General features: G+C 48.3%; 1 protein-coding gene across 1 annotated transcript; it reads left to right on the forward strand.

The window, feature by feature from the left end:
* Positions 1 to 23,355: 23,355 nt before the first annotated feature.
* Positions 23,356 to 51,796, forward strand: LOC119444465 (uncharacterized). Its single transcript, XM_049663338.1, has 4 exons — positions 23,356 to 23,426; positions 27,973 to 28,172; positions 34,126 to 34,269; positions 50,875 to 51,796. The coding sequence occupies exons 2-4, from the start codon at positions 27,980 to 27,982 to the stop codon at positions 51,009 to 51,011; spliced, it is 474 nt and encodes a 157-aa protein (XP_049519295.1). The 5' UTR covers positions 23,356 to 23,426; positions 27,973 to 27,979; the 3' UTR covers positions 51,012 to 51,796.
* Positions 51,797 to 72,089: the final 20,293 nt, after the last annotated feature.

Consider the following 72,089-nt stretch of genomic DNA (forward strand, 5'->3'; position numbering starts at 1 on the left):
GGAGTCCAGCCTTGCGGAAGACGTCAAGGATGGCTGCAACGTGCTCAAGGTGCGTCTCAAATGTAGGAGAAAACACAAGGACGTCGTCGAGGTAACAAAGGCAAGTTGACCATTTGAAACCTTGAAGCAGAGAGTCCATCATCCGTTCGAACGTGGCGGGGGCATTGCATAAACCGAACGGCATAACCTTAAATTGGTAGACGCCATCTGGAGTGACGAAAGTGGTCTTTTCTTGATCTTGCTCATCGACGGAAATCTGCCAATAACCAGATCGAAGGTCAATGGACGAAAAGTATTTGGCACCGTGAAGACAATGGAGAGCGTCGTCAATTCGTGGTAAAGGGTAAACGTCCTTCTTAGTGATTCGGTTTAGGTGGCGGTGATCAACGCAGAAACGCCACGTGCCATCTTTCTTTTTGACAAGCACGACCGGCGACGCCCAAGGACTCGACGAGGGCTCAACAATGCCTTTGGCGAGCATCTTGTTTACTTCCTGCTGAATAACTTGCCGCTCTGCCGTGGACACACGATACGGTCGGCGGTGAATGGGAACAGCATCACCAGTGTTTATCCGATGCTGAACAAGGGACGTCTGACCAAGTGGGCGATTTTCAGTGTCAAATACGTCGCGGTAGGACAACAAAAGGCGATATAGGGCGGCTGCTTGGTCAGGGGCGAGGTCCGGAGCGACCATGGGACGTAATGCGCCGTCGAGGTTCAAGGCATCCTGTGGGTAATCAGGAGGATCTGGAGACGCGTCAGCTGCAAAAGCAGTGACGTGGTCGTCTGTCGCAGACCGGAGCGTGGCCACCACTATGCCTTCAGGTAACACTTGCTTCGTCAAGCCAAAATTGATGACGGGGAGACACATCCGATTAGCGGCAAGGGTAACGACGGAGTGTTGCACAGAGACGTCGCGCGCCAGGAGGACGTCACGAATAGGTGCAACGACATAGTCGCCATCAGGCACGGTTGCCGTTGAGGCCAATTCGACGAAGGTTAGGGCTTTTGGAGGTAACCGAACAAACGCTGTAGTGCAGAGGGTGTTCGGTTGTTCGGGGCGAACGTCGGAAACAAGAGGAAGCTCGAGGCACAGCGTACCGGTGGAACAGTCGATGAGGGCAGAATGCATCGTCAGAAAGTCGAGCCCGAAGATGAGGTCGTGAGGGCAACTGGTCAGCACGGTGAACAGGACTGGAACGTGGCGGCCAGCAATTCCTACGCGCGCAGTGCACATACCACTGACGGCAACAGTGCCGCCATTGGCGACGCGTACGGCCCGAGTGATGGCAGGCGTAAGAACTTTTTTGAGGCGACGACAAAGATTAGCGCTCATTATGGACACTTGGGCTCCAGTATCAACCAATGCCTTGAATGGAACACCATCCACGTCTACGTAAATTAGGTTCGCGTTCGTGAGGAGCGTCAGCGGAGGATTTGTACAGGACGGACGGGATGCAGCACTACCTCCAAGAGCTGCATGGCCTTGTTTTCCGTCCGGCGGTTTGGCGAGGAAAAGCGGCGAGGTTGGGGTGACGGGGAGCGACGGCGTTGAGGCGACGGCGATCGCCCGGAGGAGCGGCTGTCAGGGGCATCAGAAGTAGAGTACGGACGGCGAGGTAACGGCGAGCGTCGGCGTATGGGCGAGGAGCAGGGAATGAGCTCCAGTACGGCGGCATCCAGGTGCTGCGGCAGTGGCGGGATACGTGACCAACTCGGTGGCAGCGGAAGCAGATCGGTTTGTCATCGGGGGTACGCCATTCAGCAGGATTGCGTGGTCGGGGAGCGAAATACTGGTTGTTGAAGGATGTGGCCATGGGAATGGATGCCGAATCAGGTCGGGAGACAGAGCAGGCGGTAGGAATGCCAAGTTTTGCAATTTCTTGCCGCACAACTGCTTATATGACGGAAATAGTAGGGGCCGCTGGGTCAAAGGTACCGTCGAGGGGTCGTGGATGAAGGGGGGCCGGACGCCGCTTCAATCTCACGGCGAACGATACGAGTGACGTTCTCTTGAAAAGGTCGTGTGGCAGGAAGAGCGGAGCAAGAGGACGCGGCAGGGGTGTTTGGGAGCCGGGAAAACTGTGGGACGACGCGGCGGCTTTTGGCTACCTCGAAGCGGCGGCATTCTTTGACGATGGCGTCGACAGTAGAGACGTCGTTATAGACGAGGAAATTGAAGGCGTCATCCGCGATGCCTTTTAGGATATGGCCCACCTTGTCAACCTCGGTCATGTGCTCGTCGACTTTCCGGCAAAGCGCGAGCACTTCCTGTATGTAGGCGAGATACATTCTGTCGACGACTGGACACGGATAGCAAGCTCCTTTCGCGCAGCCTGTTGGCGACCTGACGGGTTGCCAAAGAGGTCGCGAAGCCTCTCTTTGAAAGTGTCCCAGCTCGATAGCTCAACCTCATGGGTGCGAAACCAGGCAAGCGGTGTCCTGTCCAGATAATATATCACATTGGCAAGCATGATGGTAGGGTCCCAGTGGTGGCTTCGGCTAACACGCTCATACATGCTGAGCCAGTCGTCGACGACGTCAGCGCCATTTTGGGCGGAGAATGTCCCAGGATCACGGAGACTAGGAACCGTAATGTACGTTGTGGTAGGCGCCACAGGTGTAGGTGTCGACGGGGTGTTTCCATCGGAAGCCATGGCTGAGAAGACGACTGTGCGGCCGCTTCGGAGCTCCGTGGCGAGGACGGGGAACGTTCTACCTCCACCACGATGTTACGCGAAGAACGAGTCAGTAAGACGGGCAACTATTTACAGGTTGTATTACAACAGCGGTTGCAGCGCTGACCGGTTAGGTTCACAGCGCGAGCCCAGCTCGTTCTTCCTCTTCTTTTCTCGAGTGATGGCGCCCGCGCGCCTCGTTCAAACAATCCAATACCACACGCGTGTAGCAATATTATGGGCAGCCTCTACCGTAGTGTTGTATAGATGCTGCGGTGCTTTATTGCGGCTTTGCGTGTGCACGCCCTGGGTCTGTTGTCCACTTGACAAGTTTACACGGTGTTTATTTTTCAGGAAGAGTAGGAACGTATCGTTGCAAAACTTAAATTTCAATTTGTCCAGTTTGTCCGCAACTGCTGCCGTGTTTAGCAGCCGCGTTTCCTTGCCTTCTTGCATCGCCTTTTCCCTCTCCACCCTCCTTCCATGTACGACAGCTGCGTGCGAGAGAGAGAGAGAGAGAGAGAAAGACGCTTATTAAATGTAAAAATAGAAAATTGTACATGCATGAAAAGGCAACCCCAGTGGTTTTTCCCGTGACGTGCCTAGATTAGGTTAATGGTTTTTCTTCTTATAAGGTAGATGAGCAAGCTGTAATATAAGCTTTGCGATGTTGAGGGGTCCCTCTTGGAAGGATCCAGTCATTGAGTGTGACGACTGAGCTCTGCAGACCAGCAAGGCAGATTCTTCGCAGTGAGGATAAGCCAGGACATGTCCATAGCAAGTGGTGTGCTGTGGCTGGCGCATCCGTGGTGCAAGTTCTACAGGTGGGGTAAACCTACTTGTCAATGTATTGGGCTTTGAACGCAGGCGTGATTGCCGTGCCGGTGCGTAGACGGCGGAGTGTCACGCGTTCCCGGTGTGGAAGCCCAGGAGGGAGGGGGTCATGGCCTTCGGGCAGAAGCGCTTGTAGAGCAAGCTTCCTATGCTGTCGGAGCTGCAGGTGAGCATCGACAGCGTTGCCATCTTCTGCCCATTGGGCTGCAACGGAAACTGGGCAAGGAGAAGGTGGGGTGGTTAAATTTGCTCCCCGCGCGAGCTCGTCCGCTCGCTCATTCCCTTTTGCGCCAATATGACTCGTTGTCCAATGAATGTGCCGCTCAGTTCCCTTGTGCCGCAGAAGTGTGGCTTCTTCGTGGATGGCGGTTGCCAGCGGGTGTGCGTCAATCTTGCTTAATTCGCGTACGGCGTCTTGCGAATCCATGTATCTGTGTAGAGGGCTGCGATGCTCGAGGCGGCCATATCTGGCTGCTTGAGCAACCTCTAGAATCGCTTGTAGTTCTGCACCGTTCGTATTTAATGTTGTGCTATGAGTAGTTGTTGCTGTGTTGCTGCCGTCGCTGTTCGTCCAGGCAGCACTGACGTGATTCTGTGAAACAGCAGCATCTGTGTAAATGAATTGAGCTGTATTATCGTTAAGGATGGCTCTGCGGTGATGGTAACTCCTCGACTCACTTCATTTCCTCCCACGTTGGTTGGAAGGTCGTGAACAATGACCGACATCACGGGCAGCCACGGCGCCGATTGTGTCGGGAGAAGAGGAGCTTGTGGCTTCCAACCGACTTGGGCGAGTATTCTTCGGCCTGAAGACGTAGCGGCTAGCCCCAGCACCTGGGCACGTGTTGCGTCCTCCCTTACTTCTTCAAGCGTGTTAATTTGTGCCTCTGAGTAAAGCACATGGGTTGGAGTATGCTTCGGCAAACCATACCCTATACGTATACTTTGACGATGAGCTGCTTCAAGGCGATGACGCATCGTTACCGTGGTTCGTGTGTAAGGGAAGCCGTACAGAATTCTCGATGTGATGAGATTTTCGTCATTATAACGAGGGTGTCTTGTCGGAGGCCCCACTTACGACTGGTGAGTCTTCGCAGGAGCCCTTGTGTTTCTCGGCAGCGGCGCAGTGTCTGTTGAAGCGATGCCGTGTGGTTTCCTGTGTTCGATATAATAGTGAGTCCAAGAATTCTGAGGTCCTGTACTTTTTCGATCGGGCTTCCTTGTATTTCCGGCACATTCATTAAGGCTACTGCTTCTTCCCTGATCTTCTTTCGACTAAGCACAATATACTGTGATTTTGACGGGGAAAGAGATAGTCTGCGTGCTGAAAGATGACACTGTATGGTATCTAGAGCTGCTTGGATGGCATCTTGCTGCTCACCAAGTGACCCTCCCGTGGTCCGTACTGTGATGTCGTCTGCGTATATTAAGTGATGCAACCTGTCTATCATTGCGAGATGATACGGGAGACGATGCATGGCTATGTTAAACAATACAGGGGACAAAACTGAGCCTTGCGTGCGAAGATGGGTAAAGCTGTTATTCACTCGTTTCGTTACTGCGTCAGTTCTACGTATTCTCTTCCTCGACTCCCATCTCATTTGTATTCTTTTATTATCTACCTCCCCTCTGGACTGTTGCGCAATAATACAAAGGTAAGTGCTTCAGTTTCTGGAATGCTTTTGCTAGGGGTCACAGTCTAGAGGGTATTGTGGCGACGCCCAAGGAGCTCCAGAGGATATTCTCGAGACGCCTTAGAAAGGTCCGAAAGAGTTTCTCGCGTTGCTGTCTCTATATGCCGCGCTCCTGGCCGTGTATATTGACACGTGTACTTGTTTATCTTTCACCGGTGACCGCTTTTTACTAAAGTCCCCATATAAGAAAAGTACCGCCATCCTTTGATAAACGCCGCTTCTCTCTCTCCTGTATCTCCGATTGGACGATGATAGCGCGTGCTTTTCACTTCTTTATATTTTCTTTTTTCCCGCTTCAGAGCCATTGTGAAAGTTCTCTGCGCAGCCGCAGTCGCCGGCGGCGGCGGCGCGCGCCCGGCCTGAAAGCTTCAACGTGGACTTTCTAGGTGCGCCACCGTCGACTTGGCTTTCGCAAGCAAAACGTAAAGGAAAAAGCAAGCGCTTTAGGAGAGGAGGCGGCGGAGGAAAGAGTAGATGGCGCTTTTCTTATATAGGAACTTTACTTTTCACCGGCTAACAAATGTTAAACGTTATTGCTCGGCGCAGGAGGCGCCTGCATGTATCGGAAGCTTCTGGAACGTTATCGATGCTTCTATCAGTTGTCTGTTGTCACCGACGCTTGTGTAATCAGATTGTATGAGCGACGCGAATTGTCTAGTACTTTCTAGAAGACACGCGGGCACCAGGGATTACACTGGAACGTTCGATGACTCATGTATAAAAGCCGACACATTTCGCCGCTGATCAGATTTCGACGATCGCCGACAGTGTTCGCCGCTATCGTTCTGCTTCGAGTGCAACTTTCTTTTGTGGGCACAGGTTTACCCAATAAAAAGTCCGTTACGTCATTCACAGTTTTGCGACTGTTTTCTTCACCGTCACTACTACGTGACATGTAGTGGAGGTGACATCCTCCTCCGCCGCCGACGACGACGACGATTCGCAATTCATCGAGATATCAGCACACCGCCTAGGAACAGCGTTGACAACACTTCGCCGCCGAAAGAAGACCTTTCACGTGACGTGACGTAGCAGCAGCAGCAGAGCAAGCGAACGCAGCCGTGATCCGACGCCACGACTTGACCGCAATGCCAGACGAAGGTCTACCGACCTAGACGGGCTAATCGATGGCCATAACGTCACCGCTCTCGTCGACACTGGAGCCGTTCGCTACCAAGTTGAAGAAGGTGAAGATGGCCTGGCAAGACCCCGATATCAGTATAGCCGGAGGCCACCTAATAATGCCGGCTATAGTCTGCACAGCGCGAGTCACGGTTAACCGCACTTACCCGGCGATCTTCGTAATCCTGCAGCACTGCTCCAGGGATGTCATCCTAGGCATAGACTTTCTAAACCAACACGGTGCCGTCATCGACTCAAGGTCCAAGTCGATAACGCTATCAATGCACAAAGCGATACCACCGGATACAAACATCAGTTACCATCCCTTCAATGTGCTTGAAGAACAAGGCACCGTTCCGCCTCGTTCCAGCGTAATCATTTCCGTTGGTACCGAGGTGCCTGCAGACATGGAGGCCGTCATCGAGGGCGATCATCACTTACTGCTCGACCGTGAAATTTGCCTCGCTAGAGGCATAGCTGAGCTACGTGAAGGGAAAGCAAGAGTGATGCTCACAAACTTCAGCCACGAACAGAAGCACATTAGGAAAGGAACCACGGTCGCCTACATCGATGAAATAGTACACTCGGCCACAAAATATTGCGGGGGGCGCGAGCGCGTGGCGAAGCGGTCCTCCTCTCCTTGTAGCGGCACACCCCTGGTGTAACACCGACACTTGCGCGCATGCGCGTCCTTGCGTGACTGCAAGCGTGCATGTTTCCGCGCTTGTTCCTTCCGCGCCTACAATATCCCAGTGTCGCCGCGAGGTGCTCCTCTTGCGATTGACGCTCTAGCGGCTTCGACAGGGAAAAAAACTTATCTGATACAACGGAAATCAGTTTATTTTCATCTTCCCTATCATTCAATAAAGCGCCTTTTTTGCCACACTCTTCTGCGGGAGAACGCCCCATTCGTAAAAATAAAAAGAACGAAGATTGGCCACGAAGAGGCGCGGTGCAGACACGAGAACTGCGTTGTTGCGTTCGCGACCGGGAGATATGCATCCGCGCTCGTGACGCGACAAAAAGCGGTCCCAGCTACGCACGCCAGCTCACTGTTCACATAGTCGAAGCCGCCACCTCGCGACTACACTCGGATATCGCCGACGCGCAAAGAGCAAGCGCGGGAACATGCACGCTTGCAGTCACGAAGGGACGCGCATGCGCGCATGCGTCGGTCTCGACATCAGGGGTGCGCCGCTAGAAGGAGAGGAGGACCGCTTTGCCATGCGCTCGCGCCCCCGCAATATTTTGTGGCCGAGTGTACAAGCCAGCAGTACCTTCGCCTTCACGGATTTTAGTGCACCTGCAACGACGACTGTAATACCTGAACCCGCTTTTGACGTCAATCAGAACCTTACCAGGCATAAGAAAGAACAACTCAAAGCCCTGCTCCTGCAATACACGGACTGCTTCTCGTCGTCTTCAAAAATTCGACAAACCCCTGTCGCCAAGCACCGCATCATAACCGACGAATACATCCGCCCACTGCGTCAGAGCCCGTACGGAGTTCCGGCGCTCGAACGCGACGCCATAAGGCAGCAAGTCGACGAAATGCTACGCGACGACATCATCCAGCCATCAAAGCGTCCGTGGGCGTCCTCCCGTGATGTTAGTGAAGAAGGGTGGAACCCTACGTTTCCGCGTCGATTATCGTCGCTTGAATAAAATCACGAAGAAGGACGTATACCCTCTCCCACGGATAAAGGACGCTTTTGGATCGACTGTACAACGCAAAGTATTTTTCGTCGATGGACCTCAAAACTGGCTACTGGCAAATCGAAGTCGACGAGAGGGACCGGGAGAAGACTGCCTTCATAACACCAGACGGAGTGTTCGAGTTCAAGGTCATGCCGGTTGGTCTTTGCTCGGCACATGCGACTTTCCAACGCGTCATGGATACTTTACTGGCAGGCTTGAAGTGGCAGACTTGCCTCGTCTACTTGGACGACGTCGTTGTGTTTGCCTCAAACTTCGAAGAACACCTCCAGCGCCTTGGAACAGTTCTTCAAGCAATAAGAACCTCCGGATTCACGTTGAAGCCAGAAAAGTGCCGCTCGCATACGAGGAACTCTTGTTTTTGGGCCACGTCATGAACAAGTCTGGAGTGTGCCCTGACCCATAGAAAACGGCGGCGATCACTGACTTTCCTCCACCCGCCAACAAGAAGGAAGTGCGTAGATTTCTTGGAGTGTGCGCCTATTACAGGACTTCGTCAAGGACATTTCACGGATCGCCGAGCCACTGACGTACCTGACGAAGGCCGACGTCAAGTTCAAGTGGGAGACGCCGAAAGTCGAAGCATTTGAAGAACTGAAGCGACGCCTGCAATCGCCGCCACTACTTACGCATTTCGACGAAAACGCCGATACCGAAGTCCACACCGACGCAAGCAGCGTAGGACTCGGCGCCGTGCTTGTGCAGAGGACTGACGGACCAGAAAGCGTTTTAAGTTACGCTAGCCGGTCGCTGTCGAAGGCGGAAGCAAATTATTCCACCAACGAAATGGAGTGCCTGCCTAGGAAGCAGCAGTGGCGGCTTCCTAGGCACAAGCTGAACTATTTCTTCTGTGTTTTACAGTTTCACCGGGCAGCTAGATATACTGCGGAGCATCATACACGTGCCTTTGTCATCAACAGCCCGAAAGGAGGCAATCACAATCTACGAAAACACCTGGAGGCAACTGGTTCCGGGACCACGTGATTCCGAGACCACCTGGCCATCTGGACATATAAAGCCTGCGACCTTACCGGGGATCGCATACGACAGCAGTGGGGGCTTCCTAGGTACAAGCTTCCTGTGTGTTTTACAGGTTTGTGGTGCACTCATCGCATTTCAGAATACAAATTGTAGTTTTAGATAGCTTCCACTGCTGCCCGATCTTGAGTGTACGTGGTCTTTGTGTTACTAGCATGTGATATGAACAAAGAAGTTGCATGAATGCTACATGATTTCAAAGATGAAATGAGAAATGAGTGGAAACAAATGAAAGAAGCGCTAGAGCGAAGCATTCGATCCGAGGAGAGAAACTTGCGCACTGAAATTGATGAAATGAAGAAAAGCATGGATTTCTTCAGCAAGAGCCTTGATGATACAAATGAAAAATTGGTGGCAACGTTAAGTGAAAATAATGAGCTGAAAAAAAAAGAAAACGAACTACTGCAACACAAAGTTTCTACGCTGGAGAAGAACTTGGCCGATTGCCGATTAGGCCTCTTGCAGTCCGAGGAGTATTCGCGTAATCGAAATCTTGAAATAAAAGGAATAGTCGAGAAACCAAACGAAAATCTGGTTGAAGTGCTAAGGAAAATTGGTGAGGTGATTGGCGAGCCTATAGCACGCGGGGACATTGAAGTTTGTCACAGAGTTCGAACAAAAAAGGAAAATCAGACAAATATAATTCTTCAGTTTCAACGCCGTGACAAACGAGATGAAGTGCTTCAGAAGTCACGCAAGAAAAGGCTAACAAATGCATCCCTCGGCTTGCCCACTGAATCTCCTGTGTTTCTAAAGGAACACCTTTGTCCCGAAGTGAAGAGAATGTTAGGGATGGCAATAGCACGCAAACGTGAACACAGCTGCAAATTTGTCTGGACGAAGAATGGGAATATTCATGCACGTCACACAGAGACTTCACCTGTCGTTCGCATCAGGCGTGAAAGCGACCTGAGCAAAATCACAAGCGTTTAAGAAACAGAAACTTTGACACATTCGTACCTGAAGTAGAGATGGCGCCTTCAGGCTGTGTGATTCCTGAGGAAATCATTACGAGACACAAAATTAGCAGCAAAGCAAAGCTGCTCACAGTCATTCACCTAAACGCAAGATCACCGTTGAACGAAAAGGATGAGGTCACTGTGCTAATCGAATCATGTAACCGAAAATTTGACGTATACCGAAACTTGGTACAATGATGACTCAGAACATTATGTACTTTAGGGATACGACCATTTCTTCGTGAACCGCAAAGGAAGTAGAGGTGGCGGCGTTGCAATTCTAACTTCTCTAACAGGGTATGATAATCTTAGGGAATATAGCACAGCTACAGAAAATTACGAAGTTTTATGCATAAAGAAAGAAACGACAGTATTTGCGGTTTTGTATCGACCCCCTAATGCCAGCCAGTCTGCTTCTTTTTAGTTTTTAGATAGCCTTCTGTCATACGTACGTAAATAAAAACGGCTATCTGCTTACGCTGGGCGGTGACTTCAACATTGACATGATGACTAATTCAGCACCTTCTGTGCAGTTTGTATCTATCCTAGAGTGCAATGCCTTCTGCAGCATCATCAGATCACCGCCGCGTGTAACCGTCACTACATCATCATTACTAGACACTTTCATAATAAACTCGACGATCGATAGCACGACATCGGGAGTCTTATGCTGTGATATGAGTGATCATATGCCTATATATCTTTTTCTAGAACGTAAAGGCACCGTTAAAAGTGCGTGCACTGGAAAGACAACGTACCGCAAGATATCGGCTCAAACGCTAGATAGTTTCAGAGAAGCGGTGCGCGAAACAGACTGGAGCGATATTTTTGCCATTGAAGATGCCAATGAGTCATCTGAGAAGTTTATGAGCAAACTCAAAACGATGTACTTCAAATCATTTCCGCTTGAAAACTATCAGGGTCGAGGAAAGTCGCGCAAGCCGTGGATTTCGAAAGAACTCGTTAGGCAAATCAACCAAAAAAATAAGGTTTATCAGTCTTTTATCAAGTCGAAGGACTTGTCAAAATGGAATGAATATAAACAGTTTAGGAATAAATTGAACAAACAAATAGAAAAGGCGAAAAAAGACTACTACAGCCCTATATTTAACAATGAATATATGCGCAGAAGTGACAAAGTATGGAAAAAATACACAAAACACTAAATCGGAAGCCAGTCGATACACGAACAGATACGTTGAACAATGATGGCACTTTTGTAGCTGGCACCGAACTTGCGAACCATTTTAACAATTTCTTTGTCAAAGTAGGATGCGTAGATCACGACATTCAAGATACAATGCATGCAGCTTCATTAACAGAATCTTTATTCCTAAAGCCTACAAGCATCCCTGAGGTGATCACAACATTTTCATCCTTGAAAAATAGCCACAGCCGAGACGTAGATGATTTGTAAATAGACTTACTTGCACCCGCAGTAATCCACATTTTTAATATTTCCCTGTCAACTGGAGTTTTCCCGCGCAATATGCAGGTAGCAAGAGTAATAGTGATTCATAAAGGAGGTGACAAAAATTATCGACCGGTTTCTATACTTCCTGTGCTATCAAAGGGACTGGAAAAAATTCTTAACTTTCGTAGTGATAATTTTTCGCAAACACATAGCTTGCTGACCGACCGTCAAGACAGGTTTAAGAAAACGAGGTCTACGGAAACCGCCTTAAGTATACAGGACCTTATTCTAGAGAACATTGAAAAAGAACTTCTGACTTTAGGAAGCAAGCAAGAGAAAGGCAGAAGGCAGGGAGGTTAACCAGACTAACGTCCGGTTGGCTACCCTACACCGGGGGAATGGGAAGAGGGAACACAAAGATGACAGGGAGAGAGAGGAGGGAAGGAAAGATGGGAAATGAGCGGTTAGTTCGCTGACGCGTGTGTTAGTGCACTAATAGTCAGACGTTGACACAAGCCCGTCGTCCTCAAGAAGCACAAAAGTGCCTTCACCGCTTTATGGGCCGACGAGCGATGGGGGCGGTGTTCCAGCAGCACCTGCTCGGAAAGCGTTCGATTGTCCAGTTATTTTTAGCGCGTTAACAAGTTCTTGTCTTTCTTGGACATATCGTGGACAGTGGCACAGCAGGTGGTCAATAGTGTCGTCGGTGCCGCATACCTCGCATGCTGCACTGTCGGTCACTCCAATTAATGTAGAGTATGCCTTTGTGAAGGCAACTCCTAACCAAAGGCGACAGAGAAGCGAAGCTTCACGTCGAGGAAGTCCGAATGGAGGTCGGAGTTGCAGTGAGGGGTTTAATTGATGCAGTCGTGTAAGTCGTAAGTTTGGCGAGCTCCACTCGGTCAGTGAGAGACTGCGTGCCAGGTGTCGAAGTTGCCTTGCAGCGTCTGTCCTCGAAAGTGGAATTGGAACGCTGAGCTCTCCTTGGTGTGATGTGCGAGCAGCGTTGTCTGCGGAATCATTGCCACTGATTCCACAATGACCAGGTACCCATTGAAAAACAACCTCGTGGCCTTTTTGTTGGACGTGATGGTGAAGTTTCACGGTTTCGTATGTCAACTGTTCATGACAGCCGCGTCGGAGAACTGACTGCATGCACTGTAATGCCGGTTTTGAGTCTGAAAACACAGCCCATTTTGCAGGTCTTTCAGAATCAATGAATTATAGTGCACGACGCAGAGCCGTTAGTTCTGCCGCCGTTGAGGTCGTGACATGCGATGTCTTGAACCGCAGTGTTATTCCTCGCGTTGGTATAACCACCGCACCACCAGAACTGGACGACGTAGTCGATCCATCGGTATAGATGTGCACGTGGTTGCTGTACTTTTCATGCAAGAGGAGTAAGCTCAGTTGTTTTAGAGCAGGGGCCGGCACATCTGACATCTTCTGTAGTCCTGGAATCGCTATATGTACTTGTGGACGGCTCAAACACCACGGAGGATGCACTGGCTTGGCCGCAGGTGCGTACCCTGAAGTAAACGATGCACGATGTGCACTGACAGTAGCGCTAAATGTCGAGCAGGTCCTTTCAGCAGTGAGGCTCGCCAGGTAGTGGGAAGGGGTCCTAGCATAGTGTCTGAGATGCGTACGCATTGTCTCAAAGGTAATGTGCGTCGTGATTAGGTAATCCTGGGCAATGGAAATGGTTTCAGCCGTTGACGCACTGCGTGGTAGGCCAAGACATATCTTAAGGGCTTGGGCTTGAATGCTTTGAATCGTATGGAGGTGAGTCTTGTAGGTGTTGGATATTGCAGGCAGGCTGTACCGCAGGAATCCAATGAACAACACCATGTACAGCTGTAACATACCGTGTATGGATGCTCCTCAACTTTTTCCTGCAAGGAACCTGAAGAGGTGACAGATAGCAGACAGCCGCTTTTTCACGCAATTCACGTGCGGAGTCCAAGACAGGTCTCTGTCAATTACGACTCCCAGGAACCTGTGACTTCTGCTGTATGCTATAAGTTGTCTGTTAATTGATATTCCGTAAGCAGACATTGGCTTCCTGGTGAATGCCACCATTGCGCACTTTCCACATGAAATTTCAAGTCCTTGTTGACGAAGATAGTAAGATGTCATTGTGGCTGCCTTCTGAAGCCGAGCGCGAAGCTGAAGTCGTGTTACACCTGATGCCCAAATGCAGATGTCGTCCGCATAGATGGAAAGTCGTACGGTGCTTGGCAGGTTGTCAACTAATCCAATGAGGGTTAGATTGAAAAGCGTCGGGCTAAGCACTCCGCCGTGAGGCACTCCTCGGCTACCGTAATGCTCGGATGTCGGGCCATTGTCAGTGTGCACGTAGAATGATCTTCTCTGTATGTAGCTGCACACCCACATATATACCTTACCACCAAGTCCTACTGCTTCTAACGCGCCGAGGATGGCTTCATGGGTGACATCATCGTAAGCCCCTTTAACGTCTAGAAACAGAGCAGCAGATAGTCGTTTACAGGCCTTCTGGTGATGCGCAAATGTTACCAAGTCAACAATGTTGTCTGTTGACGAACGGCCACGCCTGAATCCGGTCATAGCGTCTGGGTAGATTTCATAGTACTCTAAGTACCATTCCAGACGTGTTAAAATCATTCTTTCCATTGTTTTTCCAACGCAACTTGCAAGTGCGATAGGACGGTATGAGAAAATGTCGAAAGGCGACTTGCCAGCTTTGAGAAGTGGAATGAGGCGACTTGACTTCCATTCCTGCGGAACCGTACCCGTCTGCCAGGAGTCGTTGTATAGGAGCAAGAGTGCCTTCCGAGCTTGGTCTCCTAGGTTACACAGGGCACGGTACGTAATGCCGTCAGGTCCTGGCGCTGAAGAACGCCTGCACAAAGCCAGCGCAGCTTCTAGTTCTTCCATAGAAAACGGGCACTTCATGCGGGAATCACGTGAGAACAGTGGGTGGTCGAGCGTCCCCATTCCCGTTCTATAGGAATTTGCCTCGCCAGCAATCTTTCTGCAGAAAGATTCAGCGACGTCAAGCTCCCTACATTGGAGATGTAGTGCCAGAGATTTAAACGGGTGGCGCTGACCAAAGGTTGTGCGAACGCCACGAACAGTCCTCCATATAAGCGATAAAGGTTTTCGCGGATCCAGGGACTCGCAAAAGGATACCCATTGTCGGGAAGCCAGCTTGTTCATGTGACGCTGTAATTTCTTTTGTGTTCGTCTAGCCAATCTCAAGTCATGAGTGGACTTCGTGCGTCTATATCTTCGTTCCGCACGACGGCGAATTGCTCGAAGTTTCTCGAGTTCGATGTCGAAATTGGTGCGGGCAGAACTCTTCAAAGGCGAATGCGTGGTTGTTTGTATGGCATCCTTTATCGGTTGCAGGAGGTACGATCACGACAGCAGTCTTCCATGATTATTTTGTATTTAGGCCAATCGGTGCACTGGACGGCTCTGGGGGTCCTGGAGCTAGTCAGACCTTCAATCTTCAAATAAGTTGGGATGGGGTCGCTACCTCGCGTTTCTAAATCCGAAAACCAGTGCACTCTTCTCGAAAACGAACGTGAAACGAAGGTAAGGTCCAAGCAGCTACTATACACTGATCCACGCAGATAAATGGGGCTTCCATCATTTGACAGGCAAAGTTCGCGTTCAGAGGCAAAGGACACCAATGTTCTGCCTCTAGAGTTCACTTTGGAGCTTCCCCATAGGTAATGGTGGGCATTAATGTCGCCAGTGATCACCCACGGCTGTGGAGTCGATGTCAAAATTCCCTGTAAGCGCTCACAATCCAGGCGACTTGTTGGAGATAAGTAGGCACCAAGAATTGTAAACGTGAGCTTTTTCTTCTTCACTGTCAAGCAAACATATTGATTCACTTCGTCAGGAGGCACTGTGTTATGCACATAAGTCAAGTCACGGCGTATAAACACAACAATGTCGCTGTACTCTCCGTGGGTAGAGGACATAAAGCACTCATACCCGGACAGTCTGATGGGAGCTGACAAGTTTGGCTCGCATATCACGATAATGGGGAATTGGTGCGTAAAGACAAACTGTCTAAAGTCGGCCATGCGTGACTTAAGCCCTCTTGCATTCCAACGTTTGTTATGGACTTTAGGGTTATACTTAGACTTCAGCAAAGCATTTGTTATAGTGAACCATAAATTGCTGCTCATAAAGCTGGAAAAATACGGCTTCCGAGGAATAACACTTGAACTTATCCGATCTTATTTAGAAAGCGAACATCAGTTTATTGAAATTAGTGAAAACAGATCGCAGATAAAACCTTTGACAGCGGGTGTGCCCCAAGGTAGCATCCTTGGCCCGATACTTTGCCTGTATTACATTAATGATATTGTACAAGTAAGTGATATGTGTAAATTTGTCGCGTATGCAGACGACTGCTCTGTTTTCTTTACAGGTAAAGATTTAAAAGAAATAGCACCTATAGCTAGCTCCGTTTGTTATAGACTTCGAGCATGGTCTAAGGCAAACGGCCTCATCCTCAATGAAACCAAAACAAAATGCGTAATTTTTCATGCTCCGAGAAGTTCTACTACATTGCCAGATAATATTGTCTTGGTTCCGCATAAAATTAACATTACGTGATCCATAAAAACCCCAGGCGTAATATTCACAGCGCAGATGTCCTGTAATGAACAAGTTAATCATGTTTGCTCAAAGGTACGAAAAGCTGTTGGTGTGTTAAATGGGAATCGAAGTGCATTAACTTTTAAAGTTAAGCGCCTCATTTATCATGCTCTTTTCTATTCACACCTCAGTTACTGTTCACTTATATGGGGTAACACTACCGCGCAAAATATTCAAATGCTGGAAATACTTCAAAAAAAGCGATTCGGGCGATAGCAACCGTCTCTTTTTTTAACATACGCAAGAGCTTTTCCAACAAAACAGAATAATCAGAGCTCGTTACATATATAAGTTCAAAACATTACTAAGCTATAGAAATGCTATGTTGGGAAAACTCGATTCATTTCTAACCCTGGCAACTTTACAAGAAAGTAGAAGTACATATTGACACGTATACATGTTTATCTTTCACCGGTGGCCACTTTCCACCGGCTAACAAGTGTTAAACGTTATCGCTCGGCGCAGGACGCGCCTGCATCGGAAGCTTCTCGAACGTTATCGATGCTCCTATCCTTCGTCTGTGGTCACCGACGCTCATGTAATCTGATTGTATGAGCGACGCGAATTGTCTAGAACTTTCTGGAAGACACGCGGGCATCAGGGATTAATCTGGAACCTTCGATGACTCAGGTATAAAAGCCGACGCGTTTCGCCGCTGATCAGATTTTCGACGACCGCCGACTGTGTTCGCCGCTATCGTAGTGCTTTGAGTGTAGCTTGCTTTTGTGGGCACAGGTTCGCCCAATAAACAACCAGTTTCGTCATACACAGCTTTACGACTGTTTTCTTTACCGTCACTACTACGTGACATCTGGTGGAGGTGCTAGTTCGTTCATGCACCGAACGCCCCCGCAAAGCCGCGACCCAAGCCCGAAACCGGAGGACGAGACCAACGTCGCCAAGGAACAGCGAGCTAGCCGTAGGCAGCAAGGACTTCTGCCGGAGTACGGACTTCTTCCCGAAAAGACCACTGCAATCAAGGCCAAGTCAACAACCAGAATGGCAGCACCAGCGTCCCCCATCCTGCTGCAACAACCTCGGGAGCACCGACCTTTCGTGGATCATCGGCTGAAGACCCTGAGACCTGGCTGGAGACATATGAGAGGACCGCGACGTTCAACAAATGGAGCGACGACGACAAGCTGCGCCATGTTTACTTATCGCTTGAAGACGGCCCCAGAACCTGGTTCGAGAATAGGGAGCGTGCACTAACAACCTGGGACCTCTTCCGAGGTGCATTCCTCGACACCTTCACGAGCGTCGTCCGTAAAGAAAGAGCTGCAGCCTTGTTGGAAAACCGTGTACAGCTCCCGAATGAGAGCATAAGTATGTACACTGAAGAAATGACTCGATTATTCCGGCACGCCGACACCGCTATGCCAGAAGACAAGAAAGCTCGCTTGCTGAGGCGGGGAGTTAAGCAGGAGCTATTCGCCGGACTGGTGCGGAATCCACCAACGACAGTCCAAGACTTTCTCTCGGAGGCTACGACGATCGAGAAAGCACTGGACATGCGCAACCGGCAATACAATCGCCGTTCGACGCCACAGTACGCCGAAGTCCAAGGACTCTCCCACGACCTACGAGACACCATCAGGGCGATAGTACGCGAAGAGCTGCAGAAGTTGCTACCGTCGTCGCAGCCTCAAGTTGCTTCCATCGCCGATATCGTGCGGGAGGAAATCCAGGAATCGCTAGCACTTCCCGAATCGCCGCAACCCGAGCCGGAAGCGCTGACCTACGCCGCCGTCGCCCGTCGTTAAGGCCCCCCTCCGCGCTCGCGCCAGGGACCCGTAACGCCGCAGTTCCGACGTCCACCACCACCGCCGCCAGCACGCCCATCCGTCGTCCAGTGCAGCTACCCGAGAAAGACGGACATTTGGCGTGCCCCCGACCACCGCCCGCTCTGCTATCACTGCGGGGAAGCTGGTAATATCTACCGCCGATGCCCCTACCGCGAGATGGGCCTACGAGGGTTCGCCGTCAGCGCACCGCGTCCAGTGCGGGGTGAACGACCGCGCGACATCGCCGACTACCTCGCCGGAGCCCAGTGGCAACCCCGACGACCCTCACGCTCGCCGTCACCAGGCCGCTACATCTCGCCGCATCGCCGTCAGTGCACCGGTCCCACCCGGGGCCGATCTTCCAGCCCTTACCCGGGAAACTAAAGGCAGCAACCGATGGAGGTGCGGTTGCTGTACGACGATCCTCCGCCGCCGCCGACGACGACGACGATTCGCGAATCATCACGACGAGATATCAGCACGCCGCCTAGCAACAGCCTTGACAGCACTTCGCCGCCGCAAAAAGACCGGCCGACGCGACGTAGCAGCAGCGGAGCAAGCCGACGCAGCCGTGATCCGACGCCACGACTTAACCGTCATGCTAGGCGACGGTCTACCGACTTAGACGTGCTCATCGATAGTCATAACGTCACCGCTCTCGTCGACACTGGCGCCGACTATTCCGTCTTCAGTGGCGCGTTCGCCGCCAAGTTAAAGAAGGTGAAGACGGCCTGGCAAGGACCCAATATCCGGACAGCGGGAGGCCACCTAATAACGCCGGCTGGAATCTGCACAGCGCGAGTCACGGTAAACAACCGCACTTACTCGGCGAGCTTCGTAATCCTGCAGCACTGCTCCAGGGATGTCATCCTAGGCATAGACTTTCTAAACCAACACGGTGCCGTCATCGACTCAAGGTCCAAGTCGATAACGCTATCAATGCACAAAGCGATACCACCGGATACAAACATCAGTTACCATCCCTTCAATGTGCTTGAAGAACAAGTCACCGTTCCGCCTCGCTCCAGCGTAATGATTTCCGTCGGTACCGAAGTGCCTGCACACATGGAGGGCATCATCGAGGGCGATCATCACTTACTGCTCGACCGTCAAATTTGCGTCGCTAGAGGCATAGCTGAGCTGCGTGCAGGGAAAGCAAGGGTGATGCTCACGAACTTAAGCCCCGAATAAAAGCACATTAACAAGGGCACCACGGTCGCCTACATCGACGAAATAGTACAAGCCAGCAGTGCTTTCGTCTTCACGGATTCTAGTGCACCTGCAACGACGACTATGATACCTGAACCAACTTTCGACGTCAATCAGAACCTTCCCAGGCATAAGAAAGAACAACTAAAAGCTCTGCTCCTGCAATACAAGGACTGGTTCTCGTCGTCGTCAAAAGTTCGACAAACCCCTGTCGCCAAGCACCGCATCATAACCGACAAAAATGTCCGCTCACTCCGTCAGAGCCCGTACCGAGTTTCGGCGCGCGAACGCGAAGCCATAAGGCAACAAGTCGACGAAATGCTACGCGATGACATCATCCAGCCGTCCAAGAGTCCGTGGGCGTCCCCGTGGTATTAGTGAAGAAGAAGGATGGAACCCTACGTTTCTGCGTCGATTATCGTCGCCTCAACAAGATCACGAAGAAGGACGTATACCCCCTCCCACGGATTGACGACGCTTTGGATCGACTCTACAACCCAAAGTATTTTTCGTCGATGGACCTCAAAACCGGCTACTGGCAAATCGAAGTCGACGAGAGGGACCGGGAGAAGACTGCCTTTATAACACCAGACGGACTGTTCGAGTTCAAGGTCATGCCGTTTGGTCTTTGCTCGGCACCTGCGACTTTCCAACGCGTCATGGATACAGTACTGGCAGGCTTGAAGTGGCAGACTTGCTTCGTCTATTTCGACGACGTCGTTGTGTTTGCGTCAAGCTTCGAAGAACACCTGCGGCGCCTTGAAACAGTTCTTCAAGCAATCAAAACCTTCGGACTCACGTTAAAACCCGAAAAGTGCCGCTTCGCATATGAGGAGCTCTTGTTCTTGGGCCACGTCATCAGCAAGTCTGGAGTGCGCCCTGACCCTCAGAAAACTGAAGCCATCTCCAACTTTGATCCGCCGGCTGACAAGAAAGCAGTGCGTAGATTTCTTGGACTGTGCGCCTATTACAGGCGCTTCGTCAAGGACTTTTCACGGATCGCCGAGCCACTGACGTACCTCACGAAGGCCGACGTCGAGTTCAAGTGGGAGACGCCGCAAGTCGAAGCATTCGAAGCAATGAAGCGACGCCTGCAATCGCCGCCAATACTTGCGCATTTCGACGAAAACGCCGATACCGCAGTCCACACCGACGCAAGCAGCGTAGGACTCGGCGCCGTTCTTGTGCAGAGGACAGACGGACTAGAAAGGGTTGTAAGTTACGCTAGCCGGTCGCTATCGAAGGCGGTAGCAAATTATTCCACAACAGAAAAGGAGTGCCTCGCCATCATCTGGGCTACATCAAAGTTTCGCCCCTACCTCTATGGCAGGCCCTTTAATGTTGTGAGCGACCACCACGCCTTTTGTTGGCTAGATAACTTGAAGGATCCTTCAGGTCGCCTCGCACGGTGGAGTCTGAGACTTCAAGCATTCGACATCACCGTCATTTACAAGTCCGGGCGAAAGCACTCTGAAGCCGACTGCTTGTCTCGCGCCCCGTCGAACCGCCGCCACAGGACGACCAGGATGACGACACTTTCTTGGGACCGATTAGTGCCGACGAATTCGCCGAACAACAGCAAGCCGACCCGGATCTAAGGAGCCTTGTAGAATACCTGGAAGGCAAGACCGTCATTGTGCCGAAGGTGTTCAGGCGACGATTGGCGTCGTTTTTCGTGCAAAACGACATTCTCCTAAAGAAGAACTTCTCGCCTCTCCGAGCCAACTACCTCCTCGTGGTAGCCTCAGCATTGCGTCCAGAGTTTCTGCGAGCTCTCCATGACGACCCAACGGCTGGACACCTCGGTTTTTCCCGCACGCTCGGGAGGATAGAAGAAAAATACTACTGGCCTCGCCTCTCTGCCAACGTCGCCCACTACGTAAGGGCATGCCGAGACTGTCAGCGACGCAAAACACCGCCGACAAGGCCAGCCGGACTTCTACAGCCGATCGAGCCACCTCGCCGACCATTCCAGCAGATCGGGATGGACTTACTGGGGCCTTTTCCGACGTCGACGTCCGGGAATAAATGGATCGTCGTAGCTACGGACTACCTCACCCGCTACGCCGAAACAAAAGCCTTGCCTAAAGGCAGTGCTGCCGAGGTAGCCCGATTCTTCGTTGAGAACATCCTCCTGCGTCACGGCGCCCCATAAGTCCTTATCACCGACAGAGGTACGGCCTTCACGGCTGAACTCAAGCCATCCTGCGCTACAGCCAGACAAGCCATCGCCGGACCACCGCCTACCACCCGCAGACGAATGGCCTCACCGAGCGCCTAAATAAGACCATCGCCGACATTCTGGCAATGTACGTCGACGTCGAACACAAGACGTGGGATGCCATCCTTCCGTACGTGACCTTCGCATGCAACACGGCCGTGCAAGAAACGACGCACATGGCGCCGTTCAACCTGGTCTACGGAAGGAACCCGGCAACGACGCTTGACGCCATGCTACCGGACGTCACTGACGAAGAAAATCTCGACGTTGCCACTTATTTGCAGCATGCCGAAGAAGGTCGACAGCTCGCCCGCCTGCGCATCAAGAACCAGCAGAGGACCGACAGCCGACATTACAATCTTCGACGACGCTACGTCGAGTACCAGCCCAGCGACCATGTTTGGGTGTGGACTCCGATTCGCCGACGAGGACTTAGCGAGAAACTGTTGCGTCGCTATTTCGGACCTTATAAGATAATCCGACGTATTGGCGCACTTGACTATGAGGTCGTGCCAGACGGCATTTCGCAATAACAGCGGCGCCGGGCACGGCCTGAAGTCATCCATGTGGTGCGTTTTAAGCCTTTCTACGCCCGCTGACGACGTTAGGTACTTTGTTGCTTTGTTATTGTTTTGTTTTATTATTACGCGTGCTTTTGTTTTCGCTTTCGTGTTTGTAGCATCGGGACGATGCTTTTTAAGGGGAGGGTATTGACACGTATACATGCTTATCTTTCACCGGTGGCCGCTTTCCACCGGCTAAAGTGTTAAACGTTATCGCTCGGCGCAGGACGCGCCTGCATCGGAAGCTTCTCGAATGTTATCGATGCTTCTATCCTTCGTCTGTGGTCACCGACGCTCATGTAATCTGATTGTATGAGCGACGCGAATTGTCTAGAACTTTCTGGAAGACACGCGGGCATCAGGGATTAATCTGGAACCTTCGATGACTCAGGTATAAAAGCCGACGCGTTTCGCCGCTGATCAGATTTTCGACGACCGCCGACTGTGTTCGCCGCTATCGTTGTGCTTTGAGTGTAGCTTGCTTTTGTGGGCACAGGTTCGCCCAATAAACAACCAGTTTCGTCATACACAGTTTTACGACTGTTTTCTTTACCGTCACTACTACGTGACATATTGTCACTACTACGATCATATTGTCACCAGACACCATGGCAGATCCCTTTCTCGCGTACTAATTATGGCTGTCAACGCCTTAAACATACACTACCTTCCCTGCTTAACTATTTCAACCAACAAAATGTTGATGTGTTATCTCTAAACAAAACTAAAATAATGGATTAGTTCTGATAGATGTGTATTGTTAAATGTTCTAAGAGTTTCGCAGAACTTATGATGTACTCTCGTTGAGCAGTAGCGCACCCAGGATCTGTGCCAGGGGGGGGGGGGGGGGGTTGACAGTTTGCCAATACCATCTAAACAGCGCTAATTTCAATTTCTTCGCGGGAAATTGTCAAGAAATGCGCTTTTTGCGAGTGTGGGCGTCTTACATTTAGTTGCAGTACGATTGGGCGTCTTACATCTTAGTTGCAGTACTCAAATGCGTAAGGAAAGAAAAGGGGTTAAACAAAAGAGGGGGGCTTAAGTTGGCCTCAGGGGGGGGGGGTTACAACCCCCGAATTCCCCCCCCCCCCCCCCCGTCGGTGCGCCACTGTCGTTGAGTCATGTCAATGTCCCTGGCCTATTTGCTGCGCATACAGGCTCGCACGTGTGTCAGGCCTTTCCTTTAACCGGAGTCCTAGCAGAACAGTTGTTCCGCCAGATGGGAAACACCTGCTTTATACGTTGACTGTGGTTTTGAGGCTGTGACTAGTAGTTATCTTCCTGCACGGTGTCAAATATAATATAATACAAAATGAACAAGGAAAGAGAAACCATAACAGGAATGGCGCCCTAACATTTTATGCAGTACTGTAATGAGAATAGAGGAAATACTAAACGCGAGCTTCCTTCACCTCATTCGCTAGTGTGACAGGAACGGAATTACTTACAGTGGCTTAGTGCTCTGGATCGGCCACGGTCGCACATCGCTCTTTCAAGTACCTTAAACCTAAAACTTCGGTGACGATATAGCGGTAAGTGCGAGAGAAATGCATGGACATTACGTCGCAGCTCTATGAGGTCCCGGATGCATGATTTAAACCGTGTGCGTTACATTGCAAAGTTGTTCAGGAGCTCACTCGACCAGCCTTACAATCTAATTGTCAAAGCTTTCCTGTATTTTGCGTGTGCATGGCATCTTTAAGGCTGACTTGATACACTGGGTGGCTATGCGCGTCTTGCGCTGGAGTTTGAGGTATAGTTGCGGCGCCTGGTGGTGGCGAGAAACGTTATCTGGGTAGTATCAGCTTGGGTAGTATTGAGCCCTGGCTGTGGCGAAGCCCGTTTCTAGCCCGAGTTTTGCGTCAATTGGCACTATTTTCTGCCTTGTTGCGGGTGCGAAAAGGCTAGTAACTTCTCACAGACCACGCCGACCACGCTGCGAGCAGGCCGCAGCTTAGTTTTACGAAAACGGACTATCCGTGTGTCGTGGGACGTAATGCTGGAAGCAGAATTAGGGAATCGGCGACGACGACCCGGAGAGACCTAGCTCAACCTCGAAAAAGCGTCACCGTTGTTACTGCTGTGTCGTGGGCTGCCACGAGCAAGAAGTCCTGAATCCCAACATCTGATTCTACCGTTTTCCTTCAAGGCCTGACGAAGTGGAGCATCGGCTGCGCTGGATAACTTCACTACCCCACTACGAGCAGCACAGGCTCGAGAGTTAAATGGGCTCATCCTTGACCTCAAGCCAACACGCTAACGCAGCGCCACAAGGCAGTTTTGTTTACAGCACTTCGATGTTCGAGCGCTGTCATTATTAAGAGCAACATCAAGTGAGCAGCGCACGCGCTCGCGATGCAGCGCGCGATTCGCGCGTATGTTACTGCGACTTCATACGCATTGCATCAGTTATTTATCTGCTTCTAAGAACAGATGGCCGCTACTACAGCGCAGGCATAACTACTTGCCTAGAGGCATGCAGTCAACAAAGACTTCAGGAGGCCCGCCGTTTCGCGACATGTCGGAACACCGCTGCGTCGCGGCCCGTACAATCGCTGCGCTCGAGCAGTTCGTAGTTCGTACATCGTGACATGTCGGAATACCGCTGCCGTCGCGGCCCGTACCATCGTGCGCTCGAGCAGTTCCATACACATGATGTCTCCTGACCGCTGCTGTGATATAATTTATAGCAAGCATTTGCTCGCGTTTGTGCGCCTGAATCTAGCAGCGTGCCAACCTTACCAGCAGTTGAACTTCGTACGCGACACGCTTCACTTGCGATTGGCACGGCGCTAAAACTTCGCCGCTTATTTCTTGAACGGCGTACACGTATTAGGCGTTGCATAATTTCATGCCTTTACGCAGAGTGCCAGCCTGCAAAAAATATTCGGTGCCCGATATTCACTGCAGGTGGTGGTACAACACAACCGAAAGGTAACGGGTCCATATTGTAAACGTGCTTTCCGAAGCAGACGACAGAGCTTGGTACAACCCAGTTCAGGACAGAGGGCGCTCTTTAGCATCATTTTCGCAGCGCTCCCTGGGCAAAGCAGGAGCCCCATAGCCCAAGGAAGTCACGCACAAACAAAACACAGGAACGCTTTGACAAGAAGGTTTACCTGTCGCGGTGGCTCAGTCAGCTAAGGCGTTGCGCTGCTGAGCACGAGATCGCGGGATCGAATCCCGGCCGCGGCGGCCGCATTTCGATGGAGGCGAAATGCAAAAACCCCCGTGTGTTTGCGTTGTAGTGCACGTCAAAGAACCCCAGGTGGTCAAAATTATTCCGGAGCCCTCGACTACGGCGTGCCTCATAATCAGAACTGGTTTTGGCACGTAAAACCCCAGAAAGAAGACAAGCAGATTAAAGTTAGGAGCAAGTTTCCCCGCAATCAGTGATTTCAGCAGTAGCGTAGGCAGAGCTTAAGATAAAAACGGAAAACGCCATTAGTGTAGCTGTAAGGCAAAGCAAAGATTAAAAAAAACGTGAAGTTGTGCCTCATGTTCACAAGACGTCCCACAACTTAAAAAAGGTTGTGAAACGTTATGGAATTGAGGTGGTGTTCTCGGCTCCCGGCAAGCTTGCTGGAATGTATGCTCGCGCATAGGAAGAAGTAGCAATAGGTTGCAAGGGTGCGGAAAAGCACACAAATTCCTATGTAGAATTTAGTGTTGGGGTAATCTATATCAGATACCTCTGTCATTTGGCAAAGTTTACGTAGGCCAAACAGGAAGACACTTCAATTTGCGTTTGCGCGAGCATGAATTGTCAATTAGGAATAACGCGAGTGGCCACCTTACCATCCACTGCTTGGCGTGCACGTGTAAGCCGATCCTGAAAGAAGTAAAGATTTTGTGTCGGTGCCGAGATAGCCGAGCGAAAGAGTTAGGCGACGCGGAACCACATAATAAAGAAGAGACATGCATGTGTCAGCGATACCTCAGTTTATCTGAACAACAGTGAGATGAGGTTTATTGAAGAACGCAGTTGCGTATTGCATGAACGGAAAGTAATTTTTGGTGATTTTCTTTTTTCCGCGCACGCTCACTGGGTCTCGCATGTAATTATATTTGCTCTTTGTGGAACACAAGTTAGTTGCAAGTCTGCGCCTTTCCTTGTCTCATGCTCTCTCTGTGGTTCTTAGTTCCCGCAATTAAAAAAAATATTTGCTAAGAGGCACCAACTAGCCCAACAAAATGTACTTAACTGCAAGGGTTATATAGCAGGCGCGGATGTATTTTTTTTTTGGAGCTCGCCTGACGAGACATATTTTCAGGGACGCATACGCACTTTAATAAATATGATTTGGCAAGCAACACATTGTCTGCAGAGCACATCGACTATTTCAGCGACACTAGTGCTGCCGCTCTCTTCTGCTTCAAGAATTTGACTGAAGCGAGTACCCCCTGCATCGCTTCACCATCAGACAACTTCCAACGGTATAGGGCAACTCCGCCTTCTAGATTCTGTGTGGTGTCGCGGACCAAGGAGCGCAATTTGATCGGGGACAGAATTTATTTTTTGTAAAACTTTATGCGACATTCGTATAAATGTTGAAAGCTTAAGAAACGTCGGGAATAGTTGACAGGTATGGAGATTTCTTGTCATGAAATTCGCGAAGACTTCTTCACATCAATATGCAACTGTAAAAGTACGCTGGACATAAAATGGACCACCCCACAAGCAAATTATTTATTCGATATTTAGCCTATAAATTACAAACGCATTAGTCGGAGTTATTAGTATAGTGTCATTGGCAAAAAAAACGATATTAAAAGATAACAGGTTAATAGAACTGTACCGAGCGGGGTATCTATTGTATGCGCCGCAGAAGTGTCGTGAATCCAAAAATAACATGTGATGGAATACTAGCCAGACTTTCTTTTGTGTGTGTGTGTGTGTGTGTGTGTGTGTGTGTGTGTGTGTGTGTGTGTGTGTGTGTGTGTTTGCTTGCTTGCTTGCTTGCGTGCGGGCGTGCGTGTGCGTGGGTTTGCGAGTGTACGCGGGCGAATAGCAAAAGTTTAGCGGCACTCCGGAGATAAGGAGTCGTGCTAGAGGAAGGCCAGCAGTGCAAACACGATTAGAAGCAAAACGAAAACGGCCACACAAACGCCAACTATAAACTGAAAGGTCACACATTCAGCTAATTGTTCTGTGCTTCAGTAGCGGAAAAGGACAACACGAATCTTTTCCGCGCATGCTCGAAAGAAGGTAGCCTCAACCCGTCAGGTTCATTGTTTATGTAGGACAGTTCCTCTTTGTGAAAACATAATCTGCTGCTTACTTATGCACGTGCTACTGGTATAATTATGTCATGCATCGACCACATTGCGAACATCTTGCAGAAACATAAATTACCATGCCTAAAGAGTAATCTTTCGTGAGTGCTCACCCGTTTCTATGATTAACGACTTGACATTACCTTCCCTCTATCTTTCCTTCTATGTTTCTCTCGTCCTTTCCGAAGAGTAGGCAGGCGTTGTGCCCCTTCTGGTGGCAGTTGCCAGCCTTGCTTCTCGCTTTCTCTTTCCTGTGTATATGTTTTCAAATCAAATAATAATAATAATTTAACATGCGCGGATTTGTGTGGTGCTTCTACTCCGCCACTGCTTCCGTTGATAGTTGGCGTGTTCCGTGTTTCTACTAGTGTTTTTGTTTACAAGCCTGCGTACCTTAAGTAACGTAATGCTGCTTGCCATGGCGCCACCCAGAAAACCGTTATCCATCATGCGTGCTTCCCTGAAACGCTCTGGTTAGCCTCACCTTTTCGCACTCAGTCTATCTACAGGGTGCTTAACAACCAAAACTTTAGTCACACATGATCGAAAATATCTAAACCAGTAAGACGCCCCCTGAAACCAAAAGTATTGGTAGAGGGAAAAGGCTATCACTATGAGGCTGTCACCGTCACGGACCAATCAGCTACCTATTTCAGTATGTGCTTGCCCATAACTAATGAGCAGTGAAAAATCTTATTGGTGTTAGCCTTCGGATTTAATGAAGAGCACAATTTTAAAACTACGCAACAAAGTAGGCTTCAGTCCATATGATCAGAACATATACGTATATTGATTGCGCAGTGAGCGCATGGAGCCACAACTTCATCAAATGGATCGGGGTTGGAGCGTTGCAGGAACTGCCTGCGTGACCGCCTTCTTCACAGTGGTGATGATGACCAACTCAGGATTCTTCTACGTGTCCTTCATGGAGGAATTTCACGTCGACCGGGAGTCAGCGTCCTGGCCTGCCAGCGTGGTGTCCGTTGTAGCACACTCGAGTGGTTAGTAAAATATGCTGCCGTCTTACTGCGCGCTATTTAACCAAGGTAACATTTTCCATCCTTGCACGATTTTTATTTGTTACGAAGGCTCTTGTAGTTATATTATAGTTCTGTTTTCTTAATTTAAGGCAGGCGCAATGTCGTCTACACCGACACCGACGCTTCTAGAAGAGGACGAAAGAAAGCAATAAGCATTCCTTTTAACAATCAGTTAAACCTATCGACTCTCTCTTTTAGGTCACTATCAGAAAGCGGGTAGTTTTAAGTACAGGAACAGGACCATCGCGCCTGGCTTCTGGTTCCTCTAAGAAAAGTGACATACTTTTCCGGATGAACTGTAGCTTACATCCATTTTTCACAATGCACCTTGTCTAATCTCAAACTTAGGGAGAGCATTGAACCAAATTCAGGCTTAGTATCTCGCTGTGAATATAATTGTGGGCAACTGTGCGGGCGCAGGTCAGCCAGACGCACAAGAAGGCAACCAGAGACACAAACAGACGGCTTTATAACACGAAACGGCACATGGGACTAATACGGAAACACATGGACTATACAAATAAACTTGGGTGACTGTCCCGCTCGAGCACTCACAATTACAATTCGGAGTTCAGGCCTCGTGGCGATGGCTCGGCGGACTTGGCTCCGACGACGGTGAGTACAGGCGGCGGTTGAGGTTCAGGATGGTACCAGGATGTAGCCCGGTTCGGAGCGTCAGCCCTGGGACGTAGCCCGAGCTCGACAGCGTTGCGGTGGGGTGAGAGCCAGGACGAAGCCCAGCACAGCAGTGGGGTGAAAGCCGGAACGGCGCCCGGTTTGGAGAACAGGACCAGGGCTCTGGGACGTAGCCGGAGCCCGGCAGCGCGGCAGCGGTCGTGCGAGCCGAGACGTGGCTCAGCTCAGCAGGACCCGCGACGATGGTATAGAAGCCGGGGCGGCGCCGGTTTGCAGTACAGGACCATAATGCCGGGACGTGGGCCGGCGTTCGGTCCGCTCCATCTCGCTGCACTGCCCGTTCTATGAGCTTGGCTGCCCCGTCGTTCCAGATCGTCTCTCGCGGCACGCGCACCAGCCACGCGCACTCCCGCGCTTTTGGCCCCGCACGCCGAACACAAGCATCGAAACGCCCGCGCATTTCGAATATCGGCCCCGCACACCGATCACAGGTCGTCCTCCTACCACAATAATGCTTCATGGGTTCATTTCCACAAGGTTGTTTTCGGATAGCGAAAGCATGCGTAAAAAAGTCGTAGTCATGCGTCGCGGACGTCATGCCTCTGGCCAACTTCGATAATCTGCGTGTTGTTCATGTAGCGGGGAGTTTATGCGGGATACTGGTTTCCAGCAAAATAAATACAGATGCACCTTAAAATGATTTTACTACGTTTCCGTTGACGGGCTTGTCAGCTAACCGCTGTTCGCAAGCTGTAGAGTGGCGTAAAACCGTGTTTCAAACCAACTAAGTGGTAAATACTTGGCACAGTATTTCAAACCAACTTATTGGAAAATACCTTGGCGCTTATGCGCCAAGGTATTTACCACTTATTTAATAGAGCATTCCGCCACCAGGGGTATTTATTTCACTCCATTCAGTCGCAGCGAGTTATGCGATTACCTGAAAATACACCTACTTGCTGTATCCTCTCTTAATATGAAGTCTGTACTCACATACTATGCAATGAGTCAGCAAAAAAAAAAAGTGGGAGATGTGTAGCGGTGCCAATCTCTCAATCTCTCTACTCGAAAGCACCCAGTTGCCTTCTACTATGAAGCGGACTAACTGGGTGCATGGGTGCAGTTTCTGTGCACCCATGAAAAGTCTCTGGAAATGTACATCGAAGAACAGACGGAACAAAGAAACAATGTATGATTTCTTGTGAAATTGGGCAAAAACGGTGCACAAATTTATCATCTGTTGCAAAAGGCCTATCTAAAGGATGTCCTAAAAGAAGGAGCTTGGTTTGAGTACGTCCAGCGTTTTGGGGAAGACCGTGAAAGCCCCAAGGACGATGCAAGATCAGGATGCCCCTCAAACTTATGCAAAGATGGAACCATCGATTGTTTGCGTTCTCTTAGGTTCAGTGACCGCCGTATGACTGAGAAAATAATAGCAGAAGGACTTGGTTTGGGAACGTTGTCGGTTGAGCATATTTTGACTGAACATTTGGAAATAAAAAAAAGGTGGTGCCAAGACGATGCCGAAACTGCTGACTCCGGAGCAAAAGGTGCGACGAAAAGAATGTTGCATTGGTTAAAAAACTTCGGACGACCGCCATCAATCTTTGCAAGGAATCGTCACCGGCGATGAAACTTTTTTTACGAATGCGACATTGAGCTGAAATCCCTGAACAAGAAGTGACATAGAAAAAGATGAACGAAGGACAAAAGAAGCGCGGAAGAACAAGCAAAAGTAAGTCATGTTGATGGTGCTTTGGCTGCCATGGATTTGCCCACAACAAATTAGTACCTGAAGGTCAAACTCTCAATGCATCTTTGTACGGCCAGGCCTTGAAGCGTCTGAAAGATCGCGTGCGCCACGCGCCAGTCAAAGTTTTGCAAAGAGGGGCGAGAGATTATGTACCACCATAATGCTTTTGCGCACTCTCCGAAAATAGTGCGTGGGTTTTCGGCATGCTAATCCGTCACTGTGCTGAAACACCCTCCCTACTCTCTGGATTTGGCTTCCTGTGACGTTTTGTTGTTGCGCAAATGCAAAATGGTGCTAAGGGGCGGCACTTCGGGAGTGTGGCGACAATTCAAACGGAAATGACACCGCTGCTTAAACACATATCGGAAGAGGACTTCCAAAGGCGTTTCCAGAAATGGAAGATGTGGGACCAGTAGTGTAATGTGCCTTTTGGAGAGTATTGTGAAGGTTACTATGTTTATATATCTGAAAGCTCGTGAATCGAATTTTTTTAACGTGCTGCATAAAACTTTGGGACGGACCTCATAATTTTTTGGCAAGCCGACACCTGAAAGGTTATGACGGTACGCAACATACTCTTCTACGCGCGTTGTGTCACGATCGACAAGCCGCTGATACAGCACATACTAGCAGAGTTTCAGGTGCACACGGAATTTGGCTTTAGTCCAAAATATTACTCACTCAAGGAAATAAGCAATTAGTGCCACTCATTCCATTTATAGCATCAGAATTCGGTTCACAGAATAACCACAAAGAATAAGCACGTAATGTGAAACACAGGCCTTGCCTATCTCCTTCTGACTTGTAATCAAGTTCTCTCGCGTAGCTTTCGTTCATAAGTATGTTGGTGTTGCCTGCTCCTTTAAATTTAGAATGTGGTTCTTGGCTAGTCCGAGAATGCAGCGAACACTATGCGCTGTCTTGCAAGAGGGCAGTTAGGTATGCCGCTGCAACTGTTAGCTAATGCAGAACTCAGCCACTTTTTAAAAATATGCTCCTGCATAGTATTTAGTAACACCCACCGTGTACGTTAAAATGCATCATCGCAATACGATCACCACTGCAGCTCGTTCCACGTCATGTACCAGGGCTTATGTAAGTCTTCCTTGCACTACGAAAGCCGCAATTAGGAGGCATTATTCACTTTTGTCGTTAGAGCTTCGAGGTCGCATGCATGCACTAGAAGCCCCATCAAACATGCACAAGGACAGGCTTCAAGTACGCTAGAAACTGGAAGCTTATATCCCAATGGTTGACCAAGTTTTTCTGCTGTGAAACTTCTTTACGTTTGTGACGTAGCGATAACGTTGTGCAAAGCCATGCACATGCTGAAGTGCAGCAACATACGCCCCTTTGCTCGGGGCTATATAATCTACGGCTTTCTTGAATAAACGTTCTTTCCCACACCCGCACCCGTCTCGAGAGTGCTACATGGTGGCAGCGGTGGGATGTGACCATGCCATGAAACGTCAAATTGACCGTGGGAAGTCATCGGTGCAGACCTTTGCTACCATAACGGAAATGAGTACTTGGTCGTTGTCGACTTTTACTTTTTTTTCTTTGAAATCGTGGCTGTTCAGTCTTCATCAGCGACAAAGTGATATCTGCCTTCACGAATATCTTTGCTACGCATGGTTTCCCAAGCCGACTCGTCACAGACAATGGGCCGCCGTTCAGCAGTCAACAGTTTCAAGACTTCATCAGTAAGATTGGGTCAAACCATGTTCGATCAAGTCCGTACCATCCTCGCTCGAATGGCATGGCCGAGCGAGCAGTGCAGGAGGCTAATAAACTTCTAAACAAGTATAGCTTTGGCTCTGTTAACTTCTGTGCCGCCTTGCTAGAGTGGCGGAACTCTCCGCATGACGATTCTTTAAAGTCCCCTTCGCAGCGGCTCATGGGACGGCTGACCAGGACTCTTCTACCAGTTCCGGCTACTCACTTGCAGCCTCGGACGGTACAACCAAAGGACGTCCAGCAGCGACTGCTAGACATTCGTCGGAAGCAACGCACCTACTACAACAGGGGTTACAAGCCTCTACCTGAGCTACCACTGGGTGCCAGGGTCACTGTGTATAACGTGCCCTCGGGAACATGGTCACCCGCTACAATAATCCAAAGAGGTGACAGCCCGCGCTCCTACATACTTAAAGGCGAAGATGGACGACAGTTCCAGCGGACGAGAGAACATCGTAGGTCATCCTGCACACCCATCGGGCAAGATGCAGTTGCACCTGTCCTTCCAGTCGCCGGGACGCCTGAGCCTGCTATGCAACAATCGGTGCGAAGAAGCCATCGAACGCGTCGTCAACCAACAAGATATCCTGAGCCAGAACTTTATAATTTAAATTCGGGCACTGGCTCAATAAACAAAAAAGGGAGATGTGACGTAGCGATAACGTTGTGCAAAGCCATGCACATGCTCAAGTGCAGCAACATACGCCCCCTTGCTCGGGGCTATATAATCTACGGCTTTCTTGAATAAACGTTTTTTGCCGCACCCGTCTCGAGAGTGCTACAACGTTGAGAAATGCGTGTAAGAAGGAAAAAAAATTACAAAGAAGTACGTTGATGCTTCTTCCCAGAATTTTGTATCGCCAGAAAGAATATCGCATGGGCCTAAATTTTCCTAGCATGAACTTTCGTCCATGCTAGGAAGAATTCTCAAAAGAGAATTGATTGGAGGAAAGGCAGACAGGGCGACATAAGCCAGGATGCTCTGGTCTGCACTGTGCACAAGGTAAGGAGGAAAGGGGACAAAAAGGAGTGATGAAAGATGACGATGAGGGTGGGAAGAAGGGATGCGTATATGTATAGCCATGCACCACATAGCGGTTTTCCTAAAGTCTCGAGACCAGTCTGTCACTGTGCAAGTATTCCCTAACAGCCACTGTAGCTGTTTTTTTTGGTGCTGTGTGGTCCAGCACCGCGACCAAAATAGCAGTTTTCGACAATGTATGCCTTTCATTGCCCACCAGCCTAAAAAGTCATCCTCCACCGTGGCAAGCAGTGTGGGTAGTCGTAAAACGCATGTTGCAAGGTCTCCAGCTTTAGGCAGTGTTAACAATTCGGGCAGTCCGCATGGCCGTAAGATGGGCGTAGCGTAGGGTGAATGTGACGTCCTAGCTAATCCGGTGCTTGGCCTCGCTTGACTTTAGCGTGGAGGCGAAAGTCTAGTCAGTGCCACCATGAAGCGAGTTCATAGTGTGCGTGCTTAGATACCGAAGTGTCTTTTAAAACAAAGAGTTCAGAAGTACAAGTCAAGTCGCCACCATAAGTCGATAAATAGCTAAGGTCTCGCAAAATGTGAAGAAAGACATTGTAGGTATAAAACAGATTTCTTCGTCAGTTTTTTTTTCAAGAATTTAGGATATTTCAAGAAAGCGTATCGTTGTTCAGCGCACTGAAATCTGCCAATATTAGTAGTACATAAAATGTAGTCGCCTGTCTCATAAGAAACGAGGACTAGGAATTTAGGCACGTGATAGCATACACAGTGCTCATGTTTCTGTGTGTACACTGCAGGCCTCCTTGTGTCAATTGGTCAGGGGAAGCTGTCCGTCTTCCAGATGGGAATGCTCGGCAGTGTCTTCCTCTGGGCTGGAATGCTGGGTGCTGCGTTCGCACCAAACATCATGTGGATGACGCTGACGTTGGGCCTCATTCACGGTGAGATAATAAAGCTATTTGATTATGCGAGTTGTAGCAATACGATATCACCGTTGTAGAGTGCACAGTGGTAAAAAAGAATCAATGTAACTCAAAACACACGCTCATTTATTATATTTAGCCTTTTCTTATCATCTGCGTTCGTTTAGAAGTCCTGTTCCGCGCCCTAAGTGTCTGCTGGTCTAGTAAATGTAGAGCTGACTTGTTCTGTTAAGGGCGATATACTGCAACCTACTGCACATAATATAACATTGTAAGTCACATTTAAAAAATAGGAGGAGCAAATTGTGTACGATGAGTTCTACATGCTAAAGCACCAAACTCAACAACCTATCCGCAGAGATTGACATGGTTACAGCGATCCGACCAGGTTTGACTGCGTTGCCTTTTATTATTTTTCTTGTAAGCATTATTTCCGTATCTTTCTCAGCTCAAATAGCATATATAAAAGGAAAGAGAATATGAGTCTTGTTTCATTAGGACTAGAAACTAGCCCACGAAAAAGAAAATTCAAGAAGATAGGGCGGAAAAAAAAGAAAAAACGGTAAATGACATCTTAACTATCTGGCTCAAGGGAAGTAATGGCATTGAAAAATTTGAGACTTCTATGAGCATTTTTTCTACAAAAAGAAACTGCTTATGATATTGCAGTGAGAAAGGAAAGGACACTTAGAAAACACATTTTTAATACTGGGTGACACCAAACGTTACATTGGCTGGATGACAGCAGCATAACTAAAACATTTGCGAAACTAGAACACTTGTGCTACACTACCGAGGCTGTAAATTTTGCGTGCAAGTAAAAATCAATTTGTAATTCAAAACATGCTTTTACATTCTAGCGAATTGGTCATAATGCTAGTAAAATTGCCCGTGTTCTATATATTTATATATCTCGGCGAATGAACCTAGCAAAAACGACATCTTCATTAGGAAGCACCATTAGAATAGCTGAATACAACCGAGTCCATTGATGGTACGGTGTTATAAAGGAATGCATGACTGTTTTCCGAGAGAGACATTAGAGAGGTTTAGTCTAGGGGACGCAAGCTCCGCTGTGTGCCCTTCGCGCACTTTTGTGCTCGGTTTTAGTTCTTTTATGCGCCAGGCAATTTGCGTCTCCCAACACTTGGGTGCGATTTGCGTCCCTTAACCTAAAACTCGCTATTGATTACATGAACTTGCGCTTAAGCCACATGAAATGGTAAAGTGCTTTCCTTGAATGCTTGTAGCTCTATAGGTAAACAGGCAAATATACTGAAGCAAGTACTCCACGATGACGAAGACCTGACGTCCTATATCTTAAAGCTTTCGTTCAAGCGAGTGGCACTGTAGTTTCTGTTGTAGCTTCCAGAGTAGAATCGAACAACTAAATTATTCCTATTCCGTAATAACAAGGTGTCGAGCACACTTGGTGAGTGTCAAACTACATAGACGTCGTCAGCTACAGAGGTCACGGCACGTATTACACTATAACAAAACTCTCTAGCACTCTTAAGTTATTTAAATTTAGGCGAAGGAAATTTAGCACGTTACTTACCTCACCTGTGCTATGCTCTGCTTGGCGCTGCTAATTCAATCTGCAGGCGAACTCCTAAATTTTCATGCTCGAAAATTTTTCATGTTGCCACGTCATAATAATGAATGAAGTCTCGGAGCCTCGCCTTGTTCTAATGAATTCTATGGAAGCTACCGTATCGAAATTGATTACATGATACTTGAGCTAAGCAATTTATATTTAAAGTCGTGTCTAGGTGGATTTCTGTTTGTGGATTGATGCGTTTGTGAACTAAAAAAAAGGACTTTCGTGTTTTCGAGTTTTACTTGATATGTTTATTATCAAGGAACCTATCTCCGCTTAGCACCCACACGGTTTGTTTTTACTGCCGTTTCTGGAACACCCTGGCCTGCAACCACTGGCGAATAAGCCCACTCTGCCTCAGTATCTCTTTGCAATGCACATAAGCGATGTGCGTGGTTTGTACGGTGTACTAAAAAGGCAAACTCCTCAAAACGTGCTAAGGTTTTGATGGTATAGCCTACAATATGCTGTGTGTGCTCTATTCTTTGTCCCATCAACATGTTCCGCAATCTAACATCTAGCAAACTCCTCAAGTAATAGCGAAAATTTATGGTGAAATCTATTGAAACACGCCTAAATTTTCAAAGAAGACTCGTGGCTTTCTTTGCAAGACAAGAAAATGAGGTAGTGCAAGGCTGTATTCCTCTAGCATGAATAAATATCTTAGTCTAGAATGACTGAAACGGAAGTCGATTCTCGGAATTCTTTCGCGATTGAAAGCGTAAGATACGAATTCTATAACAGCTCCCGCGGAAGGCAATATAAGAGCTTCAGAGGAACAAGAAAATAAAAAGAGATGGCGTTACAGAAAAGAACTTATGCACAACAGCTGTACAGTATAATAGAAATTACTCTAGGATTTTTTTTAAGCAGCACGTATCTACCAACATGGATTAATTGCGGTGACCTGTTGACTGTGTGGCTACTGTGATGCAATGTGTCAACTATATTGAGAAGGAACAAGTAATTTTATTTAGTAAAAGAGGATATGTTTGCATGAAACATAGAAGGGTTTTAAAGAGCTGTATATATATCCAATCTCCACTGTTTTCCTCGTTTTCAGCATATGACAAGAATTCTGAATTCTAAGGAAATAATAAAATATCAAAGATAGACACATGTCCTGAAGTAGGAGCGCCTTCTAAGAGACAATTACTTTTGAAAATGAACCTGCGACCCAGGGCTGTGTTTGAATCCTCAGCGTCTCAACTGAATTTGTAAAGAGTTTTCTGAGTCTTGTGATTGCTTGTCGCTTTTAGAGCGCAGCTCTTAGGCGCCCGTTCCTGCGGCAACGATGGCTACGAGATGGCGCCAGAGGAGCGCGCCTCGAAAAGCGTGGACACAGAATGGAGGAAGATGTCAAGGAAGTTGGCAACCAAGTAGAGGATAATCGAAACTGTAAATACACAACTAGGAGTCATCAGAAAGAAAGTGAGAGAAATAGAGACAGTTAATTGGATGCTAAGGATGGAAACAAAAAGGACCATGGAGATGTACAAGAATGAGAAGAAAGAAATTAGAAGTGAAAATCTGTACGATAACACAAAGGGCAGGGCGTTGCTATTTGAGGCTCGAGTCGGTTGCCTAAGGACCAAAACGTAGTGGAGCAAATATTCGGAACTAGATGAGGCATGTCCGTGCTGCAGTAAATATCGAGAGACCACTCAGAACATCCTAATGGAATGCGACGGGATCCAGCCAGCGAGAACCGTAGGTAACGTGCAACTTCCAGAAGCGCTTGGGTTTAAAGTGGAAGGAAACAACAACAGATCAGCCGTAGAGATAAGCAAGAGACGATTAGAGTACTGGCGGAAAAAAAGCATGGAAAAGATTGATACTACCTGATCTCGTAAAATCATAGGTAGCGGTACAAGATAAATTTTGAAAAGAAAAACATAAATGAGAGGTATACAAAAAAATAGACAAAGAACATGTAGAGTAAATCTGATTAAATCAAGCAGGCTAGGTGACTTTTTGTCGCCCCCTCCCCCCCCCCCCCGTTTCAATGAGATGCCAATAAATAACAATCATCATCATTGTGTATGAAGAGGGTCTATGGTGGCTATTGGGAATCTCGCCCAAGCGTCACCCACGCGCTACTTCTCCCGATATCCCGATCAGCGAGGCAGTCGCGCCACCCTTCGCTCCATTTGCAACGTACCGCATGAGACAGATTGTCCGTTCCAGCCAATACATTGCTAAATAAAACACGTATAGAGCTGCGCTCAAATTTCGGATTAAGGGGTATCGTAATCGTCGGTGAATCTTTTACGACCATTTTCGTATAACCATTGTATTGGTAGCCAGTCTTAGACACTTTACCTAATTTATGTTCATTTTATGGTTTATGGTCTACCTCTCACTGACCACTCAGAAAACGAATTTTCTTTGTGTACAAAAACAGTGTCCTGTCATTTAAGCCACGATAGAATTTGTGTAATTACGCAAGTCGTGTCAAGCAACCTACACGCACCGTCGAACAAATTGTGATGGCACTTAATGGCTTGCATTGTATTTCTGTCATAAAACACCAAGCTACAAACTGCAGACGCATACCTCCATGTATAAAACCGCTGCGGCGTCCAAATGTAGAATTCAGAGGAGGTATCGGGAAACCCGCCACGGTTGCTCAGGGGCTATGGTGTTGGGCTGCTGAGCACGAGGTCGCGGGATCGAATCCCGGCCACGGCGGCCGCATTTCGATGGGGGCGAAATGCGAAAATATCCGTGTACTTAGATTTAAGTGCACGTTAAAGAACCCCATGTAGTCCAAATTTCCGGATTCCCCCACTTCGGCGTGCCTCACAATCATCGTGGTTTTGGCACGTAAAACCCGATAATAAAAAAAAAAAGAAACTTGGAGGTTAGCAAAGAAGCTCGAGAACAAGTTAAAGGGCAGCTGAATCACTTTTCTAAAAAGTGACCTTTGAACGACTTACTATATTTTTTCACCCCCTGAATACGAAAATGATAGTTTGAGAGGCCAGAAGTCACCGTAAGTTGCATTAATTTAGCAATAACAAGCCGCAGCGTCTGCGGGAGACGCCACAGGTCGTTTAACGGGCTCGGATGGCGCACACGATGGTGACGTCACCTTAGGTAACCGCGAGGAGCGTGATTCGAATAAAGCGCGCACGCGACCCCTGTATTGACGTCATCCTCGCGCCCGGTCATTCGCCGATACGCTCGGCGTGCGAAGGGGGCAGAGCTTTAACTAAAATTTAAAGCGTGATTGCGGTGCTGCTACGCGCATAATCGAGAAATTAACTACAGGAGTTGAGTTACACTGTGTTATACGGTATGCTGTGTCAGTCTTCCAAACCCCCGTAAATCTTCGAGTTCTAAAACCTCTTCAGCTTCCCTTTAAGGACCACACAAAGAGCGATGGGACGAAAAATGTTAGGCCTAACGTTAAGAGACAGGAAGAGAGCGGTGTGGATCAGAGAGCAAACGGGGATAGCCGACATTCTAGTTGATATCAAGAGGAACAAATGGAGCTGGGCAGACCATGTAATGCGTAGGATGGATAACCGGTGGACCTTTAGAGTTACAGAATGGATACCAAGAGAAGGGAAGCGCAGTCGAGGATGACAGAAAACTAGGTAGGGTGATGACTGGACTGGACTGAAAAAACTTTATTTAGGCGTCTCCCACGTAGGTACCGACAGGGAATACCTGGCGGCCGCTTTGTGGGCCTGCTGGACGACCCATAGCTGGTCGGAGAGAAGCGAGCTTCTGAGGGACTTCTCCCACTTGTCCGAGGTAGAGTGGGGAATGGCGTTTCTACACTTCCAGAGCATGTGTGCGAGTGTCGCTGTGTATCCGCACGAGGGGCACGTGTCGCTGGGGTACGCGTCAGCATAGAGAACGTGGAGTTTGGCAGGGTTTAGGTATGTGTCTGTTTATAATAAGCGTAGGGGTAGCGCCTGCGGCCTGTTAAGTTTGGGGTGTGGGTGATGAAGTTAGGAAATTTGCAGGCGCAAGTTGGAATCAGCTAGCGCAAGACAGGGGTAATTGCAGATCGCAGGGAGAGGCCTTCGTCCTGCAGTGGACATAAATATAGGCTGATGATGATGATGATGATGAATGCGAAGGCGTGGGATCGTTCCCCTCCTGCGGGCAGTTTCTTCATCCATTTTCATTTCCAGTAATTTATCATTTCTTTAATTCAATTAGTAAGTACAAGTAATTTCCCCTGTGTTGTCCTTGGTGTCATTGTTTGTTGGCTTCCTATGATGTGATTAATAATAATCGAGCCATCTGTTTCCTTTCCTCTCGTTGATATACATGCCTGGTTCCTAGCAGACGGTGGTCTGCTAGGAACCACCGTCAGCTGCACTTCGCTCCTTCAAGAAGCGGAACGTGGGTCGAGTGAATTCCTGAACAACACTTTGCAATGTGGTGAACGCGCATTAAATCATGTATCCGGGACCTCAAAGAGTTGGGACGCAATGCTCTCGCATTTGCGGCTAAATCTCCGCATACTTTATTTGTTCTTTGTACGCAACTTTCGTATTTATTGCAAGCGTGCAGGCTGTCACTTTTAGTCTGCACTTGTGTTCGTGTTTTCCCTATTGTCCTGTGTTCACATGCTCTATTTCCTCCTGGGATGTGACACCAACTAGGCGTAATTGGCAAGTTCAATTGCTCACAGTACACGCCGAAGTTGTTGTCGTTAGCAGTTTACTGTGACTAAGAAAAGAAATACATTTCTTTATCCTCGTGATTTATCAGATTACTGCATCGACATTGTGTACTTTGCTTCTCTCGACGCAGGCGTCGGCCTCGGTGTGGTGTGCGTAACGCTGATCCTCGTGGTGATGATGTACTTCGACAAGTACCGGGGTATGGCCAGTGGCCTAAAGTTTGCTGGATATTCGCTATGCTCTCTGCTGTACCCGATCATACTCACCTCTCTGAAGGACGCATACGGTTTCAGAGGGGCGCTGCTTGTGTGTGCTGCCCTTACCATGAACGTTACAGCGCTGTCGCTTCTCCTCAAAGAGCCACCATGGCATGACCGTGAACGAAACAGTAAACATGCAAATATGCCGCTCGTCGCTCAAAACGGAGACACTTCAACTGACATCGACACGTTAGCTGGTGAACCAGGTAGCTTAATGCCAACGCCGCGATCACTTATCAAACCTTCTGTGTGCAATCTTCCCGACAGTGTGGCGTCGCATGGAACTCCGGAGTCATTACAAGTTTATAAGTTGAGGAACATTCTTCCTAGTAGTGGAAGCGATCGCGTAGCTACCGGCGCCAATCTGCTCAGCAAAGATAGGCACCCACTTGCGGCAACAAGGGCACTGCAGTCGACTGACAGAGAAATCTCAGTTCGACAGTATCTTTATGCACGGTCAACTCGCCGCGAGTTATAAGCAGCAATACACATCTGGTTCCCAAGGACTCGAGCGCGCCGACAGAGGAAAAGGCTCCGGGCAAACCGTCTGGACCAGGCAAGGATACTGCAAAAGAACCATACCTTGCAGGCGAATCTCGTGGCCTTAATCTATTCCAACAGAGTGTAAAACTTTAGCGGCGCCAAAATTCTATGTCGTTGTGCTCGCAGTAGTAGCCATCGACTACACCGTGGCCGTGTTTCCGGCGACAATTGTGGACTACGCCCTAGACAAGGGGTCAGCACGCAGCCAGGCGGATCTTTCTGTGTCTTATTGTGCCCCGGCGGAACTAATGGGACGCGTTGCGCTACCGCTCATTGCTGACAGCGGATTGGTGAGCCGGACGACGCTGGTGTCGGTGAACTTTTTCCTTCTCGCCGGGACGTTCCTTGCTCTACCGGCCACGTGTTCGTTCCTATCCTACATTCTAGTGTGCGCATGTGCCACAATGTTCTCAGGATGTCTGATGAGCATGAAGCCCGTCGTAATCGCCGACTACTTCGGCATTGACGCCGTCGCAACTGCATGGGGATTCGCTGGCGTGACGCTGCTGCCTCTACTCTTGTGTAGCCCTACTATTACTGGTGAGCAATAATTCATACAGAGACGGTATTAGTGGAGCGACGCACCATTTATGCTATGTAATTTTGTATACATTTGGTATAGAAGTGCACCTATTACCGTAAAACCTGAAACATATAACCACTACTATACATAGCATGTCTTATTTGTGTCATCCTCTGTGCGAGCCGTATAGACGCCTGCTATTTTTATTTATTCTATCGTGCCTTTGGGCAAGCGCCAGTTAAGAAATTAAGATGCCAGCTTAGCGCACGAACACGCGAGGCAGGCAGGAGGCATACCTTACAACGCCTTAATTTTTTTCCGTGATCACGATTGGAATATGTGTAATTTGGCCGAATTCACATTTATATGCCTAAGATCTCTTTGTCGTTGATCGGCTGCATTCGATAATATAATGTTAGCAATGGTGACTCTCTGGCAGTTGCTCCTGACACTATACTTCGAAACTTGAATGCTGGTGCTAGCTGCAGCTGTAAATCTTATGCTACATCTCTCAGTTGGCTTCTTATGTCTTACATTGAATACAAAAATACAGATTTTAATTGTTAATTGACACTTTTACAATGTTGACTCTGTTCGACACAGAGACATCAAGACGAGAACAAGATAAAAAATATCTGTGTGTTCACGGTATGAACAAGACGCGATCAGTATGACAAAAAAGAGGCACCAATACAGTGTACTTTGTCGTTGCCTCTGTTTCCTCATATTAGTCGCCGTATTTTAGTGGGCCCAGAGACGTTAAGCATTTGCCGCCATGGGCCGAGCCATTCCCGACAATAAAAAATATCATCTTCATAGTATACTATGCCCACAGCAGGACCAGGGCCTCTCCCAATTCCTGCGAATTTCCTAGTCTCATCACACCGCCTAATTCTCTTTCGTACCTGCGCTGCGCTTAGCTTCCCTTGGAATGCACTCTGGGTACCATGCATATGAAGCATAGGCCAGGCATGCATCAGTGGCTATCTGCCCCACGCATTACATGGCCGGCCCGTCTCTTATTCTTGGTGGCAGCATGGAGTATCTGTAGATAACCGGGATTCTCCTCTCAATACAGCAAAAATAGTTTCTCTCAGAGCCCAGGAAGCTCTCGACACGCACGCGCACTTGTTTGCGCTACTTCTGTGTGCGCGTTTGTTGAGGCAGCTTTAGGGAATTTGTTCAACCAATGATAATTGACATTTGCTGACTCTTCGTACAAAGGAACCACCTTCTTTCTGGGCCTAACTGAAGGTATTCGTACGCGCATATCGCAGCGCAAAGCACCCACTAGGATAGCAGCGTATTCTTCAGGTGCGTTTTACGTAATTGACTTACGTTAGCCTAGCGAGTCCGAACATGATTTTAGTTCCAAGCCGGAATATGTGCCGCCTTTTTCATGACGGCCAGTAAACGTTGTTAGGTGAGCCCACCGAAGAAGAAAGCGACGATGAGGACCTTAGAGAAAACGGCCCGTCTGGTGGTCATCGATGTGATACACACTGGAGACCGTACAGCGTAATAAAGCCTCGCGAATAGACAACGTTTTGTGATGTAAACACTTACTATACGCGTTTGTTCGCACGGGTGACCTTCGTGGGCGACGTTTGAAACTCTTGAATCAGTGCCTGACCGGTACTACTACGAAGTAGGTAAATGATCATGACCACAAAAGGTTAATGAAGGCTACCATAGTTAATTAGTTACCGGAATATCCGCAACATCTTGATGTGCGACCACAGCGTACTCGAGGTATTCAGGTCGGCGCAGTATTCTACCTCTAGTGATCTCTAAAAAAGTTGAGTCACGACAGCCCTTGCTTTAGTCAACGGAATTCTTCAGATATATATATGTAATAGGAATCACGCTACGCGGGTCAGAATGAGCTCAGGTCGCTTGTAAACTTGTCTGGAAGCTGACAACGCAATAATTTTATTCGATGGATCGATTCGGCTAAATTATTTAATTTGCGACTATAGAGTACCCCAGAGCTAAGCGATGGCCCATCATATGAAGAGTCAAATTTAGCAAGAACTCAGAAAGTGTAACAACGCAAAAGGAAAGGTAAAACATGTGTGATATCTACTTCTAGCGTGTTATCGGCAAGGTACTCAATAACTAACAATTAACGTTGACTTGTTCAAAGATTAGCTGTAAATGAAGTCTCCTTGTGTCATGCTATGCACACTGTTAATAATGTTTTGTTACAAGGACAGAAAAAGTATGCCATTTTTTGCAACATATCTCTTCTGTTTTCGGTTGGCTTGTTATTCTGTCAATTCACCAAAATATTCTGTTCATTGTTTTATTTGTAATTTTACATCAAAATATTGTTAGATCATTTATTCACTCTCTTTTGCTCCTCTCATGCCTGCAGCTTTGATGTAGCACGACATAGTCAAATTCTGGGATGCGGTTATAACAAATCATCTCTGTACAGATAAGCCCACTACGTAGAACATATAAGATGGGACCATACCCCCGATAAGGCGTCTGGCACCAAGACATCCGGCACTACACGACACATCCAAGTAGCCACTGTACGAGTTTATATAGCCATGCTCTGATCGACATCAGTCGTCCTGATGGAAACTTTATCATACTCAGGAATTAAGATCAATTGGCTCGCGCATAGGGGATCTATCTGCCCATACTTGCGTGGCTGATGAAGCTGCACACAAATGTTAATTGTGGATAGTAAAGTGAGAAACAAACCTCATTTTGCTTACTCTATTGACGACAGTTTTTTACTTTATCGTATGGGAACAATTCTGTTAAAATTAAGAAACAGACTTTCTTTGGCCATAATCAGAAAAAATACAGATTTTATAACAAAGTAAGTTTTTTTTCTGAAAAAAAATGTTCTGTAGTAAAATAAACATTTTTAGTGTTACCTTTGTTTTCCACATTTATTTTTTACCGTGTACGTAAGGGAAAATGGAAATTTTATTGCAAATTAAATTTTATTTGTTTAATATGTATGCAGTGATATTATTGAAAATATTTACAAGGCACACGTACAAAACTTGGGTGCTTTATAAATAATCTTAGTTGGGCAAGCAAACCTTCTGCACCAAATGTGTTGAATGTGTTGCATCAAAAACGAAAGAAGAAATCCGAGGGCACCTAAGAGCTTCTTATCAGTTGTGAATGCGAAAGCACTAATGTTTATTTGAATGCCGCTGTGCGGTCCTTCGAGTTTTACGCTGTCAGTAACGTACCATAGCAGTACGTGCTTTCCGAGCTAGCAAGCAGGAGCAACCTGCGGTGCCAATGCGGCATGCCACCGACGTCCTGTGCGACGAGAGACCGAGGAAGCAGCAGCGGCCACCAAGGCCGGCCGGCGCGCGCACGCGCTAAGCCCAATGGGGGTGAGAAAGAGAGACACACGGACCGCGCGCCGGCTTGAGAGAGTGAGATCAGGACGTGGCGTCGCCGCGATACCCTCACCCCTCATGCAACACTTGGCGCGCTGTTGTGGCAGCAGGTGTCCCCTTTCGCCCGATCTGCTTAGTCGAGGCGCTCGATCGTGACGTGGCGTCGAAGCCTGTGAAGTTTAGTATCCCTTTCGCTGCTACAGATGCCGCCGGCTTTTTCGCTCAATGGACTGTGATGCTTTCACATCAAAAATAAGCTATGCGAGGCTGATCATAATCAGCCGTGGTGGCCAGGGGCTTTGGCGTTGTGACAATACGTCCATAGAGAAAGGAATTCAACAAGAGGGGACACTCCCATAGGGCCCAGCGGCCGAATTGACTGCAGCGTGCCAAGCGGTCGGTGTCGATCACTTGCATCACTTCCGGTTTCGGGCGCGCGTATTTTGAACGCAAGCTAGCACGCCGGCTGCGCCCCCCCCCCCCCTTTTCTTTTCCTTTTTTTTTTGCTCTTCGTGCAGAATCGGTTTATTATTTAGTAAAAATGATTGCGAACGATCTCGTAAAGTCCCATCGAATCTGTGCCACGTGCAATTTCACAAAGCAGACGCAAGACCTTTTGTACAACGAGTAAATATTTATTTTGCTCTATATAAAAGCTCGTTCCGCGCTTTTTGTGCGTTCATCCAACGTTGTGACACCAGTAGGTAAGGCAGTAGTTACTGTATGAAGCTCCACCGGACGGTACCAGCGGAAAAAAAAGTAAATTACAAGCATGTTATATTTGCAAGCACGTAACAGCATGTTACAAGCATGAGTCATTTTGGTATTTAGACATAGGAATACTGCGAGGCGAAACGTGCGAAAGCGGTGAATGGGCGGCATTACAAACAAAAGCAATTCGCTTTTACATACATAGAAAATACCGGACTCATCCCAAACATATATGAAAACATCTGATTTCCAAGCGTTCCCCAATTTCCGGGCATTATTTCCTGCACTTAGGCAGCACAAATACACGAGCGACTTCGCGTTTCCAAAACTTGGCCTCGGGCGACGCGACGGTACGCGACATACACAGAGACGGACGCAACAGGCACTCAAGACAAATGCGTGGGTGCAATGCCTTTTTTCAGTCCTTTAGAAGACGTAATTTTCGAATTACAAGTTTCTGATATGTTCGTCGCTCGCGCGTTCTGCTGGCGCCAGCAGCACACCCCATGTTATCACTCTTGGCAATCGCCCATCGCGTTTTCAACAGGCGTGAGTACCGAAAGAAAGTATATGTTGTTGCGGAGCCACAAAAAACGTCACAGACTTGTGCCTCTAAGATTCATTACACGCCAAACTAACTTTATCACCACGGCCGAGCTGCTTATCGCTAACTGCGTCACAGCGCGCTGTGCGGCCAGCGTGCCTCAGAAGTACCCCAGAAAGTAACGAAATTACTTTTCAGTAATGTCTGGCGTCAGAGAAAGCGGCACAAACTTCTCCTAGCAAGATGCACTAGACTATACGGCCGAGTTCTCGCTAACTGCGACACGCCGCCCTGTGCGGCCAGTGTGGCTCAAAAACCGAAATAAGTTACAATAGTCCCCTAGGAAGCGTCGGAAACATGTCTCAGCACGATTCATTTACTCAAATTAACTGCGCCAGGATGGCCGAGCTGTTTTTCGCTAACTGCGTCTTAAGTCTCGGTCCCGTGCCGTAAGCCTAATTGCGTCGTAGACTGTGAAACAAGATTTCTCACCTTGCCGTAGTCCAATAGTGCAGTGGTGTCTTGTCCCAGTGCAGAAGGAACGCAAGAATACGCCGAGAGCCCAATAAACCAGGTTACATTTAAAAAAGAAAAAAAGAAGGAGACAGACGGGTCGCCGCGCGCGAGCGCTCAAACGCGCGCGCAGCCATCCTCGCTGGCTACGGGGGAGTGTCTGGCGGATGACGCATGTAACTGGCGCGTCATTGACCTGTGGCTAGGTAAGGCAAGGAAAATAAGTCGCAAAGCTTAAGTTCATTTATACGCAAAAGGTTTTAGTTTTCGCGGCAAAGAATTTAAAAAAATAAATGAATGCCTGTTAACTTAAGTTCACTTTCTTTTTTTTCGATGCTCGCGGCAGCTAACGTTCGGTGTCAAAAGTATAGCGTGACGTATGTTGACGTGTTTCCTGTTGCCAGGTTTTGCCGAGTGTCCCCTCTTGTTGAATTTCTTTCTCTATGATACGTCCGGGGGCGCGATATCGAATGGTGGCCTCTGCGGCTGCATTTGTATGCGTGGGCGAACTTCAAAAACGCATTTTTTTTTGGATCAGCGCGGAAACGATGGCCACATAAAAACAGAATACAGGACGAGCGCTGTCTTACAACTGAAGTTTACACCCGCCGTGGTTGCTCAGTGGCTATGGTGTTGGGCTGCTGAGCACGAGGTCGCGGGATGGAGTCCCGGCCACGGCGGCAGCATTTCGATGGGAGCGCAATGCGAAAACGCCCGTGTACTTACATTTAGGTGCACGTTAAACAACCGCAGGTGGTCTGAATTAATCCGGAGTCCCCCACTACGGCGTGCCTCATAATCAAATGGTGGTTCCTGCATGTAAAACCCCAGAATTTTATTTTTAATTGAAGTTTACCAAGAAAATCCAAAAAAGGAAGACACCATCTGCATACGTATGTCAATAGGTTACATGGAATAAATCGCCACGAATTTGCGTATCCTAACCTAACAAAGAGATAGATGGCTTCAAAACGCAATCATCGCGCATGTTCTGTATATGAAAGGCTTCAGCAAGTTCACTAGCTTTTCTGTGTTTGTGCTTGGCGATTATCTCACTTCCATCGAAGAAAGGCTTACTACACAGTACGGAAAGATTCGAGGTTATATCATACTTGGCTACCATGGAAGTAGACGAGCTGATAGCAAACGCATGCTTCTTTCCCCTAAATGATGCAGAGGTAGGCGTTCCCTTCAAAGTATGTTTCTGCCGACGCAGGCGCTCGCTCACGCAGTTTCCAATCTGCCCAATGTAGGCTTTTCCCCAAGACAGTGGAATCTCGTATGTGACGCCACCGGCCTCAAGAGACAAAAGGCTTTCTATACTTTAATTAGAATGGAACCAGCCGTAGTTAGCCTACATACCGTCCTTTCAATCTCGACGCAAGCTTTCAAACATTTAGGTTGGCAGAAAACAAGAAGACAAACATATTCACGTTAGAACCTTTGGCAATTTTTTTTTTTGAAGCGAAGAGAGAGTATGTGGACGTATGGCATGACTGCAACTTTTATGCGCTTCTTGTTATCGCCAATTACGTCAGTTTCCCTTGAAGGATGGGATAAAAAGAAATGTTACGGGGTTTCACGTGCCAAAACCACGATTTGATGATGAAGCACACCGTACTGATGGACTCCGGATTAATTTCGTCTACATGGGCGTTTTTAATGTGTACTCGATGCATGGTACATGGGTGGTTTTAAATTTCACCCCCATTGAAATGCGGCTGCCGCGGCCAGGATTCGATCCCGTTGCCTCGGACCCGCCACGTACAGGGCGGGTCCTAACCTGCGTCGTTGGGGCGGCCGAACTGCTAGTGAAAACTATCGCAAACTCTCTGGGGACAAGACATTGTAAGGGCGGAATCTAAAGAATTGAAAGCAATGGATTTCGCACCATCTCAGAATGGCGCGATGAATGATTTAAAAGAGATTTGTTTGATCGACCAGTAGGAGCATTTTTTCTTCTTTCTGTGGTGTTACTTGCCAAAATCATTTCTGATTATGAAGCACGCCGTAGTGGAGGGCTCCGAATTAATTTTGACCACCTGGGGTTCCTTAAGGTGCACTACAACGCAAGCACACAGGCGTTTTTGCGTTTCGTCTCCATCGAAATGCGGCCGCCGCGACCGGCATTCGATCCCGCGACCTCCTGCTCAGCAGCGCAACGCCTTAGCTAACTGAGCCACCGCGGCGGTTTGATCTAGGAGCAAAACACCAGCACAAGTTTTCTGATTGGAAACGCAAACGTAAGTCGAGAAACTTGAAATAACTTCATTTCGGCAACTCACACGTGAAATTTCTGTTTAAATTTCACGTGTGGGTTGGTCAAAGAAAGTTTCACAATTTCGTGATCAAAGTCACGTCCACGTGCAGGTGTACTATTTTTTTCGTGTCGCGGGCTTATTTAAGGCGAAAGCCTTAACTGCCTCATCAGACGGTGGTCTTGAAAAACGCGGCGCGCGGTACAGAAATTCATGTGAGCTCGCCTCGCTCAGAGACGCGCTAGTGTCACTGGTGGCAGCGTTCGTCGTCGTCTTCCACAGCTGGCTCCGACGCCGCTTATCATGCCAGCGTTCCCATACTGCACCTCGCGCTCGTGCCAATGGTCTCGCGTTCGTCGTCTTCTTCCACAGCTGGCTCCGATGCAGCTAATCATGCAAAAAAAGGCAAAGCTAATTCACGTAGTCTATCCCACGAATTTCGGTGGGAGTCGCACCCACGACCTTTTGTGTGGAGGTGAAGTTAATTAAGGCACAGTTAATTATATATAGTTAATTAAGACACCCGAACCCACGCCCTTTGGTGTTAATTATGGCTAAGTTAATTAAGGCACACCTATTAAGGTAGCGTCAAATAATTAAGGCACTGGAACCCACGACCTTTGCTGGGAGATAACAATAATAAGTAACAACGCATTCGAATGAGAATGTTAAGGAATATTATGAATGTCTCTTGAGATCGCACGGTTTCGCCTTTACCCTTTTTGGCATATGCTAGAGTGACTGTCAATTTTTCTGTTTTCTTCCACTGCTCGGAGGGGAAGGGGGGTGGTGTGGCAAAAGGGATTTTCCCTGTGTAGCAGGCAGGAGGAGGGACTGCACCGAAGTTATCCGGTGTGGGCGACGACCCACCTCGGTAGTTAGGCGAGGGGCGCCACCCCATACCGCCCCCAGGTAGTTGACCGCTACGTGCTAAAGAACACTAGGTGGTCAAAATTATTCTGGAGTCCCCCACTACAATGCACCTTCTATGGTGCTTTTGGCACGTAAAACCCGAGAACCTATTTTAGCGTGCAAAAGACAGTAAAAATACGCCGTACCTTTGGTTTAGGTACTCAAATTGTCTGAACCCATTGCTATTTCTCAAACCTCACTTGACTCTTAAATGGACGTGCCTGGGAATAGCTGTCCGACACACTGATATTGAATATCATGCTACCGTAGCGCTCCCACTAATAGCCGTCCATTTCAAAAAGTATACCGAGAAGGCGCATCGATTGTCGATGCGGATTGCAGGTCATAAAATTATTTGGATATACACTACGAACTCCTATCATACGGTCATAAACGCTATGGGCACAGTTGTGCAACAGATAATTAGGCGCACGAAATTTAAAAGAAAATCCAGTAGTATTCTAGTTGATCGCAAAAACAAGAAGACTGTTTGAGAAGTTGTGTAATGCTTAAAACAGAGAAGAATTTCTTTGTTAGAGTGACATAATAGATGTCAAGGAAATGCAATTGCAATCGAGGTGGGCGCAACATTGGGTGCCGAGTTAAGATTAGAAAGATTTAGAAGTGACGAAAAGCGCCGCCTGAAGCGGTGACCAAAAGTATGTTCCTGATAATGACGATTGCTCTACAGAAATATTTGCGGTACTTTATTTGTATCGTTTCTTTTTCTTCCCAGGTTACTTTCGTGATACGAAGGGCAGCTACGATGGACTCTACCAGCTACAAGCCGGAATACACGGTTGCGTCGGCAGCCTGTTTGGCATATTAAGTGTTTTAGACCACAGACGGCAGAAGAAGTGGGTGACAAACTGAGTTCCGTAGGCTAAATCTTACTTCGTAGATACTTACTAGGACAAAAATGTTTATATATGTGATTGCGCTACGAAGTATGTTGAGGACTAAAGACTGCTGAAAATCGCACGCCTTTTTCATGCCTCAACTAACAGATTAACATTCTTTGGTTATGATCACTAAATATGAACCGATTCGGTAACAATTAATTCGGCAATCATTACATCTGCTGACGTTTAGCCGACAAACAGGCCATTTCTCGAAAGGACGTTCTAATACTTCCCTATGCATGCCGCGCGGACGAAGAAGTTCCGTGGCCGGCACAAGAAAATCCTCTGTGCGTCCGATGCGGCAATACTCCAAAGGGCAAGGTAGTCTGGGAACACAGTGCACGCGGGCTAGCAAGCATTGCTTTTAGGGCAGAAAAATCAACCGCGGATCCACTCATTGTTTCGCTGAAGGCGGATCAGCAGTTTAGTCAGCAATGGGGCTCTTCTTTATGACTCCTAGGATGGTCTAGAGCAACGCGCTTACATGCGCGTGGATGTCAGCTAAGAAAAAAAAATGCTCGAAATGGGCACTGATTGATTCACTGATTGACAGCGAGAGGGTGCTAATCTCTCAAGATGGTGGCGCCAAAGTTAAATTTGGCACAGTCTGTTACTTAGTCGAGCTCCGCCACAATTCTGGAATGTGCGGTCTGCTACAGCGGCGCTCAGCTGTGCAAGAGCCCTTCTTCGAGTTCCACAGGAGCGTCTTTGAGTGTGGGTAGTACTGTAAAACGCGTTAAATAAACACTATACGACTGTCCCTGATCTATCTTCCAAATGCTGTCGTTTATTAGCAAGGCATATGTTCTGCCATGCAAATAGCGCAAGAAATTGTCCTGCAAATGCGTAACCCCTCCCCCCCCAAAAAAAAAAAGAAGAAAAACTCGCAGTGTCGCCCGAAAGGCGAAGCATCGATCGCGATAGAAAATTACTGGACAGCTATATGAAGTAAGGATAGTAGTTTGAGTGCAGTGAAGCGGGACAAAGTTAGGCGAGACGGACGGGACAAGCGCTACTGTCAACTGTGAACGTTTATTAGTAAAAATTTCCTGCAGCAAGAGAATGCGCGCATGTGCCCAAGACACCCTGAAATCAGCAACATACAGAGCAGGCGCAGAAACTGATACCGCAAATAAAAAATGTCCTAACCGGTGTATCATGTATTGATGACATGTGATAAATGAGAAGCGTGAATACTCTGTCAAAGGCGGACAACATGCACAAGAGGCATAAAAAACAAACAGAAGCAGAAGGAACGAACCAGCTTAGCTGCTACCCATGTGTCGCGTTTCTTTGTTTAAAAGTGCCACCGAAGCGACGCTAGCGCACTTATCAGGTCGATAAGCTTCGATTAACGCCGCTTACAAAAGCTCGAGTTCTCATTTGGGTTTTCCACGGTCTACAACTTCCGTATTTCTCAACCGCGGATAGCAGCCCTCAACTTTTGCAGTGTAGAGCAAGATTTGACCCTTCTTCCGATTTGCAACACGTATAGTGTTGTCCCAGCCGGTCGTTCAAGCATTGGCCGGGCTGACACCAGCAACGACAATCAATAAAGTTTCGTCCATCTCTCTGTCCCGAGTAAACACGTCGTCCGGTTAAAGAAATACTGTGCACCAAGGGCGTAGCCTGAAATTTTTTCGGGGGGGGGGGGGGGGGCATGCTTCTGCTTTCCTCTACGCCACGTGATCGATAATAAATATCGGTAGTTTAAGCAGACTCTATACATGTATATCGAAGACATGGGACCCCCCCCCCCCCCCCCTTGCGTGTGCGTGTGCTTGTGAAGAAATTAAGTAAAAAGTAAAGTAAGCTCAGTAAATACAGTAAGCACGACAGGTACAGTGGGCGTTTGGAGCAACGGTCTCTCATCGCGCCGCTGAATGGACCAGTCTTCGAAAACGCATCATTGAGACGACCCGTGCGATCGGAGAAGACATCATTAATTGTTAATTTCCGTTAAGGGTAGATGGCGTCGTCCTCGTCGGGGCGAAGTGCGTTTTACAAGTCAAGGACGGCTATACGCGTGAAAATGCACGTGTGACCAGGCTATACCTACTCCCATAGCAATAGCTTGTTCGCTGCGTCTTTGCGCTAGAAAACTTAAATACGCGCAAAAACGCGTAAGGCTTTTTTTTTTCGATGCTTTCGTCGCCCTGCTCCCTCATACGAGAGGGTTGCATTTCCTGCGGCAAGTGCATGGACCGCTGTGTCTTCCGCTGTGTGCGAGCGTGCAGCCGTCATTTGCATTTACGTTAACAGATTCAGAATTGTACAGAATATTTCACCGCACAGCATAGATATGGCATGTGTACGCATTTTAAGTAGTGCGTGCAACTCATTTCTGCTTCACTTACGCCGGTGCAAACAGGAAGCGGCCTTGTACCTCACAGAATCTCGACTGATTGGTGTACTAGTGATGCAGGAATAAACTCCGGTCTTGTTCAGTGCATAGTGCACATAATCAATTTCTCAGGACGCCTGAACTCCGACGAGAACTGTCAGCGCCTGCAACAAGAGTTTACTTACGCTGTACTGCGCACAGCAGTAATTCATGCTTGTCGGCTGTCTGTTTCGTGCATTCTGTTGCGAGTCGGTGGAATTTCACTGCTTTCATCAACCCCTTCGTGTGTACATTGCTGGTTTGGGATTCCACAACAAAACAGCAACTACCAGCCTTCCGTAATTGCTGGTTTGGGATTCAACAACAGAACAGTAATTACCAGCCTTCCGTAGGGGCGCAATCGCAAACAAGAGACGTTTCTCGCGCAGACTAAGCCTACGTTCCCACTTGGGAAGCGGCAAGCGGGCGGGAAGGCCAAAGCGGGCGGAAAGGCCAAAGCGGCCGGAAAATGTTTTCCGCGCCTGTCAAAGTTGTTCACATTTGTTTTGCTACCGCCGCGGCCGCCGCTGCCGTTTTCGTCCAGATCCATCTCGTCTGCGTACGTTTGTCGGCGTGGTGGCGCTCATTATCGCATTATTTCGAGCGGTATGTTCATTCTTTGACCCACGTACCGTCATGAAAAGTGATCATTTTACGCAACTTCGCGTGTCATCTGCGACCTTCGATAAATTCCTCGTTGGCGTTCCGTAATTCTCCTCACACGGGCGCGGTAGCGCTGAGTCACAGGTTGGTGCCTAGGCGTGATAATATTTCTTTAATAGCTTTTATTTACAAGTTGTAATAACATTTCATCATTTCGTATTGTCGGCGCCTCCAGGACACCAAAGGGGCAACGGGAACACCACAGCTGAAACCCGGGCTGGCCCTTGTGTTGGGGCTCGCCAAAGCCTGCGCGTCCTACGTGAGACGTATACGCTCCCAATCTATCGTCGCGACGAGAAAAGCACCCCGCGACTTCTGCAACATACCGTACACGTGCGAGGAGAATTATGGAGCGCCAACGAGGAATCTTCTTAACTATTGTCTGCCGTGGAAGTGGAAGAAGAAATGGCTTTTATACTTCTACCTACTTGATTTCTAGAAATGGACAATGAATAAACGGAAGACGCGGACACCTCGGAAACGGCGGTGGTGGGTTCGCCTGGCTTTGCAAAAGCGCGAGAAGTTGGGTCACGCCAAGGCTTCGTTGCCGCACCTCCGGTCGCGCGACGTTGAATACTATCGCGAGTATTGCTGACAGTACGTTTTAGTGCCACTCTTGTCGTAGAGCAAGGGCTGGTTCTTGATCGCGTCGATCAGCATTACAGCCTACACTTTTGGTGTCATGTTCAATTTTACGACCGGTTGTTTACATGCTAGTGTAGCTTCCAGTGAAGCAGAACGACTTTCCGCCGCGTTTCCGCTTCGCCATGGCGAAAAAATCGGCCCGAGACCGACTTGGCTCGCAGCCTGTTTTTCTGCCTGTTTTGCCGCCTAGGCGGGCGGATTTTTGCAAGATTTTGCCGATTCCGACAGCTTCGAGACCAGCAAGTGTGAACGTAGCCTAAGATCCTGCGCGAGCGCGGCCTAACCGGCACCTGAAGGGAAGCGGCGGAAATGTATACCGGAGATTTCGACCACCTGGGGTCTTTAACGTGCACCTAAATCTAAGTAAACGGGCCTCGAGCGTTTTATCCTTCATCTAGAATGCCGCTGCCGCATTTGTTGCGCATTTGTTGCTTCAGAATTCGGCAGCCACATTCTCGACTAAAACTTCACAGAGTGTCAAAGCCTTGACAAACACCGTGACAGTTTTTTTCCATATGCAGACATGATTCGCTGTAAATTACCAACCCAAACGGAAGCGCCAAGGAATGAAATTGTGATAGTAGCACCGGTTTCATGAATTATGTCAGCGCGAAGCGACGAGAACAAAAGGTGGGTAAGTGGGGCGGGGGGGGGGGGGGGAGGTTGCGGAAAAAATTTCAGTGGGGGGGGGGGGTTGAACCCCCTCCAACCTCCCCCCCCCCCCTGGCTACTCCCCTGCTGTGCATGACAGAAGCGGTGCATGCATGGACCATACTTATATACCTGTTTTGTAGCACAGAAAATCCATTCCTGACTACCCGTGACACGTTTGCATAGTTGTGCCAAGAAAGTATTCGTCAAGAAAGGATTTTCTGAGAAACAAAACACGTGTATAAGGTCACGTGACGTCCATGCGTCACGTGACCTTGGGTATGTACCGCTCTTCAATAAACCTATTTCACGACATGTTGGGTAACTGCTGCTTGTGTCGGCAACCAGCAGCAGGAGCTCGAAGGGGAAGTTCACTGTTGACGGTAATGCGATTACCACTACGCATCAGATTCGCTTGCTGTGCCCCAGAAGTAATCTGCAAGATTCTACACAGCTGCACGAAGTGTACATAAGCCACAAATGCAGGCTGCGCGGATCGCCACCTTATCATTTAAATTATTTGACTACCAAAGCGAAATGGTTGCACAAGCTTACGGAGCGGATTCAGGAGTTTGTGGCCAAGCACAACTTTGAGGCGCATGTAACCCTTGCCGCCATCAACTCGCAGTCACTCGATGTCCACGTCAGGAACCTTGAGGGAGACTCAGCCATTTCCTGGGCGGGCGTCAACGCGCCCTCACACAATGTATCACAGTTGTATCGGTCTCGTTAGTTCCACATCATAAGAATCCTCATAACGTATCATGACTAATTACTCATTAATTGTAAGAATGATAATTGCATTAATGTTAACAATTGTCTCCCGAGGATGGTTGCGCTGCAAATTTTTTAATGTGAAAATAAGCACTGGTCAAACGGAAAACCATCTGTCGTGCTATACTAATCAGGCCACACAGAACTTTTGGAGCCACTGTGGGGTCTCAGATGTGGGGTCTCACACATGCTCTTGGGACAAAGGAACGACAACCCAGTAGTGTAAACAATCAAAAGGGCATTTATTGCACCTTTCTTACACTAATACACTCTAGCCGAATTGCCACCAATAGAACATTCACATGGGCGCGCGACAAATCAAGGAAGTCCGACTCACCGCGACCCGATAGCGAGCGAATACGTTCGCCCCATGCTATGACACCATCGCCTAGTCGTTCACGTGTACAGTCACGTGAACGGTGGCGCGCTCGAACGATCCGTGTTCGTCCATACCGGTGTCGTGCTCTTAGCCTCGCGCGACGGTCGCGCGAAGCGGGCCGGCGCACGCGCGAAGCGTTCTTGCGTGTAGGCCGCCGATCCCAAGCCAAAGAGAGAGCGCCTTCGACCTTTTTCTCCCAAATCACCCCGCCGTTCGGTGGCGTTAGCATCGCGACACTCGCGCCATCTCCCGCAATGCGCCGCAACCACCACGACCGCTGCCGGGCCTAGCCACGCGGAGAAGCCGGACTACAGGAGACATGCGGGGAAAACAACATCAGGGGACGCGTGAGAGTCGCGCATCCCCACATCCCCCCAACCTTAAATCACTGCACATACGCCGGCGAAACATGTCACACGGTCTATCAACGCGTGCGTCGCGAACAAAAGTTAGTACATGCGACAGTGGCGCCGCCGAGTAAATGTCCACACGTTATCCACAACATGCGAGCCGACACGGTCTCTGGGGGTTCACCGCTGGTGTCTGTTGGTCACAGCATCAGCTCTGCAGATTCGATGGCACGACTCCAGCACAGGACTGCGGAAACGGCGACGCAGAAGTCGGCACGAGCAAGCGTCGCTCGCGCCGACGCGCCCTGCCGGCGAGAGCCGCTGTAGCCGTTGGTGACTGCCGGCTCTTTTCCCAGCCGCTGAGGGTAACGATCCGGACACAGGCGGCCGCCGAAATCGCTGCGCCGAACTGACCACAGGCATCTGCATCGCCTGGGGTTGCTCGTTCGTAGGCCGGGGCGGCAGCGCAGACGATGTGCAGGTGACAGCAAACCAGGGGTGACTCCGCTCACGCTGCGTACACTCAACGCACTCGACAAACACTAACGTAGTGCAAGGGAGAGGAATTCGGCGCACGCATCGCCCACGTGGTACGATGTTCAATTCGGCTAGCAAAATTTCGGGTGGCATTGCAGATGCTAAGTTCACGTGAACAAAGCTTGCTTTCTTGAGTCGAACGAGTAATTTCAATTCGTGCGAGGTGAACTACTGAGGGAAGCAATGTGCGACATCTCAGCACAACGGTCCACCAGGTTGTGTCCCTCAACGTGCGACAGGCGGCTTTGTTAAGCCTTCGGCCTAATGCGTCGCTACTTTGACAACAACCGGCATCAAAAAAAAAAAACACCCAAAATGGGCACAAGAACAGGCAGCCGCGAGGGGACGTTAGCTCTGTGAGGTGGTCCTACTCCGCTCGGTGCACACAGCATCCGAGTTGACGGCGCCCACCGTCCCAGACGGTGTCGGAGCGCCCGGTGCCAGGCCGCAATACCAGTCAGCCCGTAGCGGCACCCGTGGCCCGCGGCCACCCGGCTCCCTGAGCCTCGACTTCCGAAGTCAAAGATATAGAATAAGCTATTTACATAAGAAATTCGGACCACCCACGAGGCTTCCGTACTCACTCGCTTCAGGCTTGCCAATGCTCCGCGGGCGCTAGGCCTCGCTCTCCCAGGATGCAGACCACGTGGCTCTCGTACCGACGAGTGTACTTCAAAACACTCGCGAAAAGGCTTAGCATGTTGAAAAGTTCAAACACGCTACAGAAACCGTCGCCTCGCTCAAGAAAGCACACCGCCGACACTAGCGATCAAAATCCACGCTAGGACTACGCTTCGGTTGAAACATCTCGAACCGAGCAAAACTATTAAAATTATCGTCCGATGCCCCAAGAGCCCCACGTTGGGCAGCCAGATGTGGGGTCTCAGATGTGGGGTCTCACACATGCTCTTGGCACAAAGGAACGACAACCCAGTAGTGTAAACAATCAAAAGGGCATTTATTGCACCTTTCTTACACTACTACACTCTAGCCGAATTACAACCAATAGAACATTCACATGGGCGCGCGACAAATCAAGGAAGTCCGATTCACCGCGACCCGATAGCGAGCGAATACGTTCGCCCCATGCTATGACACCATCGCCTAGTCGTTCACGTGTACAGTCACGCGAACGGTGGCGCGCTCGAACGATCCGTGTTCGTCCATACCGGTGTCGTGCTCTTAGCCTCGCTTGACGGTCGCGCGAAGCGGGCCGGCGCACGCGCGAAGCGTTCGTGAGTGTTGGCCGCCGATCCCAAGCCAACGAGAGAGCGCCTTCGACCTTTTTCTCCCAAATCACCACGCCGTTCGGTGGTGTTAGCATCGCGACACTCGCGCCATCTCCCGCAATGCGCCGCAACCACCACGACCGCTGCCGGGCCTAGCCACGCGGAAAAGCCGGACTACAGGAGACATGCGGGGAAAACAACATCAGGGGACGCGTGAGAGTCGCGCATCCCCACAACACTTATATCTACTATGTCTACTAATTCTTTGTCGAGAATGCCTTGAGCACGTGTTTTTGCAGGGATAATAAATGCTACAGCCCACAAGATCACTAAAGATAAATGAAATAAATTACATTGTAGCGTTGCACGTGCCAAAACTACAATATGATTATGAGGCACGTCGTTGTGGGGATTTGCAATAATAGGCGGCTGCTCCAAATCTCGTAGGGTGCGTTTCTGTCAAGGCGTACACGCTAACAGCTTCGTCATTCAGCTGCGTTTGAATTTGCAGCCATTTTTCCTGCTAGCGACCACCCAGCATGCTTACTCCGGCCTAATTTCGACCACCGCGGGATCTTTAACGCTGCACTTATTGCACGGTACACGGGTAGTTTTGCAGTTCATCTTGATTGAAATGCGGCGGTTAAGATCCCGCTACCTTGCGCTTGGCAGCGCAATTCCAAAGCCCCTAAGCAAGCACGGCGAGTCAGCGCTTTTCAGACGTATTTTTAAATGACCTTTCTACAATACAAAGCGATTCACTTATTCTTCGTCTTCTTTCTGGGGTTTTACGCGCCAAAACCAGTTCTGATTATGAGGCACGCCGTAGTGGAGGGCTCCGGATTAATTTTGACCACCTGGGGTTCTTTAACGTGCACTACAACGCAAGCACACGGGCGTTTTTGCATTTCGCCTCCATCGAAATGCGGCCGCCTCGGCCGGCATTCGATCCCGCTACCTCGTGCTCAGCAGCGCAACGCCTTAGCTGACTGAGCCACCCCGGCGGGTAGCGATTCACTTATACTGTGACAAAGTAAACTCTAAAACATGCATAACGAAAGATTGGTGGCACTGCTGACTTGAAATTCAAGCACCATCTCACTGTGACGTCACGGCTTTTGATGGTGTCAGCACGGCTTTAGGTGATTTCTTTACGAAAAGAAGGTGTTCTTCATTGCACTCCACAAGCGCCAAAGACGGAAATGAAGAAGCGTCAAGTCTTGAGGCCCGTTTATAGTCCGATGTTATCGGTGCGCGGGCCAGCGTCGTTCGCGGCCAGCCACGCTACGCCGGTTACGCTGCGTCAGCCGAAACGCCATCTCCTCTGTACTCCAACGCACGGTGTAAGATATATTAGAGTATATATCTTACACCGTGCTCCAACGCCAGTGCCGTCGGCTGTTATGTTCGGAGCATGCGCACAACGATCCGAAGCCCACGCGCCGCTTTGAACAGCTGATTGCGACCGTCGGCGAAGCAGGGGCGAAGCGGCGTGGGCGCCTTTATTTCTTCGCGCGAAATGCATTGTGGGTCGGCGTAGTCGACGCGACCAACGCGCGAATGGGTCAGGAGCCAATTCGGCGCTGGGCGCGCGAAAGCAGCCGGTTACGTTGGCTGCGCCGGTGCGCTCGACTATAGAGGGTTTCGTTTTTGCCAACGTGACGTAGCGTACGCGCGCGCTCGCGTTACGTCGGACTATAAACGGCCCTTTACTGAAACAAAACGACTCAAGTTCTGCTTCATCCCCTTGTCAAACGCTTGCTGTTACGGCAATGTATTTCATTACAGCTTGTATTGTACTGGTCGCGTGTGACACGCCTGTTTTATACCGCAGCTGCGCCAGTTCCTGGGTTGAGCGTCAGCGTCGGGGTAACCAAGCGAACAAGCACAGCGAAAGATGAACGCGGAGCGCAGCGGAGGTTGAAAGACGAGAGGAGGAAAGCGGAGAGTAGGGGGCTGCATGCGGAACCGTGAGGTGAAAAGCGGATGAGGGTATGGCGAAGGCGTGTGAAGAAATGCGTAGTTCGGCGTCCATGTCTACAAGATGGCGCCAGATTAACGCGCGTCGTCTGAGAGGTCTGTTGCTGGTTTCTGCTGTGAATTGCGTCCGCCCGTCACCCACGAGCTGGCTTTCTAGATCTCCAGATTAGCAAGGCAGTCGGACCACACTTCGCTCCATTTGCAACGTGCCGCACGAGACAGATTAGATTGTCTGGGCCAGCCACAATATTGCGAAATGAAAACACGTATAGAGCTGCGGTTAAATTTGGTATTTAGGGAGTATCGTAATCGTCGGCGAAGCTTTGTTCCTTTCGTTTGCGTTTGTTGACAGTCACTCCCGTTTACGGCGCATTTGGTCGAGGTAAAGTGTTTCACGCTTCCAATCGACTGATTGCTAAGGTCGGCACAATTCAAATTTTGCGATCTTCGTGGATACTTGCTTATTTATGGTTGCATTTTAGGGAGTACGACGTTTTGCGCGTATATTTATTTCGTGCCGCCTATTTGACCCACTTATTCTGAGTGTCCTACGTTCCATCCGCGGCGCCCTTTGTACAGCTAATCAGGACGATAAATATCGCGGGCTGAAAACAAGAAAAGCTTGGGCGAGCGACCTCGTAGTACGGTCGGTTGCGGGTCTACCCTTCTGTACAACGGCTTCTCTCGGCGCTTTGAACATTGCTCACGCCGAGCTTGCACGTTCATCTAGGAATGTCGCATGACAGCTCTCATACATAATATACAGCGAGTGTTCTTTTAATGATTACCAAAATTTTAGAAGTCACTCCAGACATGTAGCACAATTCCACATCTTGAGCTAGGTCACTCTCAGAGGCGGACAATATGGGCTCCGAAAATCAGAACAAATATTCAAGTTACTAATAATTTTAATTAACTGCTAAACGATTTACTTTGAAGCGCATATTGCGGTTTACGAATTGTAGACGGTGACCGAATGTCATATCCGATAGACAATAGTTCTGAGGATGACACTAGTTTTGAGATATGCGTTCGCAATTTTTGCGACTAAATGCATTGATGTTCCAGTAATTTATAAAAGTTAATGTTGAAAATGCGTGTTAATAAAAAAGTAACCTTAACAACTGTACATTTTACTGCAAGTATTGCTGGGATTATCTCAAAAATGGTTTTAGTGTAAAAAATGCTTCCAAGTGTGCGTGCCTAGTGAAATCACACACTTATTGCAGATATTGCAATGAGTGAGTGAATTCGCAAGCCGTATGTGCACAGTCGACCATTGAACTTTTGGTAATAAGATATGCATTTTGATTTTCAGTGTATGTAACGTCTGCCTCTCCATGTAATCAAGCATAGTAAGTAGATTAGTGGAATGGGATATGATATTTTTTAAAATGGTGTGAACGTTCACACAAAACACCCGGCATTTTCGTGTACAGGCTTGCCATGTAGCTGAACGAGTTTTGCTTGCCAGCAACAGCGCGTGAGAGGTGTACACCCGTGATCAACCATATACGGACCAGGGATTGCGAGATAAAGCTGATTTTCTTATCTGCCTGTGCATGTAACATGAAATTAAGAAATTAAACTTGGTATTGCGATCTTTCCGGTACACTCGTCAATTTCAGTTTATATGTGGTAATAACAAAGAAATTCAGTTTTTTCTGTGAACACGTGATCCCTATACTTTTGTTCACGGGTGTACGTAGCGCCGCTGCATCGAGCCGAGTAAGTGTTTGTTGCGTTTGTCAGTTAAGATTGGTTCCGTATGCTATGATGATTCTTTTCGCCCCTGCATACGGTTGTTGGGCCATCCACCCTCTGCTGACAAAAACATCATTCATGCAAGTAGTTTTGAATGTATACTTATGTGCACAGATTAGACTTGCAATAGTCTCTGCAGCATGAGCAGAATGTTTCAATCAAGGTAGCCATGTATAGTGAGACTTCATGAAGTGTGAATGACTTTGGTAATTAGCGACTGTGCTTTCTGAGCCGAGAAAGTATGTTGTTCGACTCAGATTTTCAGAATTAGCGCACCAGTCTGATTAAATCCTTGCGATTGTTGTGAATAAATGGCAGAAAGATCGCTTACTTCACTAGACAGAGCGTTATTTGTGGATCATTAGTCGCAGGGTTGCTTGATCACATAAGCCATGGGCACCGTTCACTGTTCAGATGGCGCTACGACATTTCTTCTTTCGCCCCAGTATTTCCGACGCCGGCCGCTAGAGAGCGATGAAAATGATACGCCATTCCGAACGACAACGGCTTCCTTATTGTCGCTCGTTTAAGAGGTATGCCCTGCGCTTTGACGATATCAAGCTCACAATTGTTCCCGCTGCTCATATCGATTGCGAACGCGTGCTATCATATGAAGAGCATGCGCACATTGATATTTTCCCAACTCGGGCAGTCTTCTTTCGTGATAAGCGATCGAAAGTATCACGGCGGATGTATACAGCGTCTCTCCAGTTTTTCTGGTTTTGACACTGGCCGTCCCGAAGCTTCACTTGTAGTGGCGCATAAATCGCGCGCAAACTGCAATGCACGGTGCCTATAATACGGTATCAGGTCGTGCTTTGAAATGCTGAGATCGGAATGGCTTTCGGTAGATGTGCCGTTTAACCATTGCCGCTCTAAGCTACGATGCAGGCGCAGCCATCTTATGGAGACACATTTGGTTTTTCTGTGAACTTTTAAGAAGTGCACGGATATAGGTACGCGCCGCGCGCCCCTTTTTACGACCTTTCTTTGTATCCGTGTTGTCGCTGGTTAAAGAAACATCGCCAAGCCAGGTACGCGTTCCCACGCAGTAGTTAGTTGCCGCTTCGTTTCTTGCTTATCCGCGTTTCATGTGTTTTCTGCCGTTTCACGGGGTAGCTGTTTGTCACTCTTGAAGATAATCTCAGTCTTCTTTCAAAAAAGGATAACAGCCGCTATCCCTACAATGGGCGGAAGGATGTGACGCTCCATATGTCTTAACTGCCGCCAAGTGTTCTCCTCAACGCACGGTGACTGGCCTACGTACACCTTGCGCAACTAAACGGGATCATATTGCCACGGCTCACTGGAGACAAGACCGAAGAGCGGTATTTAATTGAGACAATTAGGAAAAAGCGCTCAGTTCAAACTTCTTCTTCTCTAGCACCTCGCTTGCACGCTCGAGGTCGTCGTCTTTGTCGTCGGTGTGGTGGGCGTCGCGGCAATATGTACTATGCCCATCGCGGCATTCGACAAACGTTGTGGTGTGCCTAATGTTAGATTGCGAATTCGTCCTGCGAATACGCGAACACATTGTCTGAAGTTTTTTTTTCTTTTGCTGGAAAAAGAATATCAACCTTGCACATAGCTAGTCCCTAATTGTTTTATGAATGCTGAAGTTTTACGTGCCAAAACCATGATTTGATTATGAGGCACGCCGTAGTGGGGGACTCCGGATTAAATTTCACTACCAGGGGATCTTTAACGTGTCCCAACAGCACGGACACGGGTGTTATTGCATTTTGCCCCGATCGAAATGCGGCCGCCGCGGCGTGATTTGATCTAGCGACCTTGTGCTTAGCAGCGCAACATCATATATAGCCGCTAAGCCACCGGGTCGGGTCCTACGTGTTTAATTCATGCGAAGTTCTATGCAGGTAGTGAACCACGGCTATTTTCTTTTTTTTGTCGACGATCTTCGTGGGTAATCTGATTATGTTCGTTGGTCTTTATTTCTTTGAAAGTGTTAGCACAAGCTGATTTAATGACATTCTGAGGATAGTGAGCTTCTTCCAGCTTGTCGGTCTGGTTGTGAAAACTTGATTTCATCATGTGCTGACGTGACTTATTCTATGAAGAACCTAAACTAGCTTCTATCATTACTCTTTTTACCAGTTTAAGATGACCCTAGCGGTAGTTAATGGCTTAACAGACCTAGGTCGGTAGTACCAGCAGACCTGAAGTGGTTGAAATAGCAGTTGTAGATCAAGAAATTGTAACTGGTTATCCTGGGGCAATTCGACACAAAATGCATGTCGTTTTCATTGAAAACCTGTAAAATGTTTACAACATCTCGCGTTAGATTAGTGGAATTAGTGAACACCAGAAAATTGTCCACATATCTAAACACATTAGTTATTAGTCCTGATAGATGACGTGGTAGTCCTATATTGAGGGTGCTTAAATTTTTAACTTAAGGTAGGAGGAACTGGCGATCCTATGCAAATCCCTGAACTCTGAACCTAAAGGTCCACCCCCTCGCCTCCAAGACACAAACGTAGATTTTAAGTAAAAAACGAAGTTCCACTTTCCAGTTTAAAAGAAAGTCCATCATTATTGACCGTGGTACATTCTTTCACGCCAGCCATTAATTCATTATGAGAAAAAGAGTAGTATAAATCTTATATATCGACGCTAAACGCGCTGCATCTACTAGGATTATCTGTATTTAAAAACTTAACCACTGTCCCGTACCTTCCAAGGAATGACTTTAAGACCATTATACGGCCTCGTGGAGGGTTGGATATTAAGAAGACAAACCTTATTATGTTCAAGCGTGCGCTCACCAAGGCGGCTTCCCTAAGAGCGGAGCAGGTGTTCGACGACACGTTGTGCACGAACCCCTTCCACCCACAATATAGTGGGTTTCAGGCCCTCACTTTCCATGCGGGGTGTCATGCTCCTGCTCAAAACACAGATCATAGACTCCTAAAGTAAAGATGTAAAAGCGGTCCTCGCACTTGATCTATCCAAGGCCTTCGATACAATCGTACGTGACTATATCCTTAAGGAGGTATCGGCCTTGAACTTAGGAGTTAAATTCTTCTCCTTCGTTGAATCCTTCCTCGAGAGCAGGACGGCGGTCATAAAGTTGAGGCAATGGGTCTCGGAGTCTTTCACACTCGGAAGAAGGGGTACTCCAGAAGGGGCAGTTATCTCACCACTTGTGTTCAACACAGCAATGCGCAAATTGTCGGAAAGCGTTGCAACAATTCCTTATGTTTGTCATGCATTATATGCTGACGACATTACAATCTGGTGTCCCGGAGGATCGGAGGCGATGGTCGAACAAGCTTTACAGGAGGCTCTAAACGTTATAGAGTCATTCCTGGACGATACGGGACTGGCACTCTCTCCTCGAAAGTCGGAACTCCTGCTGTACAGATAGGTTACACGAGGTGCTAGGGGACTCACCCCACTAGATTAGCGTTCGTACCAGGGATGGGCATACCATCCCTAGAGTAGACTTTATCAAAATCCTAGGGCTTTTATTAGACTCGAAGGGCTGCAACGCTAAGTCTAAGGCTCATCTCACCACGAAAACGGAGAACATTCTCAGATTAACTATGACAGTGTCCAACAAGAAAGGCGGCATAGGCGAGGATATACTCCTTAGGGCTCACCAGGGTTTCCTCATGAGACATGTCATTTACATAGTCGCGGCCCTCAATTGGACCAAAACGGAGAGAGAAAAATTAGACACGCTCATGCGCAAAAGTGTCAAAAAGGTGCTCGGCGTTCCAATCACGGCTAGAACAGAGAAACTCATGATGTTGGGAGTACACAACACCACTTCGGAGGTAATTGAAGCACAAAGATCAGCACAAATTATTAGATTATCAAACTCCAAAGCAGGCAGAAGACTGTTGGATGCGGCAGGCATCCGTCCTAGTTTTAATCGGGGAGAGACCACACAACTGGATAATCAAACAAAGAATTCCTTTATTGTAGACCCTTTTCCAAGAAACGTCCACCCAGAACGCAATAAAGGTCGAAGGCTGGCGAGGGCTAGGGCTTTCCTAGAGAACTTATCCGGAACGGAGACCTTTGTTGACGCGGCGCGACACGCCAGCTCCAACAAGTTTTCCGTAGCTATAGTCAATGACAGGGGAGAACTCCACTCGGCAGCTTCGCTGAAGACCTCGTTGGTGGACGTGGCGGAACAGGCTACTATAGCTCTCGCATTAGTTAAGAGAACACGCACTACAGTGTACACGGACTCCCGAGCAGCAATTAGAGCGTTCGCATCGGAATTGATAGCCAAACAGGCAGCCAGGATTATCAACGGCAAACCCCCCTCAGACACTATTCATCACATAGTCTGGTTTCCAGCTCACAAGGGACGAGACGTATTACCGGGTCACCTGGACCCCAATGAGATACCCCACGACCGTGCGCGAGGTTTCATATGCCGCGATGGTAAAGTGTCTCGGGTGAGTTCGGGAGAGCTCGTCCACAGTGATCCTCTAGTTACTTTTAACGAAGTCACATCACATTACAGAGGGGATAGGCAGAGTTTTCCCTTCCCCCATCATAAGGTCAACAGATCACAATGTAGCACGCTCCGCATGCTCCAGACGGGGTACTACCCCGCTCCTTTCAGAACAAGCTTCACCCCGACATTGATCCATTCCGCCAAGATTGCGGCACTGAATTTCGGTAATTAAATCACATGCTCTGTGTTACAGGATTTTGACCAAGAAGAAGACTGGACGAACGCCATCGCAGACCCCAGACAAGACGTCCAGCTCCTGGCTGTCCAGAGGGCCCGTGAACGAGCGGAGAGGCACGGCCTCTCTGTTCCGACATGGGACTAGCCAACGGCTAGCAGGCGCCCCTGCCTAGCTTCTCAGGACCTCAATAAAGTTGTTTACTACAACTACCACTTCGAAACTGCGTACACGCATAAGGATCACGAATGGTTAGACTACCCCAGTTTTTTTTAGATACCTCGAGACAATACGTTTTGCCAAGTGCCTCTTCTTGACACAATTGCCCTGAAGGGCATATCTGGCTTATGGGTTTGAATAGGAAACAATATGTCAAGTTCATAAAGGTTGGCGGACTTACCAGTGGAAGCCAGACGCTGAAAATTAGTCAAGGAGCAGGGGACAGGCCTTCTCCTTCAGTGTTCGAACTTGTTTGTTTATCAGGCACGAACTTGTTACTTCTTAGTCTCTCTTCGTTTTCGTCTTTCGTGCGCTAAACCAGTAGTCAAATGCAACTAAACCAGCTAGCCCATTAGTCCGTACTGCTCGCTACTCTCCGCCAGTTGCATGCCTGACGCGGCTCAGCTAACGCCCGCATACCAGCTGTAGCTGGCGGAGACGGTAGCGGCAACGGAGCAGTATATGATGAATACTTAGTAAATGTTCCGATGAAAGCATGTGGGGTGTCTCAATGATTAAATAATAATTAATTAGCGGGACGGTTTGCATTCAGCTGCAGGAATATCTCCATCGTATCAAAATGTGGTGTAGTTTAAACAGAATCAATTTAAACATTAATAAATGCGTGCATGTCAGCTTCACAAAAAAGTTAATAAACTGCGGTATCGCTACTATTTAGATAATCAAGTTGTTCGCCAGGAATCTTCGTATAAGTATCTCGGAGTGACCTTATCTGAGGATGGATCATGGGCCGAGCACATTGACTGCATTGTGCGCAAGGCCGGAGCTTCACTTGGTTTCCTTCGAAGGAATCTCAAGCACGTGGGAAGTCACGTCAAAGAGGCTGCATACAAAGCCTACATAAGACCATTACTTGAGTACGCCTGCCCTGTGTGGGATCCGTCCCATTCTGTACGAATTAAAGCGTTGGAACGCATACAGTCTAGTGCTGCAAGGTATGTCCTGGGGTGGTACAATCGGCTTGATAGTGCAACGGAATTAAAAAGAAATCTAGGATGGACTCCTCTAAGCGAACGCCGCAAAATCTTCGCCTCAAGCTTTTTTACACTATACATAATAATCAAACTGGAATCAAGGCCTCGTCATATCTGCATCCTCCATATTACTTATCCACCCGAAGAGACCATGTGTTCAAGGTTCGGGAGTATGCCCCCAAGACTAACCTTTTAAAGTTTTCTTTCTTTCCAAGGACCATATCGGAGCGGAATTTGTTACCGGCTGAGGTTGTGAGCCAAAACTCTGTTGAATTGTTTTATTCTGTATTATGCCCCTCGCAATAATGCCAAAGCGCTGCGAGTTTTGTTTGAATAAATAAAGAATAAAGAATAAAAAGCGTCTAGCGAAATCAGAACGCATTTAGCGTTTCATTGGGAAGCTCAAGCGATGGTGCAACGGTAAGATGCGTGACAGAACTGTGTCCTGTGGTTCATCGTTATCGCAGAACTAATTATTTGCAAGGCATCAAAGGTCATTCTGCATTACTCTCGTTCCGTATACTTGCGGAAAGGCAGTTCACAGGTGTCATGAAGCAGCGTTTTCGTATTGACACGGGGCCACATAGTTTTTCCATAGCAGATTAAATATTGCGATAAAGAATGAGAACACACATGGAAAGCAGCTAAATAAAGTAATGGCTTGATGCAGTCACGTGACAGCCCACTGCACTATAGTCCACGTTTAGTCACATTTTAGTTGAATGTGCTATTAGCGCTAAGTAGGCTGAGCTTACTATTGGAGGCGAGAACGACAGGAGCAAATGAATACATACATGCAGCGTCAATACAAAAGTCACAGGCCTGCGCGGCACACGCAGCACAGTCACAGCGTAAGCTTATGGAGTGGCTCAAGAGTAGCTTCCATTTCAGCACACAAGGGTCTTCGCGACAAAGTCTCTTCACCTCGTTTTGACGAGAACGGTCTGAACTGTCCACCCGGCGTCGACGGCGAGCTGCGGCTTGTAATGGTCCCTGCACAGCAGTTTGCTAAGCCCGACGATGCCTATTTGTAGCCGCGCACGTAGCTCGACGATGCACTTCTTCAGCAGCGGCTCCTACCTTGCAAGGAGACGCCATAACGTGTGCCGAAAAGGCATGGCCGCTGGAAGAGGTATCAAGAATACGTGGCACACATCTCACATCGGAATCGCGTTGATTGCGCGCCTCGTCTGAATCGCACCTCGTCGTCTGCGCCTGCGGACGCTGCGTTTGCAGGCACCTTAACTAGATGGCGCCACCATACTGGCGGAGGCTCGGGTCGTCCAACGGCGGCGGCGGCGGCAACATCGCCTACCGAAACGGCTATTGGAATGAGCCCATAACAGTTTACGCTGTACAAATATAACAAGAAGTTAGTATTTAGAACAACAACCGGAACTATTGTACATGAATGCGCGCATTAGTGTGTTTACACATGTTTGCGCCTCTAAATAAATCAGTTGTACATGCGTCCTCTATGTGCGGCAAATGTATACATTTATTGTGTCCTGAATAACGGCAAGCTATGTACCGATTGACTATTCAAACTGCAGAACCATGTGTTAATGTATCAAAATATTTTTTTTGCAGCTGAACTTGGTTTGGGCTAAATCTACTTGTCCTACTAGCTTAAACCACGAGGTTAAATAATACGTAAATTTTTGCCCTCCTTGGTTTTTTACTCGCAATAAATTGCATATTTTTAAGGAGATAGCATACTGAAATTAAAGTTAATTGCGGCATCTGACTTTTACTTTCTTTTGCTTCTGGAATTATACTTACGAGAAGAAAGAAAGGACGCCCGTTGAAAAGTTGTTGATAAGAATTAGACGCTTCAGCTTCCAAGTTGAAGAAGCTTTGTTGAATTGAAATGAATTCTGGGGATTTACGTGCCAAAACGACGATTTGATCGTGAGGCACACCGTAGTGGGGTACTCCTTATTAATTTTGACTTCCAATTTAACGTGCCCCTGCCCTCCCACGACCAAATATAAGTTCAATAATATTGAGAAAACTGCACAAAATCTTTATCGTCTCTGTTCAGCGAAATCTTCTCGGTTGTCGGTGCTTCTATATTTGATGAGCACCAAAGCACAAAGATTGTGTGCACGGTTTTCTTATTCGCAGTACCTATATTATTTCAAGGCATGCAGTCACAGAGCGCAATAAAAATATTTATACGAATGCTGTCAAAAGTTACAAATTGAGAACAACAATTGATGACGATAGTGTAGTAATTGCCTGTCGGAATGTTGTGCTACGAGAGCCTGCTTGCAAATGGGCACCTGTATCAACCAATGTCGCTGCCGAGCGGCTTTCCAGTTGACCCCGTCTCGTCACTTGAAAAGACTATTAGTCGCTCTTTACGCAGCTTCCTTCGGGAAACATTGGAAATAGCTTGTTTTCGCTGAACTTGCCTGTCCGGAATACAAGCGCGTAAGTCGTTTCCTGCATTGCTGATTCAGTCCAGACATGATCCTCTTCAGACTAGCCGTGACGCTGTTGCTCTTGCAAAAGAGCAGCGCATGCAAATCAGACCCGAAGGAAGGTGAGGAATCTACGGAGATTATCTGATTCTATCGTTTACAGCGAATTAACGTTTGTTTCGCTAGAAATTGCGACTGAAGGACTTTTAATGTGTAAAGCACAGATCTCGCCAACAAATTTGTGCGAAGATGTTTAGAAGTATGTGCGACAGTAGGATAAAGCTGAAGAGAATGACGTAAAACGTTATTGGGTCCTTTGGAGAATAGAATACAACTTTATTCTAAATGCATACACTCCAGGAACGAGGCCGAAAGGCACAATGCCTGACCAAGGCTTTCATTCCTATGGTAGGCTTGTTGCACTCGGAGGGTTACAAACAAAAATGAATAAAGAAGCAGCGTAGCATACTCGTCAACACTTGCTGACATAATAATAAAACAAAAATCAATCCATGGTCATAAAGAGAAAAGCTGCAAGCCACTCCCATGTCAGTTATCTGAGGGAGTACAAGAGCACCCGACATAGAAATACCGCAGGTAACAGCAGCATAAGAAAAAAAAACTGACCTGCTGAACAGAGATTAAGAGGCACTAGCAAAACTTTGGGTTGAAAAACAAAGGGTACAACAATACAAGGCAGGCATAAACAAAATTAAGCAGCCCTCTTGACACAGCACATGTACCTGTTTTAAATATGTCAGACCACACGAAATACCATGGGGCAAGCCCAATCATGTCATTAATAGTTCTGTCAGTTTTCTCTTGTACTTGCCGATTTTACAGTCACACATAAGGTGCTGAAATACATTATTTTCAGCCAAAAAAGGCAACCATATGGTGTTTAAGGGTTTTGAAGCCGTAATTTGCCCTTGCTTTTGGTGCTTTTATTGCAAGGTGTCGAAGGTTGTATAGGTTTTGGGAAGTCTTTGTTCGGGGAGAGCAGAGAGCAAACAAGGATAACCGATATTCTACCTGGCATTAAGCGGAAAAAAATCGAGCTGGGCCGGCCATGTAATCCGTAGGATGGATAACTAATGGACCATTAGAGTTACAGAATGTATAACAAGAGAAGGGAAGTGCAGTCGAGGACGGCAGAAAACTAGGTGGGGTGATGAAGTTAGAAAATTTGCAGGCGCAAGTTGGAATCAGCTAGCGTAAGACAGGGGTAATTGGAGGTCACAGGTAGATGCCTTCGTCCTGCAGTGGACATAAATATAGGCTGATGATGATGATGATGGTGGAAGAAAATGAGGCTCTTTATGATTTGCATGATATGCCTCGAGCACTAGCAGCAGCATCTTTAACTGAAATATACATAATATGC

The sequence above is a fragment of the Dermacentor silvarum genome, chromosome 3 (genome assembly GCF_013339745.2).
Source record: "Dermacentor silvarum isolate Dsil-2018 chromosome 3, BIME_Dsil_1.4, whole genome shotgun sequence".
In the NCBI taxonomy this organism is placed as follows: domain Eukaryota; kingdom Metazoa; phylum Arthropoda; class Arachnida; order Ixodida; family Ixodidae; genus Dermacentor; species Dermacentor silvarum.

Coding starts and splice junctions, on each gene's coding strand:
- LOC119444465 (XM_049663338.1), top strand. CDS start 27,980: ATGGAGCCACAACTTCATCAAATGGATCGGGGTTGGAGCGTTGCAGGA. Junction 28,173..34,125: donor CGTTGTAGCACACTCGAGTG/GTTAGTAAAATA, acceptor TGTACACTGCAG/GCCTCCTTGTGTCAATTGGT. Junction 34,270..50,874: donor GACGTTGGGCCTCATTCACG/GTGAGATAATAA, acceptor TTTTCTTCCCAG/GTTACTTTCGTGATACGAAG.